Raw genomic sequence first — 72,089 nt, forward strand, 5'->3', positions numbered from 1 at the left:
TAAAATTACTCTTGTCCTTAAGAGTAATTAAAGCATCTTCAATATCACTTTCGTCCATCACAACCTCCTCGTCGCTCTCCTTCACAATTGTTTGCAACGATGACTTGGATTGAATGCGTCATTACACTGAAAGCACAGCCCCTTATGTCGTTACTCTGATATCTCTTCGAAGGTCAAACAACGAACGAGAGTCGAACCAGTGGAAGAAGCGCCATTGTCTGAAGATGTAGCACCGCTGGTGGGAGTGGATAAAGATGAACCCTTGGTGTTGCTGATTGTTATGGTTCGTCGCACATTCTGAGCAGGAAAGGTGATCTTCTAATTGCAGGTCTCATATAGTTTTGCCAGTCTAATAGCAAATGAGAGGGTGTTGGGCCTGTTAGCCACCAAGAAGTCCAACTAGTTGGAGAATTGGGTGAAGATCTCCTTGAATTGCTCCGACAAAGACTGGACTGTGTCTTCCAATTTCTAAACGCGTTTGTCCATGCCTGAGCTCTAATACCAATTGTTGCGAACACAATAAATAAAAATAGGAATTTGACTTTATTGAGAAAGCCTGACCTCAATTGGCTTTACTGAGAAAGTCTGACCTCTTGCGCAAGTGCCTTTTGGGATAACTTTTCTAATCTGATCGTAATTTTTATTCCAATATTTCAAAGTTTAAATAGATAATATAAGCTAATAATAAAAGTAACTATCCACTAGCATCAAATAGACTCCACTAATAACAAAAAGTAACTACCCACTACTTAAATAACCCAATAATTCAGAAAATAATAAAATAACATAAATAAAATCGTAATATATTTTGGAGAGTTTCATGCATTTGATGATAGATAAGGGATATTGGCTTATAAGGATATTTTGTCTTGTAATGGGATGGTATATTGGGCCCTAAGTTGGGCTCAATGCACTCGTACGGAACAATCAGGGAGAATAAAGTTATGTATGAATAATAAGTGGAATTAATGGCTAATAATAGGTGTAAGAAGTCTTACATCTAGTATTATCCGCTGATCCCACTTGTATTGATCATTCACATGACTAATAAATAAATTCGTTAGATGCAACTAAGATCAACAACTAATAATGAGTATAAGACTTCTTGTTCTTATATCGAGAACTCACATGATTAATAAAGTTGTTTAATTAATATATATATATATATATATATATATATATATATATATAACTTTTATTTATTCTACCATCTTAAAATAGTTTCCCGTGATACAAATCATTAGGTTTTTCTTTTTATAGAGAGAACACTTTAGTGTTGTATGAGTAAAATTGATTTGGGGAAGATGGATGAATATTTTTTACACTTAATTAAATTTATTTTATCTTTCCCTTAACAACGACGAACATAGGATTCAAATCCAGAACATTAAAAAGAAATTTAATTTGTCAACGGTGTTAACATACAATTCACTTTTACACTGTTCGAAAGACTTTAAATTTAGATTTTACTGTTACGTTCCCATAATTACGCTACTAATTTACGCTGAACACAAAAATAAGAAGAAAAAAACAGGGAAACCCTTACCACAAAATAATAGCAAAAAGTAGGCAGAACGCGCATACTTGAATAACCGCAAGGTTCCAAACTCTCTTTCACCTTTAACTGTTAAACGAAGACACTTTCTGTGGGTGTGTTTGTCTCGATTAGGTGTCTCTTTCTGATTACTGAAAGTCTAAAAGAGTGGATTTCTATATTATTTAACCAACCGTCCAACATTAGATCAAATCACAATCACGTCAAACACTTTCAGTCTGGGCTTTATTTTAGAAACTTGAACCCAACTTTACCGACACGATATCCACGTATTAAACAATGTGTGTGTAAGAATCTGTATCGCTAAATAATTAATTAAATAGTATTATCGATGCTAGAGCATGAATTTAATAAAGATTATACATAATTATCTGCATAATTATGATAAGATAATTATTTAGAAGGTTGAATAATGCTTAAGTCGCTTTTTTGATGAAAGATGCAGATATCAATTTTGTTTGGGCGATATAAATGTATATCGGTGAAGTCATGTTCCAAAAAATTATAATTAAAATATTATAATTCCTAAAAAAAGTGTCTAAGTTAAGAATATAAAGTTTGGAAGAAAAATAATAAGTAGAGCTATTAGAACTAATACCGACAATTTGAGCGAGCACGATTATAAATAGGAATGCACATAAACCTAGGTCAGTTTTTCAGACCTCCTACGTGACCTTTATGGCTGCCACCTCTCATTCTCCATGAAGACTTAAGCATTTCTTCATGAAACCTAGCCAAGAAGCCACATTTCTTCATCTTTTCTGCTCTTGATCACTTGAAAAACTTGAAAGCTAGCATCTTCCTTGGGAAATGACTGTTCTTTGTGTGTGTTGGTTGCTGTTTTGGGGAGTTTGTGGGCTGATTTCTTGGGTTTGTGGTGTGTGAGCCATTTTTCTTGCATTTGATGCTTCAAGAAAACATCTTGTGGAGGAACGAACCTTGCTTGTGAACCAGATTCGTGAACTTGTGGTGACAGAATTGTAGAGAGCTCCAAGATCACTTCTTTTCTCTGTTTTGAAAGCTTGGGTATATGCTTCAACCTTTCCTCTTGAGTTTTTATGTAAAAGATTGAGTCTTGACATGTTAAAGGAGAAAAATAAGTAACTAAGATGATCACTAGCTTAAACATGTTTAAAAATGCATGCTTGGACCTCTGTAAGTGTTAAAAATGGAACCTTGAACGAATATCTTCGCGAAAATACAAAACTGCATTATGTCGCAGAATATTCGGATATGATATCCGAATATTGGGTCTGAGATATCCGGATATGGATATCGGGATATTGATCCTGGGATATCTGAAAATTAATATTCGGATATGTCTCCGAGGAATATCCGAATATTCTGGGAAATTCATGTTTTGAGTTATTTTGTCTAATCAGAAGCGTGGGTTAAGTTTTTGGACCCTTAATTGGTTAGTATAAACCTTTGTAATAAATTAACTAAGTCAGAACCCATGATATTGAATCTTATGGCTTTGAGAGAAGCCTACAGTCATTAAATGAAAAAGGAAACATTGTCATAATGCAATGAACTCCTAGATTATGAATATTGATGACATTTCTGCTATAAACAAACTGTGACTTTGCTGTTTGATGACCCGTGGATTTTGTGTGGACTTCTAGCTTGATATTGTTAGCTTTACAGGTAAACTTTTGTGTCCTCGATTTTATCCATTGATGGTTCCACCATACCTCATGGAGGGATGGTTTATATGCATGATGTTTTTTTTTTCTGAAAATATTTGTTTGTGTTATGAGTATTAGATATGTTGTTGAGCTGGATTATGTTTTAGTGCAATTGCCATATGCACATAGATGTGGGGTATTCCACATGAGACAGTAATCACTGAGCATGTCAGGCCACATGCAAGATGGTAAACCCGTGTGTGAGGAACATGGTGGACTCCTTGTACTGTGAGTTGTAGATTTACATAATCTCTACCCTTTATTCTCTGGCCAGTAAGATGTATATACACATGACACGGACATACACTGCATTGCATAGATATTTGCCATTATACTATTATTATCATTTTGAACTTATATTGCACAATACAGGTGTTCCTAAGGATGAGACCTCCGGTGGTAGGAGGCCGGAGTTAAGCTGATATTATGCATGCCTCTGTGCTACCATATTTGGATATGTTTCTGCCTTGTTATTTTTATATGGCTATTGTACTTGAGACATGATTTGACTATGTTGTTTTATTTGATGAGCATAAGGGTTGTTCATGCCACATTTGAATAAGTTGTGTTTATTTCAGACTGGAGTTGTATCTTTGTATTAGGATTTGTCTGGTCTACGTGTTGTAGTTCCATGACTTGATACCTTATTTATGTTATGAGGTTATTCAGTTTAGTTATTTATTGCAATTTACATATCGACGATTTTTGAAAAAGATTCACTGGGTTAATATGATAAGGTTTATAATTGAAATTTTTAGCTTCCGCATTTATTGAGTTGCGCTTATTACCATTTATATGTTTAATACACCGAGTGCATACGAAGTGTTAGAGTCTAGATATTGTTCATGCTATATAGCCTCTATTAACTAACATTTTTATTTCATAAACAAACTTTTCATTACATTGTGTTGAATACAAAACCTCTTAAATATTAATTGATACAGAACAAACAAACATTAATTAAGTAAATATACATGCATATTCTGTTACAATTCTGACATCAAACCTCTACGTAACTGATGTCATATAAAGTACACACCTAAGAACCTTAATAAATTTTACAACTGCTACTTTGGCCATCCATAAAAGAGGCTTATATATATGTAGCTAGTACAAGTACTTAATTTTTATTGAAAAGACCTATTTAAAAAGTGCCCTACCTGCCATATGGAAGGTACATCTTCAAATTAAACTGCACTCTACCACCGCCACCTAAAAAGAAGTACACTCTTATATATCCTTTCCTTAATAAGAAAATTATATTAATACTCACTTATTGGTTAAGTAGACTCCTAATGATAGCAGCCTCAGCACTCTCAGTATCAATTGTGGCTAACAACTGAGCCAGTCGCTCGCTTAAGTCATCAACCTCTCTGTGTAAGCCTCTGATGTAGTTGCAGGTTTCTTGTAGGACCTTGGATGCTGATACCTGCATTGAAAAATCAAAATCAGTATATCAATTACGTAGAAGTCACTTTCTGCAACATAAACATGACTTGTTGTACTTTGCATGAAAAGAGTAGAGTTGAATGAGAAGAAAGAAGCATCTCAGAAGTGTCCGACACATGGTGACTAAGGAAAATGTTATGAATGGTGGTACTCTACTCTTCCAAGGCAGAACATTTATTATAGTCCCCAAAGGAAGTTTCGTTTCATGAGTTGGTCAAAATTAACCCTTTGACTGTTATGGTGCAGAGAGATTTTCTTCATTTTTTTAAGGTCATTTTTTTATTCTGGGGTTCTGCGTTACTTAATGTGTGCTTGTTTGTTGTTATCTTTATCTTTATATATATAAAATCACATACATCAGATTTTGGAAATGTTTGGAACTTCATCCTTAATATACGGGTCAATTTCTGACTATCCCTGGACTCTGTGTTTATTATAATACGATTTACTTGTACAGCTTGAGCCATGCCACTATGTTCATTAGCGTAATCCTACTCTATCCCTTCATAGAACAAATAAATAATAAATATAACTGTTTATTTTTCATCAGCATACGTGCAACTATATGTTTTAATTTTTATACGAGCCAGCTAGCTTCAACCTAATTAAGTTTGATACAAACCATGTTTAAGTAACGTTCCACTTCAATTTTTTTAAGGAAAAATAAAAGTTAAACTGTGAGGGAAACATGTATGAATCATTTTACATCCTTATCAGAGAGAGAGAGAGAGAGAGAGAGGGTTTTGAAATACCTTATCAGAGCGCCTATTGCGAATCTCAGGAACAAGTTGACGCAACTTGGAAACAAGTTCGATGATTTGGTCATCAGAGATCCTTGTAGACCCTGATTGCTGCCTGGACCTTCGGCTAGACATATCCCTAGAGTTTGGTGTAATTTTCTATATTTTCAAAGTGCGAGCGAGTCTAGTTTGAAAATAAACTGAGTTTTAATATACAATAGTAGAACAAAGTAGGAAGAAAAAAAAACAAACAATGGCTGTGGTTGGAAATTAACAAAAGAAAAAAAAAAGCAAGCTATGAAGGAGAAGAAGGAGAATGGGGATATGGAGTAGGAAGAAGAGAAGAGAAAGACTAGCACAAGCCAAGTATGCAAGAATGGAGAAAGTGGTAAGAGAGATATAAAGAAGGGGGGGAAGGACCACGAGGGGAGAGAGTGTACAATAAACCTAGACAGCGATATGTTGGATGTGAAGAAAACAATTGGCCACTTTCATTGGAAAAGCAGTGGACTAGGCCTCATGTTTGAATTTCAGAGAAGTGAAATTATTATTTTATTAAACACTCAAATCAATACACACAAATAACGAAAACATTTTTTTTTTCTCCATAAACCACGACCGTATCCTGCCATTTATTTTCTACTATTTAAGATAAAAAAAAATTAAAATGAAGAGAATATTTTTACCTAGCTAATGAAATGTGAAAGTTAAAAAATTGTTGATTTGAGTAGTTACCTAAAAGTTTCCATATATTGAGAGAGAACGTAGGTTTCTTCTTCCGTGCGTGTTCCCAAATAGGGGTTGGATCTCAAGTGGGCTAATTAGTGTTTGTTTGTTTTTAAGCTAACAAAGTGGGCCTTCGTGTACATGTCTCTATAAGCACGACCATGTGATCATAAAAAACTGACGCTCCCCTATTCTGGGGCTACATGTAAACTTTCTCCGCAAATCACAGAATTCCATGTGATTGTACTTGAAAACACTAGCAGCCACAAAATTCACGGGGTTATTTCGATACTCCTTTTTATCAAGTTGCTGTCATCTAGCGTGCTTAACAAATACTTATTAATAAATACTCATCAGTAAAATATGATCAGATCAATATATATCGGGCCTAATTATATATAAGTGAAAGTTTTTAGTTAGATTATCTCTTTTTTGGGTTGATAATGGCTGTTATGTAAAAGATTGATGTTGTTCTTCTTTGTTGCGATGACTTTGGCTGGGGTACCTGCAATGACACTTTAACGCTCAAGTTAGTATCAAAACTAGACTTATGTTATATTCTTACTGAATTATATGATCATACTTAGGTGTGTACCCTTTGTTTATATAGTAAATCGGATGCCGCTTTTGGTAGGCGAAATGTCCTCTGATTGGCCATTTATGAGCTGCAGGTAGGGGTGAAAGTGGGCTGAGCTGGGCCATGCTTTGCCTCGAAAAGTCCAAGCCTACGCCAAAAAATTTCAATTTGGCCTAGCCCAAGCCTATTACGAGTCTAATTATTAGCCTGACTTGGCCCGTTTATAAAAAAACAAATGGTCTGGCCTAGCCCGTTGGCCTGTTAATTTTTAACTTCCAAGCAGAATCATGAATTAGCTTTACAAAATACTCAAATTTTGTTGTTAAACTACAAATCATAATTTCAACGTCCAAACAGAATCATGAATCACAACAAAACTCATACAATCTGCATTTAAGTCACTTTCAAAAGAAAAATGTTCAAACTAAATAACATATTTGATCATATCCAACAAACAAATCCATACTATGTAAACTAAAATAACTACAAGAATCCAACAAACACATCATGATGCTTGTAGTAAGTATAATATCTTCCAAAAACTTTTTAATATATTCATATACACAATCTAACATGCTGAGATATTGGTTCCTCCTACATAAGAAATAAATTCAGATTTCTATTAAAATAAAATCGAATATAATTAAGTTATAAATAATTGCAATTGATTACATTTATATCTTTTCTTTTTTCATCAAGGCATACTTATTTTATTTTATTTAAAATAAATAATATAATATAGGCTAGGCCTGTAGGCTTATAGACCAGGCCTTGTGAAAGTGGGCCTACGACCTTTTTATTAAACAATCTTTTCACAGGCCCAAGCCCAGCCTATGTTACGAAATATACCAGGTCAGGACTGGCCTGACATAGGCCAAGCCGTAGGCCCCTGTAGACCGGCCCGGTCCAGTTTCACCCCTAGCTGCAGGCTTATTTGTTCTCAGCTGGTGCCTTTCTGGCTATACCTCTATATGTCAAGCTGTCATTGTAGAGTAGTGACAAGCTGGAGCTGTCTTTTGCATATTGGCTTATGGCACGGTGGTTCCTTCATGGACTTCTTCCTTAATTCTAAAGTCATACATGATTAGGCGGTTTAGGCGCGATGAGGCTATCGCGACCCGTGATTCTTTATGCGCGATGGATATATCGCGCATTGTATGGGTCCTATATATTTGGGCCCTGATCTTTGGATTTTAACCCTTTGTGGACTTATTGTATTTTATCCAGATCAAATACATTTTTTTTATATGAAAATACAGATGTATTAATAAGTTGTCTAACATTTATTCATTACATATCCATGGTTCTTTATGTACTTTAATTTTAATTGAAGTCATTGCTCCAAAAAGAATTTCAAAGTTGTTAATTAGGTGTGCTTTTAATTAATTAGATTTTACAAACATAATTTTGTTAAAAAGTGAGGTTAAAAAACCTTTTCATGCAAAAGATGATTTTGGCAAAAGTAATTAGGGTAATATTTATCTTATTTAATATGAAAAATATTTTTTTTTAATATTAACAAAAAATGTGGAGCTAAAATGTTAAAGAATGATATAAAGTGGAGAAAACAATTTTCCAATTAATTATGTTTGAATAGTATTGACAAGAAGGGTTATGTTTATTTTATTTTATATGAGATAAATAATTTTTCCTACACACATAAAAGAAAGGTGAGTTCCATCATTTTTTTTTCTCTTCTCTTATTTCACTTGTAATTTTATTTTTATAATATAAAATAATTATTTTTCTACGACGTAAGAAAAGTATTTTGGTGACAAAAATAACCTGTAGATGTCGTCGTTCTCTGCCAAGGTTACTTGTAGGTTGGTCTGTGGTTTGGACGTTAAATCAGCTTGGGCACTCGAGTCACTGAAAAAGTCTAGAAAATGTACGTTAATTTTGCAGAGTCTTCTATGTTATAGTCAGTTGGAGAGACCGGTTACAGTCGATGAGACATAATTTCTTTAAGGATCAATTTTTTCGGTAGTCACCACAGATTTATTTTTATTTTATTTTTCAACAGATACAAAAAAAAAAAGGGACTCGTTCGTTTTAAAAAAAAAAAAGTTAGGAACCATCAATATATTATGGGTAAAGTGTGTGTCATTTTAAAGGATGTAAAGTTGTGTCATTTTAAGAGACAGAAAGAGATAGATAAAGGAGGAGAGAGAGTTGACAAAAAAAATAAAATAAAGGTGTGGGTCCTACTTCTTTGTGAGAGTGAAAGGATATAAGTTGTGTCATTTAAAAGGATAAACATTTTTCCCATATATTATTACTTTTCTATGTATTGCTGTAGAAATAACATCAGAGCTATATTTCCATTTCTTTAATGCGTCGCATGAACTTGGTGGACTTGAAACCAAAGGCTTACACCAACTACATAAATGTTTGGAAGTTTAATCAAGGTATTCATATAATTCAGAAAAATTTAAGTAATGTTAGGTATTAATATTTTGTGTGTGGATATTATAAGGTATTAATATTTGTAAAGAATCACTTCAATACAAAATTTTAAAGTGTTGGGTGATGCTACATTAATAATTTTATATATCTCTAATACGCGGTTTGAAAGGTAGATGATGCATCAGGTTCAGCCTACTTATGCTAAAAAATTTCACAAAAGCTATTATTATGTAAAGGTCCATCAATAGTTTATATACTTTCTCTAACACGCTTCCTTACACAAGAGTCCACCAGGCATGAAATGCACAGACTCACCTACCTGTGCTAAAAAATTACACAAGAGAAAATTGGGGCAGTGATAATCGAACCCGAGACCGAGGTTATAATACTGTGTAAAGAATCAATTCAACCCAAAACTTAAGCTATTAAGTGAAGGTTCATCAATAATTTATATACTTCTCTAACAATATTAAATATATATTATAACCCTAAAAATGTAGTTTTTTTTTTTAAAAATATTCCAATCGGTTCATTGCTTCACAACTAATCCGATTTGGGACGAGTGAAAGATTAAGGCTTTAAATCCCTCCCAAAAGTGGTACGGGGAGATTCGAACACATGCTCTCACCTCACCTGCTTAGCTCCCATGCGCCAATTGAACTACCACCATTTTGTCTAAAAATGTAGTTAAAGCATGACATAAGGGACTCAAAGTCAAACCTTGTTAAAATTAGACACATTTAATAATAATAATAATAATAATAATAATAATAAGGAAGTTTTTTTAACCTAAAAACATTTAAATAATCGTTTAAAATAAAAGCACCGTTGTAAGAACTAGGAAGTAAGAACTTATATACAGTTCAGTCATCACTCGTGTATTTGTGGGTCAACACTACATTGCGTGCTGACTTGGTATTCAATAATTGGTCAATACCCAAGTTAAATAGAATAAAGGGTCTTGATTAGTCACTAACCTGATGTGAATTAATGAAATGATGATCCATTATGATGTTATTTGATAAACCGGTAGATAAATAAATAAAAATTAGTGCAATCATGCATTTTATCAAATTACCATCTTAATTCTTATTAAATATAAATATAAAAAAAGGAAAGCAAGTTAAAGTGATTATATCATACAGAATGCAAGTAGCATTGAGGTGTGTTTGATTTGACGGATTCGAGAGCAAGCAAAATCTCAACGAACATTCATGGCAATCTCTCTGCTACATATTTAATTGTAGCTCTTCATCCTTGTTAGGGACACAACTACGTGAGATCAAGGCCAAGGCTATTGTGTGAGCCTGTGAGGCCTGAGGTTATCACATGCCATTTTCCTCGTACAAACGACACGCCGCGTGGCATGTCTTGAACCCCAATAGTTATATAATAAAAGAAAGCAGAGATTGAGAATTCCATGCTTTTATCAAGCATCATCACGTGCAGATCTACAAATTGGACAGGGACCTCTTTTATTCTAGCCTCCTCTTTGATTTCCTGGTTATCTGTTGTTCATAATTTTTCTTAATAACCCGCGATTTGGTTTTACTATTATTATATTCAATCACTCTTGGCAAGGTGATTCTGGTGACCAGTTTTGCTTCTATTCACTTTGTAAAATAATTAATAGTTACGATGAGCAATTGCAATAGCCAGTGGTGGAGCGACTCAAAAATTTAGGTGGTGCCAAAAAATTTGATATATTAAATTATCAAAATATTTATCATAATTATACAAATTTATTAGAGAAAAATTTTACTATGAATTCTAACATAATTATCTAAATTATGTACTAAATAATGTCACATAATATTGAAAATTCAAATGAACAATTATCGTTGATTATATATCAAAGCAAACATATAAAAATGCACTAACATTTTCGGTAAATATTTCAAACATAAGAATTCCACTTTCCTCCCACAACATAATAAATAATGAACCAAACATTATCTTAAAGTAAAAAATTTGTGATTAAGTTTAGAAATAGGTCAACTAATTATTTTTGTGATTAAGTTTAGAAGTCTTTTTTTTTTGTAAATAATAGGAGTAAGAATAAATAACACAACTGATTAGAATAAAACAGGAAAAAAAAAAACAAATACACAGGATACAAAATAAAAAAAGGTAAAACACAAAAATAACCATACTATACATGTTCTTTATTATTTGTTTGCATTTAGATGATTTGTTGTTAGTTTGTATTGAGTATTTGATTTTCTATTTAGGTGGTGCCAAATTACAATTTTTACCTTAGTTAATTATAATTAATTATATAATAAGTAAAAAAAACAAGCAGGTGTCAAGGCACCTGCTGGCTTGGCTATGGGTCCGCCATTGGCAATAGCCTTTTAGCACCGATAATTGGTTCGAGCATGTTCATTACCCATTTGTAGAACAGCTATGGGGCCGTGATAGCGAATAAATGTTGATCATGAAGAGCCAAAAGGAGCTTCGTTTGTTTTTGGCACTTATCGCATCATTTGACATGCTCTTTTGCGTTTGCTTCCACGGTCAGTGATGAGTCTCCAATTTATTATATATTAAGGGTTAACATGAGCATGAAATTGATTTAAAAGTAATTAAAAATTATGGGAATTATAATTAAATTGTTATTTTATTTTCAATAATATTCTCATAAAATTTCTTATATTTTGCAGTAATTTCAGCTCAATAAAGAGATAAATTGGAGATATCAAATAGAGTTGTTTTGGATTTCTGAATCATTGAAGATCTTATCAAATCTTTGTTTGAATATTTTTAAGGAAAGTTTTCCATTAAATAAAAAGAGAAGATTTGAAGGATTGTATCAAAGATATGATTAGAGATTATAGTGAAGATTTCATTGAAGATAGTATGGAAAATTAAAAGATATGATTTTCATCCCTATAAAAAGGCAACTCTTGAAAACACAAAAGACAATTCAACAAAGGCAACAATATTCAGAGGATGAGACTTACGCTGTTGATCAGGATTCCGGAGAACTTGAAGATTGAAGACTATTGATCCTTCATATTCTTCTTCTTTTCTTTTGCTTTCAAGAACATTTTTTATTATTTTAATTTGTTTAAGTCAGACATGAATATATCTGGCTAATTTCTTTTTGTAGTTGGGATCACGGACCCGATGTGAATCCTTTATATTTTCTATATTGTTTTTATAAGTTAATTAGTTTAGTTTGTTTTATTCTGCCTGTGTTAATTTTTCCATATCCTGATTAGAACTGATTACTCTAATTATAGGGCTTTGAGGGTTAGGGCTCACAATAGACATATTGAGGTTTTAATCTGGACAATGGTAGAATAACAATTTGTGCATGACCTAGACATAGGCTTACCTAGATTGCAGACTTTTAATTCAAGAGGGATTACTAGGACACTATGATTCTAATTGGGTTAAAGGGTTGAAATCACTAAGACATTAGGGTTCAACTAATTTATAGGAAAATAATGAATTGTCTGAGCAAACAAACTAGTTAATTATAAAATACAATATAGGAATATAAGGGAGAATCGGAGGTGAAGTGCATCCTGGCTACAGTCTTTTTACAACATTTAATCAATCTCATAACTTTTGTGGCATTCTTGATCTTTTCTTGCATGCATTTTAATATTATTGTTTTTAAATTATAACAATCAATCACTTTCACAATCAAACCAATTTTCTTTTCCAACTTAAGGGGAATAGTTAAATTAATACTTGGTGCATTAATCCTCAAAGGAACAATCTTTACTTATCACTTTTATTACTTGAAACGAACAGTATTCTTGCCAATTTCGCAACAGTCAGCCAATAGTATTTAGCTCTAAATATAAAAGGTTTAATTTGGAAATAATTAGGAAAGGTGAGAGGAAGCAACATTGATCATTTAATCTCAAAATAGATAATATTAAAAGTTAAATAAAAAATTACAGACAATTTAAAAAGTCACCTAACTTATGTTTTAATATATATGGATAAAATATGTAAGATTTATAATATCATACTCTCCCTCTTAAATAAGCCACTCATGTTACTTGATATGTTCTTATATAAAAATAAAATATATTTTAGAGAGAGAAGAAATTCGTTGGAATAAATATAATCAAAAAAGAAGAAGGAAGGTTCTATTTGGACATATTGTTCATGGAATATATATATATATATATATATATATATATATATATATATATCTGTGTGTGTGTGTGGGGAAAACAACTCTCATGTTGTAGGAGAGTTATTTTCTCCTACAAGTGACTCTTCAATTTTTCATGTATTATTTTTTTTAATAGATGTGGGCCCCACACAAGATGTGTCTATAGCATGAGATACATATCTCCTACTGCATGAGAAAATTGAAACCTTATATACATATATATATAGAAAAATATTTCACAGGAGATAAAGTTATCTCCAACAATTCCAAATACGTCATTTTTGGGATTAAGAGAATTAATAAAGGATATTTAGGAATTTTGTTTGTTTCTTTAGGATTACTGGATATAATTTTATCTCTTGTGGCAGGAGAAACGATAAACTCATATATATATATATATATATATATATATATATATATATATTATTTGCTTTGTAGATACTCTTTTGATTCTTATTAATTTTTTCATTGTATTCTCAGTGAGGAAGTCATTTTAGTGAGTTTTATTAATCTCATCGAATAGGAGATAAGCCATCTCATGCTGTATACACAACCATGTGTGAGATCCATCCATTTATAAAAAAATAAGCAACGCGAAAATTAATGTATGTGTAGGAGAGAAAAATACTCTCCAACAACATGAGAGTATATTTTTCCCATTTTAGTTTTTGCCATTTTTAAAACTCAAACTCTAATCTACTCATGAAATAAAACTATGAAAGGCCCATCACTTAGTATGGGGAAAACAACTCTCATGTTGTAGGAGAGTTATTTTCTCCTACAAGTGACCCTACAATTTTTCATGCATTATTTTTTTTAAATGATTGTTTCACATGGTACTTGATCACGGGGTCATGATTTTAATTCTCACCACCTCCACTTTCTAGTGGAATTAATTTAGCATATATAGGTAAAAATCAGAAATTGGTTTGTGTTTTATCCACTCTTCAAATTCAAAGGTCTCTTACACTTACAAGTGTAAGCTTTTAGGTAAGATAATTGTTTAACATAGTACATGGCCAAGATCTTTAAACTTTTGGGTTGAATTACTTCCTTATAACCGAGCCTTAATTTTTATTATTTCTTATAAGTAATATTTGAATCATATTCATTAATGTAGCAAAAAGACAGGCAACAAGATTAGATACCAATGATGCTTATATGTATTTTTAGTGTACGTTAAGTGCACAAACTGATTAGAGATTCATATAGGGAGGAAGAAACATCCTTGCAAGTTAAGTTTTGTAGAAAAAAAGACTTCATAAATAAGTAGTTAGAGGATAAATGTTGTTGCTACTGCATTTTCTTAGTCATTAACTTCAATGTTAATACAAAATGGTCATGGTGTGTTGATCTTAACTTATAATTTTATTTTATTTTTTTAAATTTTGTATCGATTCATTTACTATTTGACTAATCTAGATTGCACCGGCAGAATCACTAGGGTACAAAATTCCACCTACCAATTTATAACACAATTGCGTAATTAGTATTTGAACTCAAAACCACTAATTAAGTTAAAACAACCATGACTTACACAGTTTAAAAAGCACTCTCTTGCAAAAAAGAAAAAAGGAAGATAAAATTACTTCTATAGATATATATTAAGATTTAAATATGACCAATTTCTCAATATTAATATTCTTGATAACATCACATTAAGCATATGAGATATATATTACTAATTATAAATAAAATACACTGCTAAATGATAATTGTCTCATTTGATAAGATTTCATATGTGCGATTGTGCGTGTGAGAGACATAGAACCAAGAACTAATCATCCGGATCACCTAGTTTTTAACGGATTCTAAAAACTTATAATAATTTCATTATTAATGAACATCAAACCATGTATAAAGCATGTAAATTGATATTTATAATCTAACGACAGTAAAAATCTATTTAAATCTTAAAACAAATATTGGTTTTTTTAAAATGAAATGAAATTTTGAAATTACCAAAAATGAATATACACAAATTATTTGTAAAAATAATTAATAACTTCTTGTCGTTATGATGCACGAATTATTTGATCTCATTACTCTATAGAACGGAATGGTTTCGAACATATCCAATTAATTCCCAATGTGATCAAATTGCGAAATAAAAATGATTAATTTAGTCCAGCACATTTCTTTTTATATTTTTATGTCATTTCAATTATAGTAAAATACCATTTCGTATACTAAAAGTGATATTGTTTTATATAAGAAAATTAGTCCTTTAAAAAATCTCTTGTTAAAGCTTTCAATACCAACCTATATGATATAAGAAGCTTAAGCATAAGTAAAGTCATCATTTATTTATCTCCTTTACGGATAAAGAGGACTAACTGTGACATGAACTGGTAGACCTATTTAAATCCGACAAGAAGTTTGAAGTTAGAATTCTGTTGGAATCTATGATGATAGATGAACAATCAAAAGCGCAAAAAGAGATCTAGACGGAAATTTTTTAAAGTTCTTTATAAGCTTTAATTTGCGTCAAAGTACGACGACTCATAGTAATGCATGCGTAGTTCCGTAATTTAATTACTTTAATTTGAAGGAACTCTCCATTCCAAATCCAAACACATTGGGAATTGTAATTAATGAATGCCACGCTTAAGTAGTTTTGATCATTTACTGTCCTAATTATAAGTCCAGTTTTTCTTCTTTAAGAAAAGAGCAAACTATGGGATTGCGAAGTGTTTTTGGATATCCGACAGTTACTTAAATTTTGTCTTAACTCATGCTTCAACTTTCTTCAAGCCAAATTAATGCATATAAATCTCACTTGGGTACTGGCGAGTGGCGATGGTTTTCTCACCCACTGCTTCATGAGATCCAAACTTTTGGTTGATATGTCCAAGGGTACAATGGATAACAAATCATTGTCTTCGTTGAAACCGGTTTCTGATTTTTCACCATTAAGTCTAAAGTTGTTCTAATTAAGATCCTCATGAATTGAGACCAGATTGGAAAAAGTTATGAACGAGATGATACCTCATATATATATTGAGCACATACAAGAGTTCTTGAAATTATTACCCTTAGAATTAACTAAAATAAATATGAAAATCATGCCAATTGAGCACATTATATTTGTTTGCACAAATTAAGGGTTAAATGCATTTTGCACCCTGATTTATTAATCTCATTATAGTTTACATCCAAACTTTTAGGATTGAGCAAACTGCACTCTGATTTAGTATTACGTGTTGAAATCTTTTATTTTTTTATTAAAATTAAATTATTTAAATAATTACAACAAATATTCAAAAATACCCCCTCAAATATACATGTTTGGAAAAGTTTATTCTTGAGAAAATACTTTTCTATCATTTTTTTAAAAAAAAAAATCTATGTTGTAAAAAATAAAAAACTGATCCGAACACTGAAACACAATTATTTCCATGAATCTTGTTCACATATATAGGTGTGATCTAAATCAGTCAAAATCACAAATTTTAATTGTAATGCTAATGCATGTCTGCTGTTTCCAGTTATTTTAAAAACATTTTGTTCTTAAATGGGAACAAGAGCATTTTCCTGTGCTTGGAAAATGGCAAAATGGAACAACAATCCCTCATATTTGGTAATCATCATTTCACTGATAAGATCCCCCCCCCCCCCCCCCCCCCAACCCAGGGTGTATACATCATTACATATATATCACCTGGGTTTTGTATCACATTATTAATTCTATAACCTAGGTTTTGCTGCTTAAAGGTTAAAAAAGTAAGAAAAAAAAAACCAATTGTTCAGAGATTGAGACATTGTCAGTCTTTTATAGTCATTTTCCCTGATGAGTTCTATATCATATCAACCTAGCATGGATAACTTACACTTTCCAAACCAAATAAAACCATAGCTCCAAAATTGGATATAAAACCATAATCATACTTTGATGACATGCTCTCCAGAACGATCAAAAATAGGGACTATGGAGAGAGGTATGGTGCCTAACTACTGAGAGCACAATCTTTTTTTTTTTTTTTTGAATGTCTAAGTATGCATTTATATAGGAAACAAAGTGTTCATGTGCATGAGAATTTGAGAGTACAAGGTCAAATTTACCAATTTTCCCTCTTCCTTTGGTGCCAAAAATTCAGACGATACTTAATCTACCAAAAAAATAAATAATTGAGATGATAAGCATGCAAACTGCTGGAAAAAACCTCCCTCTCTTATTTGTAACCACCAAGAATATAATCAAGCGAATAATACAAGGATCCATCCAGCTTGGTCATTGACCATAGAAGTTCCATTTTTTGCAGCAAAGTATAGAATTATCCAAATGAAAAAGGAAATAATTTGCAATGGAAAAAAGAGCCATATGACTAGAGTCTTTGAGTTACAACAACAAATAATACCTACAGTATTGGAAATTTCTACAGGCATCCATCCCAAACAATAAGTTTAAAATAAGTAAAAAGTGTCTACGAGATAACCCATCTTAAAAAGCTGATACAAGTAAGGTAATAAAAATCATAAGCCTAGCTGGTCGAAATTATCTTCTTTAGCAGCATCATGCAAAAATAGATTCATAAAATGATCCAAAACTGGAGTAAAACTAGTACGATACTCTGCCGCAATTTTCCGCACTTTTACTTTGCCGGAATTTTTCCTTCTTCCGATTTACATCCTCTTTTCCGATTTTCGGTGTACTTTCCTCTGGCATATTGTTGTATTCGTTTGGGCTGTCGACTGGTAGTGGTGCCACTCCTCAGACAAAATTCGTTTTATCCTGGAAGACACTTGTCCATCAACCTTTGGCATCAGTGAGGGGGCAAATTGTCTTAAGGAGACACATTATGTGGGCTCGAATTTTTTCATTATTCTGCATACATTCATCTGTCTGTTCCATTATACTGACATCAAGTAAGTCTGTCCTAATTTTCATAATTGCACTATGTATGATAATTATGATTATTAATCTCCTCTGTTATATACATGGGTTCAAATCTCTTAGTAATTTAATATCACCCACTGTCTTCAAATAACAGTGGTGGTGTCAGTGGGTGGTGGTGATGGCGCTAACAATGACAGGTGATAATTTTCGTGGCTGACTGATGGTGGAGGTGATGGTTGGGGATGGCAGTGGTGGTGGCTCGAGGTGGTACTAGTTGGTGATGGTGGTGACAATGCTAGTGGTGACAGGTGGCAATTGTGGTGGTTGACTGAAGACGGTGATGATGTTGGCTAGTGGAGGTGATGGTTTGTGCCTGATTGTTAGTTGAATGGCCAATGGCGATGGCAGTGATGGTTGGTGCGATGGTGGCAAATGGGGTGGCTGATAGAAGTAATGGAGGCGGCAGTTGGGTGACCTATGGCAATTATATGACTGATTGATGGTGGTGGTGGCGACTAATAGCTCAAGGTGAGAACTTGTGAGAATACTTCTAGAGAGAAGATTGAGAGTGAGACCTCTTTAGAGAATATTGAGATTACCATAATCTTTAGTGAAGTTTGAATGTATCTCTAGTGAAAGACTAGAGAGCTTGACTCTTTGTAATCTTTCTTTTGACATAGTGAAAGATTTTCTCGACTAGTGTCCCGTGGTTTTTACTTTTTCACTTTGAAGAAGGTTTTCTACGTTTCTCTGTCTCTCTCACTTCTGCATTTTCATTTCTGCTGTGTATTGGCCGACCTGTGACTTTAGGTTGACCTCTGAGTGCCGAGCTCCGAGCTTGACGTGCCGACTTGCAAATACGCGCTTCCGTGCTGACTTAAGCGACCCGAATTCCCAACAAACTTTTCCTTCTTGAAAATTATATGAATTAACATTAAATAATTTTTTTATTAATGGAAAATGTGTAATGACATTATAAATTCTATTTAAGATTAACAATTCACATCACCTTGAAATGAAAAAAAAATTCTCAAGGACGTGGATGGTATTCATTAGCCTAACATAAAAAGAGTCATTCTTCACCCCATGTGAGAACTTTGATGCTTGATGATTAGTAATCTTTTTATAAATTCTCCAAGAGGTTGGTCGGTTTGTCCTGACCCTAAATGAATATTGGCGTATAAAATCATGTAATATTTTTTTTACAAAAAAGAAAAATCTCCCTTCACCTTAATTTCTTTAGATGATAAGAAATTTGGGTCAGATAACTAGAGAAAAATGAATGTATGTTAAAATGAAGGGCTTTTCTTTTCTCATATCACATGAGATAATATTTCTCATGTAATAGACACAACAAGTAATGGGGCCCACCTTTTATTAAAAAAGAAAAAATAGATAATACAGATTTCGATGTCTCACAATATAAGAAACTTAATCAGAAAATGATTTCGCTAAAATGAATGAATGACTCTAGGAAAATCAAAAGGGAGATTTTGTTCAGCTTCCTAAAAAGGGAAAAATTTAATATGCTCCAGGTCCATCATTTATTTAGTGGTCCCTTTCTATAAATAAAAAATTTTCTTCCATTTCTACCCTTTTCTTTTTTATTTTTTCTTCCTCCGTCCTTCTTTTTTTTTCATTTTGGGAAGGGACCACCATGGTCCCGGCCCATAAAAAATCTTCTCCCTAAAAGGAGTGCAAAAACTCAATAAATTAAGGGGTGTACTGAAATATCAGATTCGTCAATTAAATATTATGCATGAGGGAGAACAATAAGAGATGATTGGCAGAGGGCTTTGATTGAAACGGTTCAGATGATACAGATTGAGTCATAAGTCATTCAAAATTCTTCCTTTTCAATACACCAATGGTTCTTATAGCGGGAGAGTGACTATTTTGCCACGTTTGAACAAAAAAATTATCAGACTGTCACGTCAACAGTAAATTTTGTCAAAATGCCACATGGCAGTGTAGCGAATTATGTATGCAAGTAATTCGCTACACAGTGTAGCGAAATATGCCACGTCAGAACCAAAAATGCCACATGTCAAATTTTGGAAAATTCGCTACCCTATGTAGCGAATTTTGCAAAATTTGACACGTGACATTTTTGGTTCTGTGCGTTCTGACGTGGCATATTCGCTATACTGTGTAGCGAATTACTTGCATACATAATTCGCTACACTGTGTAGCGAATTATGTCGCGTGGCATTTTGGCAAAATTTACTGTTGGCGTGGCAGTCTGATAATTTTTTTGTCCAAACGTGACACTTTGATCACTCTCCCCCTTATAGCTCAACTTTTGAGGAATTTTTTTTGAAGAAAATAAATGCAACAAAAGATTTAAAGACACCTGTGAGGCGTTAGCTGAAGTGCCATAATACAAAAGAATTAGATTTCGATTTCGAACTATTGCTGATATTATTTTGTATAAAGTAGAAAAACTGATTGCAAGTTGAAGTTACCAACGTCAAGATGGCCGAGTTGGTCTAAGGCGCCAGTTTCAGGTACTGGTCCGAAAGGGCATGGGTTCGAATCCCATTCTTGACATAAATGCTTTTTTGTCCTCTTCTCTATTTCTCATGTATTATTATATGACACGAATGACTCTATTTTGATGGGCCTTTTTTAATGTGTGAAAGTGAAATAAATTATGGATGAGTAGTGATTAGCTGGCCTTGATCCACAAGTAGTATCCCAGGTTTTGCTTCGAACATAAATTTTTAATTACGAGGAACAATACCTTTTGATGTCAAGGAAAATGAAGGTTACACATTATTACTCCAACATTATCTTAGATTAATATGACTATAATAGAACTAGAATGTAAACATATAACAAAAAGTTAGTAGACTCAGTTGTAATCAAATAATAAAAACCCGATATGCATTAAATAATGTGCATATAAATATATGAATAGCATTAGTCCAATATCAAAGCCTTAACTTTTAAAACTAACTAAAATCAAGACCAAAATAATATTATAAAACGGTTAGCTTGATGTAGTGAATGATCCATTCTGTTGGAAAATAACCTTCAATATTATCTATGGTCCTTTTGTGAACAGTAATGTTACTTATAATTAAAAGTTTTTTGCATAATTTTCATCACATCACTGTCCATTTCTTTCATTATTATTTTCTCTCTCTTTTATTCATTAACATTAGCGATATAAATATATTTTTTGAGTTATGGGTTGTGCATTACCTGCAATTAACATTACACTTTGTAAAAATATATTCACAACACTATAAAATATAAAGTCATTGAAAAAAGCATGACAAGTTCACAAATATGAAAGCAAATTAGGGAAAATTGCACTTTTAATGCAAATTAAGTTTTCGAGCTCAGGCAATTACCTAGCTGCATGTAAAACAAAACTGACACTAAACATCCAAATAATTTAATTTAAACATGTGAAATTTCTAAAGAGCATTATTAAAATCCAAATTTAAAATTTAATCAAGGTAATTAGGTTAAATACCTCTATAATCCGACACAATTTTCTAAACACTCAAACCTCCTCACACAAGCTTAGCATTAACAAAGGAATCATGTTTCTATAAAGATGATTTCTCAAGTTTAATGAAACAATGAAACTCAGTGACTAAAGTCAATCACCAAATACCTGGTTTAAGGGATTGTTTCAGCCTAACAAGTAATATCGAGTTTGAGTTCGTAAAAATGCAAAATACAGCTATAGTAAAATTTGACAAGAGTTTTGTCATTCATACAACCATACTTCACTCGAATCGAACAAGCGAAATAATTAATAAACTGATAGATAATATCAAAAAAATAAAATAAAAAATTAGGTACGGATTTACTTCTCCAATCTTTTATGTTGTTAGGACTTCAATCCAGTAATCTGTTTTGCTATGAACAACCTACAGTTAATCCAATTTATCCAAGAGCAAAAGTAGATAGGTAAAATTCCAATGAGGAATATATTTATCATATTACATGAAATAAAATTATCGCAACACAAAATGAATGAAATCCACTAAACCAAGAAAAAAGAAAAAAAATTCTCTCACCTTTTGCTTGTGCATAAGACAATTATATCATATATTTCCCAATTTCAATAAACTAAATACTTTTGTTTGCGATTATGAGTCCAAGTTTTATTTCACAAAATTCTTTCTCAAATAAAAATATTAAAAAAAATGATTAAATTTTATTTTGAAAGGAAAAAAGTAAAATCTCAGGAATGCTACCTTTATTTTCAAAGATTTTGCTTTGTTCAATTAGAATGCACAACAACCGATCCTGTTAAAAAACATTGACCACCTTTCCACCAAATATGCCTTTTTTGAGATTGACACTGGCGGCAAAACTCAAGTGGAAATTAGGATACTCGGAGTAAATGAGACAAGATCTTGATGAAATTTAAATGGAAAGAAAATAATCATGAAAACAAACCAAGATAAAAACTTCTCAATATTTTATACAAAATAGATTATGAAAAACAGACTTTTAAAATAGCCATTCCTATGGCAAACTCGCATTCATGAGCACTTAAATAATGAAAATTTATTAGAACAAAGTACGGATTAGATTTATGTTAAACTATGCAGGCGGTCACACTTATTTTTGAGGATTCGAGTAAGTTCTACATCAATCTTGATGAAACGCATTCCAATGTACACTACTCGCATGTGGATATCCTTTCAAAATAACAAGTGCACTTGTTCAACAGAATACGGTAACATAATAAAATCTAAACTATAAAAAGCACAACAATCCAAAAACTCAATTTCAAATTAAGTTCCACATTCGTAGTTAACACCATTCAAAGTCAAAACTTCTTAAGCACAAATCTTAATGAATTCATTCATGAAGCACAAAGCTTAACTCTTGGATGTTTGTTTTTCTTTTGCCTTCTGGATCTTCAATACCTTTTTCACAATTTTTTGCTCTTCAACAAGGAAAGCACGGATTATCCTATAACAAGATTAAGTAATCATCAAATTTACTTCAAGTAAGAAGAAATTTGAAAATAATCATGTCAGATTTTTTTCTGTCAACATACCTTTCTCTAACAGCACCTCCAGATAATACACCTCCATAGGCCCGGTTTACTGTCCGGCGGTTCCTAGGCAATCTAGACCTCTTGTATTCAGCAGGTCTCAAGTGTGGAATCTGAAGATTAAGTTTTATATCAGAAAATCATGATACGAGAAGACTCGCCACTACTAAAAGGAAAGAAAGACACAGACAGAAATAACATGGAAACTTCAAAACTGGCACATACAATGATGGATGAAAAATATTAGGTTATGCCCAAACAAAAAACAAGGAAAAAAAGAAAGATGTAAATTTTTAAGGAAAATTATAAAGAAAGAACGATAAGCAAGAAGTGAAGTAGAACGCAGGGGAGGGTCAAGCTCCCATAGAACAAGTGACAAGACATTCATCACATGTGCCTTAACACATAAATACTCATTAGTTGAACTTAGTTACTTAAGACTGCCAACAAACACAAAAAGTATTGCAGAATTATAGCATTCATCAATCTCCTTCTCAGCAGTCCCATACACAACATTCAATCCAATGAGATAGATCCTCAAAATAAACAGCTCACTCTCACTCTCACTCCCACAACTCACTCAATAAGCTAAACCAAGTTCATTTAGACATACACCCTTAACAAAAGTTAGATTTTAAAATCTGTTTGGCATCAAATTAAATCAGAAGACAGAATAAAAATTAAAAAAACCCAGAAATTTTCAACTTCACCCCTTTTTCGGGACACAATAGACAAATTTACTAACAGCATACAAAGCACGACTGTTTGGGGTATCCAATTCTTTCATAAATAACTCAAATCTCTCTCTATTTTTTTTAAAAGAATATAAATCAGATTCGGTACAATGAATCACTAATCACTAAGCCTAAGTCTTCAAAGCCAAATTTTAGTTATCAAATTCCATTTTATCCATCTGCCAAAATAAATAAATAAAAAAAAGCAATCTTATACAAACATACATACCCCTTGGATCCTCTTTCCAGTTACAGGGCATTTGGGTCCACTTGCTCTCTTCTTAGTGCTCTGGTACACCAATTTCCCACCTAAGACAAACCCATTTTCAGTGGTTACATAAAATGCCAAACAACAAAATCAAAATCAAATTTTGAGAACAACTTAAAAGGCACACACGAGGGATCAGAATATAACACACAATTTGGGCAAAAATTTAAATAATAAAAAAATTACCAGGGGTTTTAACAACCCGGTGCTGATTGGACTTGGTAGCATAACTATGGCGCTTCCGATATGTGAGCCTCTGCACCATGTTGTTGGTGTGAGTTATACCTAGAACTACAAAAAACGAAGGTTAGGGGCGTTAGGGTGTGTATGAATAACGAAGCAGTTTAAATAGAGGCTTCTCTCAAAACCCTACATATCACATTGGGCCTCCTCATTGGGCCATATCTTTTTCTTTTACAAACCGAACTTTCCATCTAAGCCCAAACCAAAAGTCGGTCCGTTTCAAGGGTATATTTGTTTTTTTTTTTTAAATAAAAAAAATACATTTCTTTAATTGGATGAATATTTAATAGTATAATAAATGTCATGAAAGATTTTATTTATGGATTTCTGCCCTGAATCTCCACAAATCCTTGATAATTCCATGCATAGTGCTTGCTCATCCTGAATTATCGCATATTATATACAGCAATATGGCAAATATTAACAACACCATCTGTGTTGTGTAAATGTTTAGGATTCGTACATAATATTAGTTCTCACAATATTAAAAAGGATTTCTTGCGGGACTTCAACTTAAGACTTACAACTAAAGTGTTATATGATCCTTAACATTTTCAAGCAAGAATTATTGAACTAAGACCTAGGAGCGAAATGTTATATGTCCTTACCAATTAAACAAAACTTTTGGTTACATTTACATTTGTATTGTATATGAATTAAAAAAAAATAAAAATAAGAGGTCTTGATTTCAAAAAAAAAGAAAAAAATAAGAGGTCTTGTTTTGGGATTTGATTATTTTCTTAAAAACTAACATTCAAGTTATAAAATATATATATTATAAAATATATATATATATATATATATATATATATATATATATATGAAGAAGGTTATACTTACAGCTTTTTTTTATAACCTCTTACAATCGTAGTTTAACACCGTTGATTTCCGCCAATCAACGGTTATGATTTTCACAAATTAAACTCATTAATTAATTATTAATTCACAATAAATGATAACCGTTGATTGGTGAAAATTAACGGTGTTAAGATATAGTTGTAAGAGGTTGTAAAGAAAAAATGTCGTAAGTATAACCTTCGTCTATAAACATATATATATATATATAAATTATTTTAAAGTTTTTTATGAGATTTACATTTCATCCCTTCCTGATGCATTTTTCTGTAATAAATTTCTTCTTACATGTTTCAACTCAAAAGAGTATCATTTTGCACCCTTAAAACTCAATATTTTTTCCATTAAAGGCGTTATAATTAAATAATCAGATTGTTTGATTGATAAAATTAGTAAAATCAACTTATAAGGGACGAAATTAATAAGCTATGTATCAATGAAGAATAAAAAATAGTTTTATTATCTATAAGTAAGATGCTATATGGTTTTAATCAATAGAAAATAAATGAGGGTTTTATAACATAATATATTAATTATTAGAATTTGCTCAATTCAATTTGTTTTGAATTATTTTAAAGAAGAAATTTATATAACTATCTTAAGAAAATTTTCTGAATCGAACCAGCAACTCGATAATTGTATTAAAAAAATCTTCACTATTTCAAAAATGACCTTCCAAATGTGAAGGAGCATATGAACAAAAGCTTGCAATTAACTATCAAGTAGGAAAAAGTAAGAATGATGGTTCTACACGAATCCTTCGGTTTACAAAATTGATCTTGTTTAATTTACTACGACACCATGCTAATTGATCCGTCGTTATTCTTGACATGTTCAACACTCTCCAAACCAATTTCATATCAACTTGAGAGAAAAAGTAAAGCACTTGATCCGTTCCATCTTCACGATGCTTCTGAAACTTCTTCAATATGCAACTTCCACTCCTCAAAAGGTCTCTTAGTCTCTTTTCCTTCTGCAAATCCAATCAATAAAATGTTACATAAAGGAGGAACATAACACAACCCTTTTTCAAAAAGAAAAAGAAGAAAGTTAATTTACATTTAACACAAAAAAATATGAGACTTTAGAAGATTTAATTACCTTATGAAGATCTGTTCGAATCTCCACTAGAAGCTCTGAATCTGCAGGGTCTTGGAATTCTACTTGATTTTCTTTTATTAGACCTTTGTGTGTCAAGTTAGTTGCATCTTTATCAGCTCTTATAAAACGCCAAATTGTTCTGATTGATTCTTCCAAAATTTCCACTAGCATGTCACTTGTGATGGCATCTTTATCTACCTCTCTTTTTGTGAATTTCTTTTTATCCTTGGCATTGTCTTCTGCAGCCAATTAAGGTTAAAGCCATCAGGAATTGTTTTTGTTCAATATATGGAACTTTATATGGTCCCCCACATAGCTCAAAGGGACACTATGAAAGTGGGGACAACAAAAGTAACCACTAATTAACTTCCATTTTGAAAAAAGAAACTAACCAAATTCATGTTATTTTTAAAGTTCTCACCTCTTATAACTGGAACTTGAAGAAGATTGCGCATGACACAACGATTCCTTGCATAGTTTTCAACCCGTGGACCTTGGAAAGGTTCATTCTCTATAAATCTTTGGAGAAGCACTTGAAATTGTTGAAACTCCCCAGCTACTTCATTGAAACTTTTCAATCCGTACTGGTCAGATTCCCATAGCTTCAAGGCCTTTTCATATTCCCACTGAAGGAATTCCCAAGAAAGACACAACTGTCCCACATAAACCATTTCCAAATCACTGTATAATTCTCTTACGAACTTTTTCATTGGGTCAGCTTCTTCAGTATTTTTACGTCTAGAAAGGCGAAAGCCGCGTGGAAGAATGCATGTGATTGCTGGAGAAGGGTTCTTGCAGCTTGAAAATGATTGGAGTGGGTCCTTTGACTGCAGAAAACCTACAAATTTCCAAGAAACTTCTATAACTATGATTGGGGCTTTAACTTTTAACCATTAAGCATAATGCAAAGGCCACTTAGGATTATATAACATAACTTTCCTTGAGAATAGTTTTCCTAACTTTTCTTGCATAGTTAATGTTGTTTATGGACACACACACACAAAAAAAGGGGTCATGGAAACATTGGGTGGAGCATTACAATCAATGCTAGATCATTGTAGGGACAAGTTTCTTTAGGAAACTAGACAAAGGTTTGCCACAATAAGAAAATGTCCAAATGTTAGGCCGGTGGAAAAAGGGAAGTGCGTATTTTGATGTATACAAATCGTTTAGTTATATGATAATTTTGCTTAATATAAAGGAGAAGGTGGTAGCTCTATGTGAGTATACATTTGTTTGTTAAATACTTATTAGAGTTATTAAACAAGGAAGAGTCGTAACACTAGCAATCATGGCTGGTGGAAACAATAGAGGACAGAAATTAATGCGAGCAAAGTGCAGAACCAAGCATGTGGAATAAAAAATTGCTCAATTCCTTAATGCCCAGCTCCCAATCCAACCTCTTTTCCTTGTTGTAGTAACAAAATGAATAAAAATGAATTCAATTGATACTATATTTAAAGTTGAGTATCCCCCTTGCCCAAAACAAAACCAACCAGAAAAAGAGAAAAAATAAAAGTACATCTGTTTCATAATTCACTCCACTGCTAAGTATTTGGGTAATTCATGCTTTCTCAGTGCCCAACTAACCAGATTTAGTGGGTCCTTACCTCTACTTTTAACGATGTAGGTGAGGTAGGTCTTGATGATCATGTAAGTTAAATGAAATCACTCATCCATCAAGCACACACTCTTTGAACAAGAAAGTAAAAAAAAAAAAAAAAAAAAAATTGAAAAAAAAAAAAAAAAACTGCTGAAGAAAGGAAAATAAAATTAAGGTAATGGATAGAAAATACTGACCTATAGCATACATCTTTTGGTAATTTAAGATATCGAATTTTCGCATTCGTTCTCGGTAACTCTTGTAGAATTTTGGAAGCTCATTTGTGGTACTACCATGCTGGAATTTTTCATCAATTTTCCATGGCTTCAAGTCTTCCATTATCCTTGGAGACTCAGAATCCTCAAGGATTGTAGGTAGACCAGTGGCTCTGACCTTCTTCAGCTCCATCTTCAGCTGTTCTATCAAATCTTGATGTTCCCACAGTGTGTCAAACCGGTTGGAATCCTCAAGATCAAAAGCTGTTAAACTTTGTGAATTGGGTTTCATAGATTGTTCATGGTTGGAATTGTTGCTATCTTGAAAACTGTTACCTGAAGACTTCTGCAGCCTAGACTCTTCTTCTAATTTTCCAAGTTCATCCATTATATCTTCATCTTCTTCAGCAAAATCATCATGCTCATAGCCAACATCCAAATTCTCTGAGTTTCTCTCATTCCAAAAGTCCAAATCTTCTTCTGTTAAGACTGCATTTTCTTCTTCATTCTTTCCCAATGTGTCAAGCTCGATAGAACTGATAGAATCTGAGTCACTGCTTGAACAAATGAAATCGTCTTCAGAAGGGAAATTATGTGCAACTGGTTCCAAAGGTTGTTCTATACATTGTACAACCTTGAGCTTCTCTGACACTACCTCTTTGTGTACCCTTTCTGTGAAATTATCAAGAATTTCTGCATTAACACCTTCACAATTTCCTGGCTTGAATTTTCTCTCAGATAAGAACCCAGAATCATTGCTAACATGATTTTCCAATGGAAGATCATCATTTGAATGAACAAATAATTCTTTGACAGTAAAATTTGCAGCCTGTGGTTCATCCAAGAAGTGGCTGAAACTCTGACCTGAGTTGAACTCATACTTGTTGGTGCTTGCAGAAACGGCAGTATCCCTTTTCACAAAATCGCTACTTTCACCAGAGCTTCCCTTGAATTCTTCAATATTGTTGCAATCCCAACTTTGATATTGGAATTTGAAGACCAACTTTGTTGTCTCCTCTTCTTCAATACCAAAATTCCCACTATCATCAACGGTTTCAGAACTACAGTCTTTCACGGCTTCTGATTTTGGTTGGCAATCATTAGAATCAATTTGATTACTTTCATGTGAGAGAGAATCAAGTAGTGCCCCAAAATTTCCAGAATTGAACAGAGTTTTTCCAAAAGATTCAGAAAATCCTTCTCCAGCCTCAGTTTTCGGCTCAGAATGATGATTTTCATGGGAAAATTTAGAAGAACAAACTGAGTTCATTGCTTCAGGACTATAGAATCTGAAAATAGAAAACAAAAAACGAAACAAAACAGAGAGATATTAAATTGATGACTAATCCATCCATACTGAACCATGTAGTTAAATTTGTAATGGAAAATTCAATACCTCAAGAAGACTTTGGTGAAAATCCAGAACAGAGTTTGCATAAGCTTAGAAAGAAAAACCCAAAAATAGCCAGAAAAAAGATCCATCTTTCTGTGAAAAAAACCTTTAGGAGAAACCATGTTCACCGAAAAGGAAGTGGATATTTCACGCAAATCTCGTTGAGGCACGTAGGGAATGAATTCATGAACAAGTTCATTCCTTTTGAAGCAAAACAGAGGAAGAGGAAACAGAGCAGGGTCATGCAAACTCTGATTTGTAGTTTGAAAATTTTCATGAAAAGGAATGGGACCCTGCACCTACACAGACAAAGATATACGTACAAACTCTCACACCCACAAGAGGTTTTCACATGGTGAATCCGATTCAGCAGAGGTTGAAGTGTTACCTAATTGGTGAGACTCAGAGGGGAATGGAAGCGCAATAAGATATGAGAAGAAAAGAACATGTCAGCGACTTGTGTTTGAACTAATCTTATGGTTGCTTAGAACAAAGGGATTTTCTGTTTCCTCTGTAACGTTATGTGATAGACTCAACGGGGATTTTCCATCATTTCTGTTGTGCCTTCTCTTTTGTATGATTCATTGGTTGAGCAGAGAGAACAAAATAAATATTGGGTTAAATTGAAAGTTTACGAAAATATACATGTTTTTCCAACGGAATAGGTTCCCTTGAAAAGTTAACATGATATTTTTATAGGAAGATCCGGGAAGGATATTGTAACAATTAAGTTGTGTTATTATTATGTTACTATCAATTAATTTCACACTTAGATCGATTATATTGATCCAACGGCTATATTTATTTTTATATTTGTATGGTTATGATTCCCCATATTTAAAGTAAAAGCATTAAATATGAAAAATTATAACCATACAAAAGTAGAAATAAATATAAAGTATTAAATTTGAGAAATCGTGACCATACAAATATGAAAATAAATATAACCATTGGATCAACATAATCGATCTAACGGTGAGATTAATTGGTAGTAACACAACTTGATTATTATAATATCCTTCTTATGTATTTATCTTTTTCCTTTATCAATTTTAATATGATTTAACTATTTAGTGTTTTTAAAATGAGAGATAAAAGACAAAAATTTCACCTAACGAGAACATCTTAAATGTTAATATCCATTCCAGTTTTCAATATTTGTAAGGTTGGGGGAAGGAGTGTGTAGGGTGAAAGTTCACATTTCATACCTTTTTTTGGGTCAGTGTGAAATTGATTGGTTAGAAGAAAAAATCAACCAAGGGTGGCTTAGGAAAGAACCAAATAGTTGACATGGATTATGGAGTTTAGAGTGTTCAAAATTCAAATTCAACTTCTTCTTTTTTTTGGCTATAAGTTATGTAAAACTTATGACTTTGATTTTAACAAATAATAATAATAATGATGATTTTACTTAAAATTAAATGTAAGGACCCACGTTTTTTTTATCACCCTGCAAAAAATATTTAAAACTAATGGTTTTTAGTTCAACAAAAAACAAAAATAGTAGCTTGATTGAAATCAAATAGTTGAGCATAATTGATTACAAGAGCTCTAAATAGTAACATTTGGAGATTTTATTTCTTCCCTTTTATCATTTTGTAATTGAAGTAAATGAGAGGCCCGTAAATGAATGCGCTTGGCAGGAACCCACGAGCATAAAAATCACATCATTGATGAAGGATGAAACCACTAAACACTAATTCGTGGAAAGGAAATCAAGATATATAAGAGCGAAGATAAACCTTTCTTTTTCTTCGGGATTTTATTAATTTCCGTGTGAGGGAAGAAAATCGGTGAAAGTAAAGTTGGAGAAACTGATGTTAACTTGGAAGTTCTCAGAAAACCAAAAAAGTCAAATCAACCGTGTTATTCCAGAAACGGAAAAATCAATCAAAATAAAAATACTAGAGTGATATTCTCCATTTTTTACGTGACCGAAAAGGAATTTCGTTATTATTTTTATAAAATATCTTTTCATTCCATAGGTGAGATTTCTCAGATATAGTTAGAAATTAAAGACTGAAATCACTTTCAAAAATATTTTTTTCATAAATTTAAGGATGGAATTTAGAATCACATGCTTAACATAACATACTGTGTATTTATGTGAAAATATCATTATCTAAATAATGAATATAGCATAATAAAAGTATGTATAACATATATAAAAATAATTTAAAGTTTAATATGACACTAGTTTCTATATGCATGAGATACATAGATATATAATATGTGTACGTAAGATTTATTAAAAAAAAAAGTATTAAACTGGCCGGCATTGTTTAACTTATTAAATATGTGGATAAATAAAAGTACTAAAATTTTCTTTAAAATGTTAGAGTATTAAACTTGTATTACATAAGTTTTTTGAGGTAGGATGTAACAACCAATCAATTTTTCCGTTAGATCAATTATGTTGATTCAATGACTATATTTATTTTCATCTTTGTATGGTTACGATTCCTCATATTTAATGTGAAAGCATTAAATATGAGAAATTATAATCATACCAAAGTGAAAATAAATATAAAGTATTAAATATGGAGAATCATAACCATACAAAGATGGAAATAAATATAACTGTTGGATCAACATAATCGATCTAACGGTGAAATTGATTAGTAGTAATATTGATAGTAACACTAATTGATTGTTATAATTTATATATTATATTTTCCTTAAATCCTGTTAATCCCATACATATTGAAATAATGAAAACATTGAACCTATAAACTTAACAAAATAAATTATGTTATGTATATTCACAAAAGTTTAAATAATAATATATAGGGAAAAGTATTTGTCATTTTGAATGACATAAAATTATGTCATTTTAAGAGAGAGATAGACATAAAACAATATTCTTTTTTATTTAAAATTTAAATTAAAAAAACCATCAACTTTCTCCCCCATGATTTTTATTTTTTGTATCTATCTCTTTTCTAAAATGATATAACTTATGTCCTTTAAAGTGACAAATATCAAACCCTAATATATAACTTAATTATTATTAATAATTGCTATCCTTATATTTAAACTTTTTTCTATATAGAGTAGTCCCAATGATTAATTATTTTAAATTATTATCCTTATTAATATATCGAACTCAAGACCAATGAAGTTGGAACAAATTTATATAAATTGATTCACGTAATTGGTGGTTAAGTTATACATTTTTTTTTTTTTGGTAAAGAAAGTTATACATTTTTAACTCATATAGTTTTGTCTCAAATTTATCTTTGATTCAGATAAAGGCATCATGTTAAAAGGTAAGAGATAAAATTAGTTTAATTAAATAACATGAAAATATTACTTTAAGGGAAATATAAGAATCATGTTGCAGGAATGGCACTGTTTATTCCTGCAACAAGGATACGGTGTCGTATCCTGAGGATACGGCGTCGTATCCTGAGGATACGGCGTCGTATCCTGAGGATACGGCGTCGTATCCTGACTTTGGTCTGACTTTTTTTTTTTAAACGTGGGACCCACACTTGATTTGTGTGTGTAGGAAAGTGCTCTTGTCATGTCAAATGACAAAAAGGGCACCCTTACTTTAATTATAATAATCAATTTTTTAATGGTTTAACAATATACACAATTAGATAATAATATACCATTTAAGTTCTTTTGATGTATATATTACGTAACAATACTAAATTTAAATAAAGTATTATTTATTTATTTAATAGCATTCGAATATATTTTTTTAATAAAATATTATTGTTCAATTCTATTGGTTAGGCGATGTTCTCAACATGCATTGACCATGATGGATTCTTGAACCCAAAATTTGCTTTACCCCGTACGTCTTAGATTCAACATTTTGGAATTTCCTCGGCCGGTACAACCCTGCGTCAAGGAACATTCGAACCAAAAGAAGACAAAAGCATAAAAAGGTGCTTTGGGGCATACCAATTATTACAAGGGCAAGAGAAAGAGAAGCTAGGTAGTCCATGATAAAATATGTAGATTAAATTAGAAAACACTGAGTTAAAAAAAATTAATATTAATTGGGCTAGTTTAATTGATGTAAACAGGTTGGCTCATAATGGGCTAAGTCAACTTGATAGCTTGATGTTTCATTTTTTTATTAAAGTCTTATAAAACAATTTATATTAAATAATTTACCCTTTCTTTTATAAAAATTAATATTTGCATGATAACATTTCAATTGATATTTGTTGAGACATGATCCTTTAATTTCAAATTAAAAGTTTGATTTTAGTGAATTTAACGGTTATAATTTATTGAGTCACACTTATTAATTAATTTATTAATTAACAATAAATATTAATTGTTAGATTATCGAAAATCAATAATGTCGAAGTATCATGTCCGTGTTGAATATTAACTCCACAAAAGAAATAGAAAATAATATAGCATAAGAATAAACTTTTAAAATGTTACAAAAAAAAAATATTTCTTAAAAATAAATATTTCATGCGAACGGGCATCCTTCCGAAACAATGACCAAACTGTCACGTTTTTGAATTTTTTTTTACCAAATTGCCATGCGAACAGTATTTTTTACCGGACTGCCACGCGTTGAAGTTCGCTACGACTAGTAGCACACTTGGTAGCCAATAATTTCATGACACGTGACACACTTACTGCCACGTGTCACAAAATCATTGGATACCAAGTTCGCTACCGGTCATAGCGAACTTGGACACGTGGCAGTAAGTTTTTTCAGCGAAAATGAACCACGTGTGAAGAAATCATCGACTATGAAGTTCGCTACTAATCGTAACGAACTTCATCGCATAGTAGCCTAGTAAATTTTATTGTTAGCATGACAGTTTTATATATAAATGCCAAAAACGTAGCACATTGGTCACTGTTTCCATCCTCCCAACCCGTGGCCCACACAAAGTTAAATTAGGTTAGTAATTTAGTAGCTTGAAACACTTATAGCCCTCACTAGTTGCAGGCTAGTCCGAAATTTACTTGGCTTAAGTGATAGGAATTGTTACAAAATAGGAAAATGTCTATTGAGACACTCTTCTTTGTCTATTACCACAACTTTGTTTCCCATTTTCCTAAAATGTCTCTTAGTAAGTGGTAGAGTCTTCTTTGATGAACCTTGTTTCTTATTTTTCTAAAATGTCCCTTGTTAAGTACTAGAGTTAAACTAGCAATATATTATGGGAAAAACTACCCTTATGTTATATGTGATAAGTTTCTCTCCTACACACCCTTCGTTAACTATGCCACCTTTTTCTTTTCTTTTCTTTTTATTTTTCAGGTGGTGGAGCTAACAAGTTTATCTCTATGACATGAGATAACTTATCTCCTTTAACATGAGATTAATAAAACTCATATATTATTACTCCTACATCGATATGAGTTTTTGAATAAAATCAAAATAATTAATTTTAAATACAAAATTATTTCCTAATTAATTTATATAATAAATGCAAAGGGTTTTGATTTTATCATTAAATCACAATAGGTTTTTTCTTGTGTAGTGATAATTAATAAATGTGGTGATAATTAATGTTATTCAATTTAATATAAGAAATTATTCAGATTAAAAGATTAAGCCTTTTATTTTTTTCATTTCAATAATTATATTTTTAACTAAATTAAATAATATATTAATTTAATTTAATATATATAATATAACTTGTTTGATAAAGGTATCTTGAGTTAATTTTTGTTATTCGGGTTCCGGACCCCGTTTTCCCGCAAATACTTTCAAATTCCCAAACTTATAATATTGTGAAGACCCTTCAACAGTTCAAGCGCTAAGCTTAAGTTTGTTTACTACTTAAATTTTCTATTGTGGATGATTAGGTAACATTTTGCTTAAACAAAAACTATGTTATCTTTCGTGTGTGTTTTTTTTAACAGAAAAACTGGGTAATAAGATTATTTTTTAGTCAGTGTTTTTTTCCTTATCTTTGTAAAAACATAGAGATTGTTTTCATTTTCCCTTCATAGCTGGTGTTGGATTTTGTTTAAATTTAAATTGTAAGAGAAAAACCTGATGTCCTCAAATCAAAGAAAGTACATATCTTGGCCTAACCCAACGCTACAAATTAATAATTCAAAACCTAGTGAGAGATTTTGTTTTTTGTTTTTTTTTAAATGTTATTTCATTTAAAAAAATCATATCCATACATGCACTAAGTTGTTTATTTTAAATTGAACCGAAGTTAATATTGATATAAAGTGAAAATCAAACCCGACGGGCTTGTCCAACCGGTTTACCAAGAAATCGGACCCCCAACCAATCCTATATATATCTGACTTGGTAAGGAATTAGTGACCCACCTGCGATCATTACATTCCAAAATTTTGAGCACATTAATATTTATTTAATTTAAAAAAAAATATTTTAAATTAAACCGGTTTAACCGGGACCAATTTTGTGCAGCTAACTGAACTTGAACTCAGACCACATTGGTGTGAAGTAAAAGACAACAACCATTTTTTGGTGATATGGTTTTATTTAGTGAAGCTAACTTAGATCAACTGGCTCTGGCTGTTATGTTGGATTGCCTCCATTCTTTTTGTGAAATGTCAGGTCAAGCCATCAGAATAGAGAAATCTGCCATTTACTTCTCTAGAAACATTGATGCAGCCGTGAAGAACTCTATTATACATGCTAGTGGGTTTAAACCGGTTGAATATATGGGGAAATACCTTGGTGCAATGCTTTACCACAGAAGAGTGAGGAAAAGAAACTATGCTAATGTGATTCCGAGGGTTAAGTTGAAACTAGCTGGGTGGAAAATACCTTTTCTTTTAGTCTTTTCCTTTGGGCTCTTGTCTAGGAGTGTGCAAAATAACTAAAAAATTAAACCGAACCGAACCGCCCCCTTAAAATAATTAGTTTTTAAAGAACCTGTTCATGAACCGAACCGGTTTTTAGAACTAGTTTAAGAACCGAACTATTTTGAACCGTTTCCGAACCGAACCGAACCGTTTTCAAAGCGAACCAAATTGATTTCTATAACTTTATTTTTTAAATTTTTAATTTTTCATTTCTTTTCAAAAGAGGGTCGACCCGAACCGGTTTCGAACTGAACCACTTCCAAACCGAACCATTTAAACCAAATCGGTTCGATTTTTCAAAAAAATCGATTCGATTCGACCCATGCACATTCTTACTCTTGCCCTCATATGTACCAAAAAAAAAAAAAAAGACAACAACCATTGTGCTAATGGCTCATTTGAGATACTTTATTATATACTATTAGGGAGATGATTTTCTTCTGTCGTTGAAGAAAAATCATCTCCTGTCACCTCACAATAGTTCTTTTTTTCTTTAACTTTTTTTTATGTTTTCAAAAAAATGGTGGGACCCACCATAACATTGTTTCTATGGCATGAGACAAAAAATTGCCTGTAACATAAGAAAAGATTTAGCCATACTATTATTATACTTATTATATACTTTTATATAAAATTAAATCAAGTAGTTTAATCAGTGATCCATTGACCCAGTACTCACTTATCCAATTTTTATAACATTGATCCAAACAATCCTTAATCATGTGAATATAATGGCTAGTTTTTTTTTTTTTTTTTTATCATATGTGTGTTCGCTGCTGTGGGTTTTGCCAAGTCTAATATAGTTTCCGTCTTCCGAGGTTGAATTGTCGAAAATAAGGCATTTTTATATCCCTAATACTTGTTGGTTTGATTTATGGGTAATCTTAATTCCTCCCTCAATATTTTCAACTACAAGTTGGTCTATCTATGCTGCAAATGAAAGTTGAGACCAAATCAAAATCTCGTTAATCTTGACATTTTATTCTTTATCTCATTGTTGCTGCACCCTGGACAAACCGACCAACGGAGAGTATTGGAGAGTATTCCACGGCTCTTCTGGGAACCGCGTTCCGTGACTTGGGTCCACTTATAGATTGTTCCAAAGAAAGAACATGTACCATGGGTCACGCCAAATGCAATAATACAATTTTTGCTACACAGAAACTTCAACAAAGTCGGGAGTTTTCTTGTGGGTATCTTTTGTTCTTCATATTATAAACAAAAGTACGGGTCAACGTTTCACAACACTTGGGACTTAAATATTCCTTTATTATCATTATTATTTTATTGTTAATTAGCTCCTCATACAAACAGAGCATGAGAACGCCGATAATCTTTTTCCATTAAAAAAAAAAAAACAGCAAAAGGCTGAGGAGACAGCACAGAATCACAGATTTTGACGACATTCTGTAAATGGGAAATTAATATATGAATCAACCTCGTTCTTTCTAGATGAACATGATTTATGTGAAGAATTTTATATGGTGGAAAACAACCGCAGCAGGAAGAAAAAAAAAAGTACTGTTTATCATATATCTTTAATCTTTTTATTGCGCCACTTTTAGCATGTTCGAATTTTGTTCTCAAAAATGGTTTTTAAATTTTTAACAACAATAAAAAAACATATTTAATAATTCCTGTTTTGTAAAAATAATTTTAAAAATTATAACTGTTTTTTTATTTTTAACATCAAATTTAGAGAATATATCTGAGTTATATTTATTTTTTATTTTAAGTTTAAATTTTTTTAAAAAAATTAGAGAAAACACATATTGCATTAATTATTTTACAAAATAACATTAAAAATAAAAAAATCAGAATACAATCACACAAGTCCTGTAATACTGCATTTGGATTCCAAATAGGAGAATATTTTGTGAACTTGTGATGTGCGGTATATCCCCTTCCCTAACCCCTAAAAAAAAGGGTAGTATACATCTAAATCAATTTTTAGTATTATATAAACTTGCTTAATTTTTATGAAAAAGATAATGCAAATAGAAACAAATCCATAATATATAGCACACAAAAAGAAAGAAAGAAGCAATTATATAAAGTTTTAAACTTAGATTATGAAGAATAACCTTGAATCTTAAAATTGGATACACTAATTTTTTTAAACCTCAGTTTATTTGAAATTTTTTTACCAATAAAAAATATATTCACGTTACCCGAAATTGCCCACTACATTACCCGCTGACTTTCAATCCATGCCACTAAATTATGTACAAAATACAGTTGATTTTGATTGATCTCAGTCCTCAACCATTTGATGTTATTTACTCCACCGAACTTCCTGATTTCCTTGAAGATATCTAAATAAAACTATTTCAAATGTTCAAATTAAAGATGACATATGACCGATTTATTAAAGGAAAAGTATAAAATCAACTAATTAAGGGTGAGGTTACATAGTTGACAAGAATTTCACACAATTCAGTCTAAATTTTACAAGATTTAAGGATAGTTGCTCCACAAGTCAAAATGTTGAGGACCAATTTCTTTTTATTGTATGCATAGTTTTTTCTCTGAATTATTTTTTATTCAATTGTAAACGGTGTTGGAGCTTGATTTTATATGAGCATGTACCTCAACCTTCAATTATAAAAACAAAACATAAAAGAACTTTACAGTTTCGCTGGATGAAAAAAAAAAAAAAAAAACTCATATAGTTGGTGAAACATCTTAGATAAAATATTGTGCAATTCATCTTCTCTGAATATAAGATATAGATAGAAATATAGCTTCGACTGTAGGCCAAGGTCAAGGTCAAGATCCAGGCATATCACTCTATTTCATCGTTTAGAGTGCTATTTTTCTTTCATTCATTAACACGCTTACATGATGTCAACAGCTTAATTAAAGACATGTTTCCTAGAAAATCATCTCGCTATACTAAGAATTTCCTATTCTAAGACTCGGAGGAAATGGTAGCTAAAACATGCATAACAGCATAAGTCATTCAATTTAAAAAAATAAAAGATAAAAACACCCACATGTGTAGACTTATAGCAATTAAAAACTTTTAATTAAAGATTCATTATTCACTTCAAAATGCCAAATGTTTATATATTTTAAATGATTTAAATAAGGAGAATATTATATTTATAAATTTTTTGTTTACAAACTCAACTATGTATTTTTGAGAATAAACTCGGTTATGAATGCATTCTCAAAAATACATAATATAATTTGTAAGAATTTATAAATAAAAAATTTATAAATATAACCGACCTCTTAAATAAGAATTAGCTCTTGTTTATCCAAAAAAAAAAAAAAAAACAGAGCAAGGAGGGATAGACGTTTGGGATAGCTGCGCTATACAGGGTTAGCCCATGTTTACTTTTCACCCTTCACCCTTTGTTTTATTGAAGAATTGCTGAAATAGCTGGGCCATTTAATCAGTGAACCTGAGCAGAGCCTGACAATTACTGGCCCATTTATAACCAAAGTGCCATGAATAAGTGCGTGAATTTTAAAAGCCCGTTTATTGAAGAATTAGACAGGCCCAAATGCAAAATGATCATACAATTGTCCTTGCAAGAATGATATATATATATGCGTTTTTTTTTTTAAATTCTTTAGAGTTTTGGATCCTATTTAAGCGTTTGGGCCGTTAGAGTTAAATGGGCTTGAGAGGCTCTTTTTTTTTTTTTTATCTTTTTAATAATTGGACAAGAGAGCTCACTGGAAAAAAGGGAGAAAAAGATAGTATTATTTCATGTCACCCAAAATGAAGTCATTTAAAGATTTAAAAAATTATTATAATTATAAAAATTAATATAATATCAGAATAAATTAAAATTAGAAAAATATCTTTCTTAACCTCAAAATGATATCCTTTTTTTTAGAAATAAAAATAATATTCTTTTGATATCACAGAAAAAAGGAGAAAAACTTAAATATATTGGGATCACCGAATTTGATACTTCGATTTACTAAAAAAGAAAAAAAAATTCCTTTTTACCTATTATTTTTTATATATTTTTATTTAAATCATAAAAAAAATACCGAATTCGTAAATTCAGATGCAATAAAGTTTTTCTCCGTAACTTATTACTCAAATATTGCAACTTAGATGACTCAAAAAAAAAAAATATATTGCAACTTGACGAGTGCTCCGATATCGAGGCAAACATAGTATGACGTAGGGGAGCATGGTTGGGTGGACCATTGAAAAAATTCACATGTGATTTGGACGGCGATTACAAGCTTTCTTCAAGCGATAAAATATTGATATTCAAAAGTGTCATGAATTTTAAAAAAAAAAAAAGTGTCATGATACATCTGGCCCCATGTAATTATTGGTCTAAATTGTACCCAACTTCCTGTGGATTAGGTTATTACTTAACTCACTGTATTTAAATAATTTTTTATTTAATTTGTTATAATTATAAATTTTTATTTATATTTATTATGATTATAAAAATATATCTCTCTTGTGGTCTTATGTATACATAATTTTATTTTTATTTTTTTCAACTTTTATCTTACATTATTATCATTTTATAAATTAAAATTATGTATCGAAAAATATGAACTATTATTTAAATTTAAAATAATTTTAATTAATAACAATATCACTTATATCATTATAATTTTATACATATAAGTTTTTTTATTTTTTTATTTTTTTTTATAACTGACAAGGGCTAAGGCCCCGACAAAAAAAACACAAAGAAAAGATTCGGAATGGATCTTCTTATGTGAAAAAAAATATGATGTGGTCATGTGAGAAGATCATAACTATAGAAAAGTAAATTAACGGTTATAATTTTGTAACTATGTATTATAATATTTTTGCTCTCTTTTTCTTTATCACTATTGATCTACCTTTATATGGTTATGATTTCTCACATCATCCTATTATGTTTTATTTTCACATGACCAGATACATATCCGAAAAGATTAGACCGAGACGAACTTAATGCGAGATGCAAATACTCGTCCCGGAGATACCCATTGCCATTACCCACTACATCCACCTGCAAAAGCAAACCAAGTTCTGCATATATTCTCATATAATGTATTTAAGGTAAATAAAAATAAAAATTTCACTTATTTTTATTATGAAAATAAATTAAAAATAAAATTTATTTTATTTTATCTATTTTTATCCGATATCATTATAAAATTATCTAAAGAAAGTAAATATCATATTTAATTTACCTTAAATAATTTTTTTTATTCTTAATAATATTTTAAAAAAACTAAAAAAATAAAAATAAAATATAAATTAATTTCAGAATAAATAGCTTGAAATATTTTTAATTTAATATTCAATAATTAATTTTATTATAATTTTATTTGATAATATCCTAATTATATAAAATAAATTTTAGAAAAACTAAATATTTTTATATTTATAAGATCACAAAGGGTCTAAGTGATATATTTTTGTAACCACCATGAGTTTAAGTGAAAATTTGAAACCACAGGAGATTAAATGATAAATTATTTAAGAAAAGTGACAAGTTTATAACCATAGAGAATCAAAGGATAAATTATAAAATCACAGTGGGTGAAAATAAATTTTTTCTTATTAGGTGTTAGGAACACATCATCTCATATTTTATATGATTTTGTTGTGTGAAGTTTACACACACACACATATTTGGATTTTACAATTCTCAAGTTGTAGGAAATAAAAAATATTTCCTACACACATATAAAAGTATGCACGGTCTAAATTTTTTCTTTATCTCTCTTCTTCTTATATGACCTCACATATTTTTATACATGCATAGGAGATAAAATTATCTCCTACAACATGAGAAACATTAAACTCATATATTTTTTTGGTAAAATATATTTTTAGAAATTAATAAGTGAAGTTTTATCAAAATTCATGTATATCTATAAAAAATAATGGGCAATGCCAATCTTCTATGTTCAAATCAATCTTATTAAATTTGACCCAATCATTAAACCACTATGATTGGCCTAGTGGTGACTTGTGAGGGATTTGAATAGTTTGTATTAAGTTATGTGTTCAATTCTTATTGTATCCAAAAAAGATTCGACCAAATCATTGACCTGACCAGTGTATTGCATTTTTGGGTCACTAATTCAATCAATGAGTCAAAGGTGTAACCAATTGACCCGATTAAGTATATGCAAATCTATATTTTATATTTAAAAATATACAAATAGGGTTTATTTTTTCTAAAGTTAGTTTAGATAACTTTATCTAATGTTCATCGAAACGACGTCATTTTCGGACGAAAATCATGGTCTTTTTGTAATTTTAATTTATTTCAGGGTTATAATAGTCTTTATCATTCTAATTTTTTAATTTTTCGACCCCAAAACGACGTCGTTTCGATGAACATTAGATAAAGTTGTCTAAAGTAACATCGAAAACTTATTTTCCCATACAAATATACTCAAATTAGTCAAATACACTTGTATAGCGACGAAATTGCTATGGAAATTTCATTGCTAATTTCATCATCGCTACTACTTTTCGTCGCAAATTTCCTCGCAAAATCATTTGCGAGGGAATTTGCGACGGAAAGTAATAGCGAAAATGAAATTAGCAACGGAATTTCCATAACAATTCCGTCGCTGTACAGGTTTTTTCCAGTAGTATACATGTAAAAATGATATCTGTTCCAAAAAATTTAATACAAAAAATAATAAATCACACCTAATTTGTCCAACAATCAAACAACCAAGCATATAATACTTGTTATATCCTTAAGCATTTAACATCTACCAAAAGCCTACAACATTAATGTTTGCTGCTATCGAGAGAAATCAAACAAATCAAAATGGATTTGAGTGTTTGGGAGAAAAGGTTTAACTTTTTGGGAACGAACAAAAGTTTGGGAAAAGTTTTGATTTTTTTTTAATTTTTTGCAAACAGAACAACGCAATTTTGTTTTTACTTTTAAAATTTGCGACCCGTCAAGTTTTTCATGAACCGGGTCATTAGTTTTGACGGAAAAAAAAAAACAATCGAGTCAAATATGTATTTTAGGGTCATTTATGTTATTACATGACCTGTTTATTGCTTGACTTGAACTGGTTAGATGATTGATTCATTGGATTTTGGGTCAATCCGGCTAGTTAAAGTCGGGTTTAATAACATTGGTTCAAACACAAAATATACATTTATACGATTGGATCTAATACCTTCCGAGTTTCTTCATCCACATAACACAGATACTGACTTTGTTTATTCTCCTATCAACGCCTTGTGTGTAGTAAGATTTATTGATAATATCCCTATAGTAAGCAACGAGTGGGGTGAAAATCATTCTCTTCACAGGGTTTTGTTTCATCCATTTCAATTCTCTAATTTTTATATTAATTTGCACCCCAAAATTTTCAGTAATTTCATCTCTTTGTATTCATGGTAAATATCACAATCAGCATTAATACAAGAATGCATCTTTCAGCAAAGAGGTCAAGTTTGGATACTAATTAATTAATTCTTGTCGTATAAAATCTCATTGTATTTATTATATTGAAGATATGTATCTCTCATAAGTCTCACCGTTTGATCAAATGGTCCTTAAGGATAATCCTTTTGAATTTGATGCTTATTTTTACGTTATATAGTCAAACAACAATACTATGCTCTTACTAGCTAATAATTGTTTTTTTTTGTGGCTAATGTGGATTGACAATTTGATATAATGGGTTGAACTTTTTGTTGGGAATTCGGTTCCCTCAATCTCGGCTAAGAAGCTTTTGCGGAAGTCAAATATCGAGTTAGGAGCTCGGTTCTTCAATTAGAGGTCGACATGTACAAATAGGTCGGCCAACGCAGAGGAAAAGCGAAAAACACAGAGGAGAGAGAAAAAAAAGAACACAATAAATTTTAACGTGAAAAATGTGAAGAAGTAAAAACTCACGGAACACTATTCCAGAATCAAACTTCACTATGAAAATAATGGGTTACAAAAAATCAAACTTCACCAACAAAGGTGGTATACTCAAACCTCACCTGTAATGGTGGTTTTCTCTCAAACTTTCCTAAGGAGGTGTAACTCTCAAGTTTCTCCCTAGATGTGCTCTCAAAATCAAAGCTTTGAGTTTTTCACTCAAAACTTTTAAAATCTCACAAGCCAACTTTTTTCTTTTCTTTTTCCTAACCTATCTCCATCCCACAACTAATGTATTTATAAGGTAAGGAAGAGGTTTAGCGTTTTAGGATTTCTTAGATCCTCATGGGCTTTAGGCTTAGCATTAAGGAGGAAGCCCAACAAATCTTTCACTTTCGACTTCAATACGTCAGCTTCAGCAGTAACCCGACACCTTCACAACAATCTTCAAATTTCCTTGCTCGTATTAGCTTTGTCATGATGTTGGACTAATTCAGGTTATTGTGCACTTTGACGAGTTCAAGCTCTCCACCTTCTTTTTTCATATTTTGCTTCCAATTTTCATTTAGACAATTTCTTACATTTTTGGTAATACAATGAATTTTTCGCTTAATAATTCCACAAAAGGGGGAAAGTTTCTTATAATATTTTTTTTTTTTTTGAGATATTTCAATCGGTTCATCTTTTTGACACTAGTCCAATTCGGGGCGGGTCCCAAGATTAAGGCTTTAAATGCTTTCCAAAGATGACACTGAAGAGAAAAGAACACATGTCCTTTCCTGACTCCAGCTGAATTACCATTATTTGGTTAATAATTTATTTATTTCATTTTTCGTAAACGTACTCATTTTTAACTAGAACCAATTTTGCAAAATTAACATCATTCAGAATCAAATTTGTAAATAATGTGGGAAGGTATCTAAACAATAAAGTTATCCCCAAAAAAACATCATTCAAAATCAAATTTGTAAATAATGTGGGAAGGTGTGTTGATATAATAAATTAAGAAAGAAAAATGTTATGATTAGGATTGACAATCAAATAACTTGCTGCATATGGCATGTTGTGATAATGGAGTACAACTTAAGAGTTAGCGTCTCTATAATTAATGTATGTAGCGAAGATTAACAGTCACCCACGTTGACTTGGGGTCTGAAGACGAAAGTCGACGGTAGCTAGGTGGCTTCCTCACTTCCAAAGATTATTAACAAGGTTCCATAATGAAAGTGATGGATACTAGATTACGAACCGTGATAATGTAAAGTATATTTTCTCATGGCTAGCTAAGGTTCATCATCAATCGAATGGATGCGTATATACTCAATAAATTTAGGAGCAACCATGTCCGAGGACGTCTTGGTCAAATACCATCAAAAAGGAAAATAAAATTCAGGGGCAAGTAAAGAAATACGCTGAACTTGAATGAAATGCTTAGGTAGAATTGAAGCTACTGAACATGAACTTAGAAAGAGAGTAGAACATAATGAAAATTAACAGAAATTGAAGAAGTTATCGCATGAGCTAATGACGAAGATGAACTTTCAGCTATCTCTTACTCATAAATTCATTTTCCCCTAATTAATTAACACAAGAAGAAGAATAAATATTTTTTAATATAAGGTTCAATGATGTTGACACCTATCAAGTTCAATGATAGTATAAAAAAATAGAAAATAATTAGTGACTTAATTTATGTCTAATTTACAAAAATAAATAAATAAAATAATCAATATATATACGATTTTTTTTTTCTAAATATTTAGCATGGATTTTTCAATCACAACGTAATAATAAAATATTTAAACAGAAATATATTTGACAGAAAAACTGACCACCAAATTCATAATTTTTAACAGAAAATAAAAAATAGAAATATATCGCAAACTTACTTATTTTATGAAACATTGCTTCTTTATTTCCAAATGTTACAAAATTGGTTGTAAATAATTATTTGCAAATCACATTTTATGTCATTAAAGATTTTTTTAGGTCACAAGACAAGGATATGTTTTTGTTTGTTTTTCTTGTATTGTAACAATTTATTTATAGACCTTTTGATATTCAACCTCTATTGATTCCCTCTTGGAGAAGTTTTGCTTAATAAAATTGCAAAAACCTTGACCTCTGTTAGGTTGCGTTTAACAACTAAATTAAGGGCCATACACTTGCTTAATTAGTCCTAGTCACAATTATTGTCGTCACATATTGTTGGGATTAGACCTCTGATTTAATAGGATAAATCTTAACGTTTTCCATAAATATATAGTGGGATGTATTCTTAGTGCTAACATATATATAGTATCATGATAATAAATAGGGTCCGACACTAATTACCTATGAGAATTAGTTATACAAATTGCACCATATCGCTGAGGACTGAGTTGACTCTAGAATATTTTTACCTTAAAAAAATATTTAAATAATTTATATATAACAAGCTAAACGTAGTACCTTATAAATAACCAAAAATTGCCCAGATCTTTTTCAATTTAATCTCATATTAAAGCATAAAAGGATATGTACTTCGAAGTGTGTTCTGTTTATTAATCAAACCTTTCAATTATTGTGGCGCTTAGTGAACTAAATTATCCTAAAAGTAGTTTTTAGATAGCATTAATGATACTTCTCCATCGCATGAAAATTATCCAACCAACGGAATTTCACATTTGATGGAATGCAACAGCAACACTGATTTTTATACCTGTATTTTAAATCATGCCATGTGAACAATTGTAAACCCTAAAATTCAACTATAGATTTGTCGGATCCATCCTTTGAAATTCACTCAATTAATTAATCAGTCATGAAACTCTAACTGGTGCTTCTTCCGTTTCAACTTGGAAGGGCGAATCTAGAGAGTTAGATACTTAGAGGTACTTTGAACCCTCTGTGTTCGCTGATATTTGTATAAATGAGCAGCACCTATGACACATTTTCTAAGGCAGTGTGGGCCTTCTTATGGATGCCTGTACTCTTCCAAATATCATATATGAAATTTATTGTGAATTTTGTTTTCAAAGTATAAACAGTTTTTGGTGGCTATGTTTCCCATCACCTATTGCATGATCGATTTATAATTGTTTACAGTCGACATATTCATGCATTATGTTCTTGATCTGTATGCAGGAAGGTGAAGTCAGTCTCTTAATTGGCCATGCACTAATTATATAGATCTTGACTCGAATTTCAAAGGGCTTAATTGATCACAAACAATATTGAGGATTATTTCGTTACCAAAGTCCTTTTATTTATTTTTTATAAAAAAATATAACTCAATAGTTTTTTTTGGGTACGTATTGGTACTCTAATTAGCTGACAAATATTGTGTTAGTTGTTGGTTATACCATTAATTTTAAACAAGACACCGGTAATTAAGAGAAAAAAGGTCTACCATAGTAGATCTTAACAAATGTGTATAATAGTAATGATAATAAATAAACTTACATGCTTGCAAATTGAAAATCGCGCAAGAATAAATTTCTCAAACAAGGTAAACCTAAAACACCCAAAAAACAATATAGCTTATAATTTTAATTGCCGAAACAAATCTTCCCGTTGTATAAACTTACCAGTGTACTTAAGCAAAGGGATAATATATAGATCTCTTAACCCTTTCTGAAGAAGCAAAGGTAGTGTCGGTTATGGTCTCTGTCCAAAATATGAATTTTATAATCAAAGTATAAATGCAAATAATAAATTTAGGGATAGGTTAAAAGAGAAAGAAGGGGTGGTGGTTTCATTGAGATCAACAGCAGGAAAGGAAGAAATAAAGGCAATAGCCTATTAGGCTTTGCAAAAGTCAGCTTTATCTCATTTAACATTAAATGGCAGCTGAGATTTAGGAACTTTCCAAGGTGAGATAATTAAGCTTTTCCCAGTGCAGCCACATTGAATGCCACGCGGTTTTGAGAGGTACAACATAGATAGAGAGAGGTATTGCCCCAGCTGAGGTGAATAATTTGGCATTTGCTCCCTCAGTTAATGCTCTTGCTGTCAACTTTTGACTCTTTGCTTCCTCTCTTTACTTGTTTAAGTCAGCTTCCTCACACACCCCTCAATGTCCCTTTACCCTTCTTCTTTTTTTGGCTATATATGGACCCCAAGAATAAGTTAGTCTTGGACACTTGCCTTAGAAACCTATCAAGTTAGAAGATAGATAGTTAGATAGATAGATATATCTTAAAAAGAGAAGAGATCACACAGGTAGAGGAGAGGAAAACGACCTATTTTTTCCTTGAGCAGAAGGGGCTAGAAAGTTAGAATTAGACAAGTATAAAGGTTGTGAAATAAAGAGAGAAAGAAAACAAGGAGACATGGGAAGGCCACCTTGTTGTGACAAAGAAGGTGTCAAGAAAGGTCCTTGGACACCTGAAGAAGATATCATATTGGTCTCTTATATACAGGAACATGGTCCTGGCAATTGGAGGGCTGTTCCCACCAAAACAGGTTAATACTCTCACTCTTCCTTTTTTTTTTTTTTTCTTTGTGATTTTGTGTATAGGCTATTCTTTATTCTTTCTCTTAGATCATGAACAATAAAATTCTTATTCAAGAGAACTTTGATCCGAATTGGTTTTACTTCACATGATCTGAATTGATTTATTCATCTTATTGGGGTTTTCAGGATTGTCAAGATGCAGTAAGAGTTGTAGACTTAGATGGACGAATTACCTGAGGCCAGGAATCAAACGGGGTAACTTCACAGAACAAGAGGAGAAGATGATAATCCATCTTCAAGATCTTTTAGGAAACAGGTAGATTCATATCTATACTTAATCAATTTTGAAGATTTATTTATTTATTTTAAATGTTTTGAGTATTTTAATTTGGTAAGTTCTTTTGGATTCTCATATGCTTAACTAGATCACATTGATTATGGTATACAGATGGGCTGCCATAGCTTCATACCTTCCACAAAGAACAGATAATGACATAAAAAACTATTGGAACACCCATTTGAAAAAGAAGCTCAAGAAATTGCAAACAGGTTCTGAAGGCAACTTGGGAGAAGGGTTTTCAACATCACAACCAATTCCTAGAGGTCAGTGGGAAAGAAGGCTCCAAACTGATATCCATATGGCCAAGAGAGCTCTTAGTGAAGCACTTTCACCAGAGAAACCATCTTGTTTATCTGTATCAAACCCTTCCAATAGTAGCTTCTTCTCTTCCACTAAACAAACCCAATCTTTGTGCTATGCTTCAAGCGCTGAGAACATAGCTCGTTTGCTGAAAGGGTGGATGAAAAACCCACCAAAGTCCTCTTGCACTAACTCAGTTGTGACTCAGAATTCCTTCAACAACATAGCTGCCGGAGGGACTGATACTGCTTCAAGTGAAGGAAGCCCAAAGGGAAGCAGTGCTGAATTGTCAGAGACTTTTGAATCCTTGTTTGGTTTTGAGTCTTTGGAGTCTTCAACTTCTGAGTTTTCACAATCCTTGTCACCTGAGGCTACTGTTTTACAAGATGAAAGCAAGCCTGATATTGGTGCAGAAATGCCATTCTCTTTGCTTGAAAAATGGCTTCTAGATGATGCTGGTTGCCAAGAGAAAGTTACATGTGGTGGTGATCCCCCAGTTTTTCTACATTAGTTTCAACTTGTGACATATGGGACTAGCTAGGCCTCATCTATCAATCTTACTAGTAAACTAGTTAACATCATTATCATACTCTTAATATGCCTCACTTGGAAATGTATGTAAAGTTCTTGTGATGAGATCTTGCTTTTTGATTTAATTGTTTCATTCTTCTTCCTAGTAATTGAAGTTTCAATTGTCCAATACATCAATTTTAGTATCAGCCAATACATTCTAATTTAAACTGTTTGGTTAAATGCCTTCAAATTATAAGCTTTGTGATTCGATTTAGAGCTTACGTGCTTGGTAAATTGATGAAGGGAATTTAATGAACAGAGTCTAGCCCACTATGATAAGCTCTATATATATATAGAGCTTGTAGTTTCTCAAGCTATCAGAGATAATTTTATCTCCGGCTAATAAATTATAATCATATAAAGATGAATCAAAATATATATATATATATAAATTAAGAAATTATAAAGGTAAGATTGTAAGAATCATTAAGAATAAGGAATTAAAATATTCACAGATTGTTTTAAAAAAATTTCACGAATCGACACAATATTTTATAAATATGCACGAATTTTTTCGTAATAATTTACCCACAATTTTTTTATATTAATACAAATTATTTATTTATTTATTTTTTATCATAAGAATGTTTACAAACCAAGTCTTGACGGCAAAGTACACAACCAATTTTATTTCTTTCTATTATCTGTTAAATTTAGGTTTATATTTGATTATATCTTTATGCGTAAAAAAATTATCGTTGTATGCATATTATATATATATATATATATATATATATATATATATATATATATATATATATATATAACATCTAATCAAAGCTAATAGAAAACTTAAGTGCAAATGGTCATGTTTTATATTCCCAGACATTACTTAGTGTTTGAATTACTCATGTAATTTTAAGTCCGAAAAAGTTATTATATAAAATTTATTTTTATGGTGTTGACTATTAACACTTTAATATTGCGGATAAAAGCTACAATACACTTTTACCTGTTCAACATATAACTTAAAATTAAATAAGTGCAAACTGTGTAATAGAATTTTTTTATATATTTATAACTAATTATTCAATGAATTCAAAATTATACAAGTATAACAGCTTGTCTGAAAAAAAATTTAAACTAAAAACTATTTTTAAACTAAAGCTAAAAAAATGAGCTTTAGAAATAAAGCTACAAACTGTTTGATGATCATATAAAATTTTAATTTAACTTAAAAGATGCTTAAAAGCTGTTCATTTAAAAAAAAACATACATTCCAAAAAAAATTGATACAACTTAAAAAAGTTTTTCCTAAAATTTTTTGGCTTTTGACTTTTTTCTTTATTATAAAAAAATATTTTTTTTATTATAAGAGCTTTTGTAAAAATCTATTTGGCCTAACTTCTACTTATAAGTAGAAAATAAGTTAAAAAAAATCTCTCAAACAGGCACTAAGAAAAAAAATAAATCACTAGTTTAAATCATTTATTTAATAAAGAGAATTAAATTAAATAAAAATTTTAAAATAATAATAAACAGAAAAAAAAATAATTGATACTTCCTATTAATCCACGTGAATAACTTACATTTTGACTTCTGCATCCAAAGCTCAGGTTTATTTAATTTCTCATTTAAGAGGGGAAGTTCAACATCATTATGCAGATTGATTGTTTATCTCTCCAATATTTAAATAACTAGAAAAAGGAAGGATTATTAATTATTCAGTGTAAACTAATTTCTCCTATTCACAATATTTAATGATTAATTTTGCTGTATAAGAAATAAAAAAAGTAATTAATTAACTGTTTTTTTAGTACAGATATATAATTAATTAACTTTAAATTTAGTAAAAGCTTATTGTATTTGACTGATATATATACCTTTATCGTAGTCAATTTAAACTCTAATACTTATCGGTAATTTGATTAATTCTTCACTATTAAATGTATTCTTTCTGGATACCAAAAAAAATAAAATAAAAATACATTCTTTCTTCGTCGAAGACAAGAATAAATAATGAAAACTAAAAAGTTATCATTAATATCTTATTTATAATTTAAAATGATCAATAACTAGAAGGAAAGATAATTATGTAGTGTATGGTAATGCACAATGTTTTTTCTTTTTTCTTTAGGTTTGGTGAGAGAGAAAGGATAGGGTCCGGAGCAGCAGTGTTTAAAAACTCGGCCCGGCCATCGACTCGGCTGAAGTCACGGGTCACAGGTTCAATCGGGAGGTGATGAGTCACTACGCTAACTCGATTTTATATATTAAAAAAATATAAATATACATATCTTATATGAAAATATTAAAAAATAAATCACCAATGATCAAAGATTCAAAATATACTTAACATAATTCACCAATTACAATCACAAGTCAATATTACACAACCTAATTAAAGTATCAAGAGACCAAAGTACAAAACTCATATTCTAATGGGGTCACTACGCTGACCCGGTTCTGCCTCTTTTGAGAAGGTCCTGACAAAGGAAAATTTAAAGGAAATAAGAATGAGTTTTTGTTTTCCATCGACGACCGTAAGGATTTCATTTGAAAGGGTAAAATTCTTACCTTTTCTGGAAGATTCACGGCAGCGAAGTGAAGATTGAAGACATCTAGGTCGCTGGGAAAGAAGAGAACGATTAGATTTAGGTTTTAAAGCATTTTTATTTTATTTGTTTAATAAAACGATATTGTTTCATGGATTTTTTTTTTAATAAAAGCATGTAATGACCACCTTTGACCCATCTGATTCGGGAGTCACGAAAATCCGGCTAGATTTTGGGAGTCGGAGGAGTCGATATGCATATAGGGTCTAACTTGTGATCCCAACCCTCAAAAAGAGGAGTCAGAGTTGACCCGAGTCAATCCGAAAGATGAGGTGAGATTTTAAAACACTGCCGAGCAGAGGGCAAGATAGGACAAGCGTATTAATAGGGATGAAATTTTCAGTACTCCTATTAATACATATCTTGTATTAAAATTATAAATATGCGGATTCATCAAGCATTTAAAATTAAAAAAAGTGAGCGAGTTAATCTATTTAAATAATTCATATATTTTTATGGTCTGATAGCATGTTAATTATCTCAATTTTGAGATTAAATTATAACTTTATTAGAGAAACGATAATTTTGAAGAAAAAAATGGCCACAAATTATTACACATCATAACATAGCCCAGTTTAACATGATCACCTATGACGAGAGAAACTCAAAATTATTTAATCACTATTTAATTCCGTGGAACAATAACATTGACAGTTCTTTATATACGGACACATGCATTGCAATAATTTAAAATTAAAAAAAAAAAATCGACTACGATGATTCAGAGTTTGACTATGAATGTCAAACTAGTTGATTTTATGCAGTACAGTACGTGGAACTTTTACAGTTTTTCTATATCTCCAACGAATTCTTTGTTTCTTTCTTATTTTCCTTTTATTTCACAACAAACTATTTGTTACAACGAAAAATATCCGTTTATAAATTTTTTTTATAAATTTACAAATTATATTATGTTTGACCGATAATACTCTATTCAAGAGTATATTACCGGTCAAATATAGTATAATTTATAAATAAAAAATTTATAAATATAACTTTCACTTCTTTATATTTTCTTTTATAGGTTTGCTTTTTCTGCAATCGCTGCAGATAAGTTATCTGCAATAAGCCCAATATGACATTGTTTTAGGTGGAAATTATGGTGTTTTTATAATTTTAATTTATTTCAAGGTTATTATAGTCTTTATAATTATAATTTTTTAATCTTTCAATTTTAAAACGATATCATTTTGTGAATAAATACAGATAATTTATCTGATTTAAGTGCAGGAATATTTTTCCCTTTTTTTATTTGCATAACTTACTTTATTTCTTCTAAGTTACCTCGCCCGTGCAATCGATTTATTCTTTCACCGTCGAACTTTTTTTTTTCATGACTAATGGTCACCAAGCCAACACTTGTCCACCTAATTTCCATTCCTTTGATCATTTCTCAAATACCATCAAAGAGGGAAAAAGAAAAATCCATACCAAACAAAAAGGAAAAGTTTGTTTCAATCATTGATTTATGTTGGTTGCATCATGACATACGTGTTGTTTCTGTCTCGTGTACATCTAAGAGTATCTGACCACACACAAATGCTTTTATGAACTGTAATAACATCACCACATACATATATATCTCACAGAAATAGGATAAGAAGAAAGGAAAATATCACAAGATACACTTGGATATAATACATGTTTGGAGTCCCTTTGATCTCCTTTCCCTCTCGCACTTATTCTTATATAAAAGTTTTAAGAACTGATCATGAACTTGCCCATAAATGCTCGTGTGAGATATTTTCTTTGTCACTTGTTTTTTCAGGTTGTTTTAGAGTTCATTCGGGCAATGCAAGTAACATCCTCACTGTAAAGGGATGGGAAGTAACCTTAGCCTCTCATGAATTCCATTATAGCAAACCAAAAATTTGCAGCTGTACATTCAATTTCTTACTTTATATACTGAATGGGAACGAGACCATTTGTTACACAGATATAATATATATAAAATAATTAAAGGCCTACCATTTACGCTCTTAATTGAGATGGTTGATTTATACGATGATGATGAAGTCACGAATTCGATCCTCATGAATAAAAATGGATTTATGTAATATTTACACTTCAAGTTCAAAAGGCTCTTTCATAAGAGGATATATTAGAGATATATAATCTAAAATTATTAAAAGATCATCAGTTACCAACTTAAGCTGTTAGGTGAGATCGATCACCATTAAAATGAAAAGCGTGTCCTTATAATTAAATATGATCAATAGCTGTTATTACGGCTTTGTAATTGAAATTTAGTCAGGCATTATGGTCATGCAGCTAGGTCTTCTGCAAAGTAGCAGAAAAACACAGAAATGTGAGTAATATTGTTGATTTTGTCGGTAATCTTATGAAACTAATTTCATAAAAATATTTTTTTAAATATTTTTTTTTTAATTGCAGCTGGTGTTAGCTAAATACAACATCAATTTACCCGGGGTCCCACTAATTAAAATGACAATTAGACACAGACGACGTATAGTTCAGCATTGGAGATATGTGGCATCCTGATACATAATAAAGTCCCAGCATTATTGGAAATTAGAATGTACATTGCCTCAACAGAAACAGAAAGAAAGGGAAAGAAGAGAAAGTGAACCAACAAAACAAAACTCGTGCATATTTTCAAGTTCCCAACCAGAGCTAACTTCATAAAGACAGAATCATGTGCCGCCCAAGCATGACCTTCTGAGCCCAACTCATTCTGCATTTAGTGCAGCATGTGAACACGTATAGATATATATGTATATTGCTTAATTTGTTGGACAGCTTGCATTGTCATACTCATACACGAAACTATATGAAAAAGACGTGTAACTTAATTAATAGGAAAATTATTCCACTAAATTTTCTGTGTACTAGCAAAAGATTAATCTTCTAATCAGTAAGCATTCAATTTAGTTGGTAGGCTAGACAATCATCAGATAGTTAAGCTGATTGTGCTTTGGCGCCTTTGCCTCATTATTTATTGACTAATTTTAAACACTAGTATAAATTATATTTTTAATTTTGATAGTTGATTTTATTTATATATAATTATTTTAAATTTTTTTTTTAATTACATGAATCACTGAATAAAGATAAATTAATAAACAAGAATGAATATAAGAATTTTTATTATGGATAATAGCTTACCGCTACTTAGATAATAAGTTGCATAAACCGCCTCAAACTTTTCGATTATGAGTATAGATAAAGTCAGGTGGGGCCAAAGGAGGCAAGTGTCCCACTGGTACCTTCTCACTACCCACTTCTTCATTTATGCTCATTTAATTCCTCCTCTCATTTTTCTTTCCTTATCTTTCTCCTTTTGAAGTGTTCCTCCTCAGATCTCTCTCTCTCTTTAAATTTTCTTCCACTTTTATGCCAGTAAATAATAAACAGGTTTCATTTAACTTATTTTAACAAACACAAATTGTACACAATTTTCTCACAAATGCAACAATCGTTCTCCATTTTTTTGATTGTGCGTCTAATTAGATACGGGCAAAAAGGAGACGAACACTCATACTTAACTATAGTTAAAAGCGAATCAAATTGAAAATTCAAAAATTAGTTTAGCCTGTAAAAAATTAGTTTTTAGATAATACAAAAACCCTGCTTCATAAATACAAAAAAAGGTGCGAGTGGAAATGTGATAATAATTAAGAAGCAATGGGTGAATATATACGTATACATACAAACCAAACCAAGTGCAGCAAATAGAGAGTTTTTTAGGTATGTTATTTTACATCCATATCAATAGAGTGAGAAAGAATATAAATAAATAAATAAATGTATTGTGCTATACATATATTAAGGGTAAAGGATTTCTCAAGAGATAAATTATTTTCAATGAACTCAAAACAATATCGTTTTGGGATGAAAATCAAAGTATTTTTATAATTGTAATATATTGTAGGGTTATATTAGTCTTTATTATTATAATTTTTTAATTTTATAACTCCAAAACGACGTTATTTTGAGTTCACTAATGATAACTTTATCTCCGGTGATTGAAAAAATATTTTTCTCATATATTAAATATTCGACCAGAATGAAAAGATCTATAGTGTTACGTAAGGACTACTTGGGTAAATATGCATTGGAATTTGACCTCTACTCGTGCATATTTAGCCTGCCGCGCCATCTACGGAGTCTGTTAAAATTCATTTTATCGCAGCGTGAAATGAGCGCGAGTTTGGTTATTAATTTTAGGGATTTATGAATATTATGTTACATGACGAAGCTTATATATCATTTTACACTCACAATACAAGTGGGTCCCACCATTTTCTTATTTTTTGTTTTTTGAAAAAAATTTGTGGGGCTCACTTGCATTGTGAGTGTAGCATGATGTAAGCTTCATCATGTAACATAATATTCATAAATCCCTTAATTTTATCCTCTCTCTTTTTTTGGTAAAATTTTATCCTTTTTTTATCTGTATTCTTCGTATAAATAAATTTTTATTTGATTATTAATAAATTTAATTATAACAATTAATTTATATTGGTTTAATATTTCATTTAAAAATATTTTTACATTATATAAAATAATTAAACTTTTAATATTATAATTAACTATAATATAAATGTAATTAAAAATATTTATAAATGGAAAATGTATGGATCATTATAATTATTTTGTATTCAATTATATTGATATTGTTGTAAATAATATAACCTTTAGATGTCCATAACCCTCAAAAGATTTAAACCTAAATTATAACTCGAATATTTTTAGCGATCTCCAGAAATGCGCATGGTACTATCTCCCTCCCTTGGAACCGTGTTTGGGATTGGAAGGGTCCTGAACGGGTTCGAACGTTCTTGTGGCTGATGCTAGGAGAAAAACTATTAACTAATGAAAGAAGGTGTAATCGGCATATGGCGAGTACTGATTTGTGTCAGGTTTGTCATTGTTTCCCTGAATCCACTCTTCATGCTATCATAGATTGTGATGGAGCGCGGCAAGTGTGGAAGTTAGTTGTGAAGCAAGAAGCGTGGCCTGTCTTTGCTTCCTTAGATCTGCATCATTGGATATTAGCAAATATTTCTGATGATCGAGCTTGGTCTAACTTGTCTCAATGGCCGTTGTTCTTTGAGATTATATCCTGGTTCATTTGGAAAGCTAGGAATAGATTAACCTTTCAAGGGATGACAGACAATGCTTATACCACTTATAGAGCCGTTTTGAGATACGGGGAAGGGGCTATTTCAACATCAACCATATTGGAAGAAGTTACTCTTGAGTCTAGTCCGAGAAAGGAGAAACTTGTATCATGGATTTTTCCTTTAGATCCCTGGGTTAAACTAAGTGTGGATGGTTCTTGTATTAACCATGGAGTGGACTCTGCTTGTGGAGGTGTAATTCGGGATTCATCTGGTAAGTGGCTGATGGGTTTCTGCAAGAATCTTGGCAGTGGTACCATTCTTATGGCTGAGCTGTGGGGTTGTATTCTCGGACTTGAGATTGCTTGGAAGATGGGTTTTCGCTTTGTTTGGCTTGAAGGAGATTCTCTAGTAGCTCAAAAACTCATCAAAAAGGAGTGTAGTCAAAGTCATCCAGCGTTTATTTTGGTCAAGCGTATAAAAAAGATGATGGCTTCGGACTGGAGGATAATGATCTCTCATATTCATAGGGAAGAAAATGGAGTTGCAGATTGGATGGCTTCTTTTGCTTACAGTTTTGATTGATCCTTACAGGAGTTTGCCTCACCTCCTTTAGGATGTTGTGAAAGGCTTAGCAGGGACTCCATTGGAGTAGCTTGGCAGAGGCTTTGCAAGTAGTTTTTTGTTTTTCTTGTGTTTCTTTTCCTTGTAATCTTTTTCAAAAAAAAGTTATTCTCTGATCATTTATTCTATTGTAAGCTATCTTGTCTTCAGAGTCTATAAATAGATTACATGTATAAAGTTTGAAAACACACCACAATAATACAAGCAGAAATTATTGTTATTCCTTTCTCTCTTATCTCTGTTTTTCTTCTAGTAATTCCTTTTCTAATCACTTAATTACTTTACCTTTGGTTATTTTGTTTAATTACCTTTTGTTTTACAACAGATATGAGTATTTTCATTTTATAGTATATGGATTATAATTTGAATTTATTTCATTTAATGTATAGTAATTATATTTTTTACTTAAATATTTAAAGCCATATACCTAGTCACTTAATGCATTCTCCGTCTATTTTATTTTTGTCACCAGTATAGAGTTCTTAAGGTAAGTTAATCAAATACTTCATAAGGACATGTACAAAAAAAAAAAAATTACTTCATAAGGATTTTATAATAAATATTTAAATATCAATTAAACATAATCATCAATTAATAAAATGCTCAACGAATATTATATTAATAAGAAATATGTACTGAAATAATATTCATATATAGGGAAACAGGCTTATCGGGGATGGAGTGGAGGCAACTCGGGAAGTTTTGGAGGAATTAACATTAGATGCATCACACACACACACACACAAAAAACATTAGATGCATGAATCTCTGAACCTGATGACATATGTGGTGACGATTGGGCCAGAAGGCCCAGCTAAAATTGATATCCCATTGCCAGATAACAAATTTTTTAGATGATTGCGTTAAAGATTCTCAGAGAAAACGATATGGTCTTACGAATTTTTTTTTTTTTGGTTGTTGCAACTTTTGAATTTATAAAGATTGTAGGTAATAATTACGGAGTTTCAGAAGATGCGACACCATTTTCTTATAATATGTTACATGCCTATCTGCACAGTAAATTATAATCTATTTTTTATATAAGTAGAAATTCAACACATAATTAAATGGGGTAGGATATTATTACACCGGTGTAAGAATTAGAAGTCTTACACTTAATCTTGACCATTGATTCACTTGTATTCAATGGCTCATATTACTAAAAAATTAAAGCCCTTAGATATAAGTGGGATCAACGGACAGAATTAAGAATGTAACTTAGTGTAAAATGATCTGAGCCTAATTAAATATAATCAATCCTAGTTTACTAACCAAAAGCAAAACAAACTACATGTCATAAGTTAGTGTTTGATAAATTTTTTGTTCTTTAAAAATAGATCTGTAACCCCCAACGGTAGCTCAGCTACCAAAGGTTTGCTTGAGTCAGAGATTCAAACTCTATCTCAAGCAAATTCTTGAAAAATCTTTGAGGGTTAGAGGATATGTCTCCTTCATTGAATGAGGGATTAGTCTTATTCTTCTTCCAGTAGCGAAGCTCAATACACCCGCTGTTCCAATGAGGGGATGTGGATATTCTAGGTTATACCAAAAAAAAAAAAAAAGATCTGTAACACCGTAACAGTAAATACCTAAAAATTTATAAAAACAAATTAAATATAAAAATGTAAATCTAACCGATGTAAAATATTACTACAACCACTGAGAGCTAAGAATAGGCCAACAAAATAAACACCACTCTTTAATACATTTATGCTGGTGATATTAACCATTATATTGCATTTATTGTTGTTAGACAAGGACAGAGATGGATTCCCTTTAGATCCCATGGTTGAAAAAATTGCCACATATTTTAACTATGTAATTGCTTAAGTTCTAGAACGGCATTAGAGTTTGCAGGAAATTACTCATCAATTTATCCATAACCTAAAAGGTACTATTGAATGGTCTCAAGTAGTCAAAGAGCTGAGAAATTGTCCAACAAATGAAGGAACTAACACCAACTAATGAATTTACATCTAGGTAACCACTGTAATCCTCTTTGCGCTGCATATACTATAGAAGGCCCATTTCAATGGGCTTTTCACAAGGTACTTCTTTTCGATAGAAAATTTTAAAAGTGGATCGGTTTAGAGTTTGAATAGCCTAAAAAATTTGCATTTCCCCCATTGTTTGACAAAGTTGTTTGAGAAGAGTGCCATTATTTTGTATTCAATCAATCATGGGAAATATATACACAGTGCTTAAATGTCTTATTACAAAGGATAGCTAAACACAAGTATTCTTTCGGATGTATTGGATTAGAATTTTAAAAGATTTTTTTTTTAGATAAAAAATCTTATAAATATTAAAAAACATTTTAGAATTGGAGGGACTTTAGAGACTTTTTTAAAAGATTTTTTTTTAAATTAAAATTTTATAAGATTAGATTTTAATAGAATTTATAAGATTTGAGAGGACAATATGAATTTATAAGATTTTAAAATTATATGAATTTTTAACAAATATTCAAAATTACAAATAAAAAAATAAAGAAATGCAATGATATTAATAAAAAAAAGTAAACTTAATATGATTTTCTCAATCAATAAAATGTAACATAATCTTTAATAAACATTCAAAATTACTAAGCAATAGCTCTTCACATATCTAGAGCTATACTATAGTCCTTCACACATTAGCATCTTTTCGTTTCTACTCTTGAGTTTGACCTACATGTTGAAAATTATATTCTTCATTAACTGGTGATACTGAAGATAAAGAAGATTCTTGAGAAGATTCCTCTTAAAAATAAATTTTCCCTCTTTTTTATTTTATATCCTCACCTAATGCATTTAGGGTTTAAAAAATAAAAATAAATTTAAAAAAAGGGTAGTGTGATGCACATGAGATGAGAGTGGTTATGATCATGCATGCAATGAGATGATAAATATTGGAGGAAGTAGAGGATGGAATTGGACAGAATGCTTCGGTCATGAGAGAAAGAAGAGTTTTTCTGAGTATGAGAGTGGGGTGAAGGATCAAGGGCACATTCGTCTAATGGCCATTGAATTGGAATTAACTCAATTAAGTGTAAAAATAACAGCTTTTAAGTATTAATTTATTTAATTGGTTTTAATTTATTATTCGCATGGGTCATCATTAGATACAAATGAGAAGAACAATTAAGATTAAGAATGCAAGTATAAAATAATGTGTCCTTTTATATGTATCAATTCAGTTTTCTGAACTCAATTGTTTTTTTTTTTTCAATTTTTAGTTCGGTTTAGCAAAAAAAGAAAAAAAGAAAAAGGAACAGAACTACGCACATTCCTATTTTCAACTTTGTCTTTCTGTATCCTGAATTTGACAATAAATAATAATTGTTGGACATGAATGAATATAAAGTCATTCACTTTCATAAAGAAATTAAGCTTATGTTTATTAAAAAAAAAAAATTCACCGATACTCTTGTGGTTTGCTCCAGAATCACCTATGCCCCTGTGACTTTTTTCCTATCACATATGTCTCTTTGGTTTGCAAAAGAGTATTATTTTATCACATATGCCCATGTGGTTTGTTATTTTTTACAAAGCACATGGGCATATGTGGTTAAAAAAAAAATCACAAGAGCATAGATAATTCTGAAGCAAACCACAGGGGCATTGATGAACTTTCCCCCTTAAAAAAAAGAGAAATTATTTCCTTTTGTGTCATTAAATTTATATTTATATCTGTTAGAGAATAATATAAATCATTAAAAAGACCTTCACCTAACACCTTAAGGTTTTGGGTTGAGGTGGTTCTTTACATAATATCAGAACTTCCTTAACCATAAGGTCACGAGTTCGATACTCACTGTCCACAAGCAAGTTGTGGTTTGAAGAAGTTGTCCCACATATGTAAATCCATGTCCTGTAATTAATGGACCCCCTAAAAAAGTCGTGTTCTAATCACATTCGAGGATAATTTTCCTCCTTTATCTTTTCCAAGCCAAATCTAGTCTGCTAACCCAATAGATTTGGGCATTTTTAATTGCCTTTGTAATAATGTACATAATCATTGTTTTTCTTTTTTTAGGCTTTAGTTGTTAATTCTGTATTAAAATAAGTTATTTAGGCTTTCTTTTAGAAAAAAAATTTAAATTTGTTTTGTTATTTGCTCTTGTCAGTCGTTTTCTTTTACATTGGTTTATTTATGCAAATGCTCTAGCGCTTTGAAAAAAAAAACGTATCTTGGCAGTTTCAACGCATGAGTGCTAGTTGGAAACATGAATGTGCAAGCACTGCACGCTTGAATTGGAGAAAAAATATTAACGTTAGAACGTGAAAAAGATAAGGCTAAGGGCGGAAAAGAAGGGGATAAAAACAAGAAAGAAGAGAGGAGAAAGAAAAGAAACGTGAATTGAGCATTATATGTTAATTATTACAAGTTCAGAAGTGAACTGAGTAAAAATGTGATTATGAGCTGTTCTCCATTAGTTTCGAAAAATCCAGATCAGATTTACCTCTTATAAATATATATCCTAGGGTTAGGGCTCTTCACACCCATCACACAGTAAGCTATACTCTCTCTCTCTCTCTCTCAATCTGTCTCTGATTAATTTCTCTCTACAGTTTGTGATTTTGATTCTCCAAACCACTAACAAATTTGACATTATCTAATCAGTTTGCAGGGTTTTTTAAAGTAGAGAAGAATTTGAGGAGTATTGCATCATGAGCAAGATGGTTGTTGTGAAAAGGGAGGAACCTATCAGGAATGTTACATTCACAAAATGTATGAAGAATCAGGCAGCACATATCGGAGGATATGCTTTGGATGGATGTCAGGAATTCTTGCCCAGGGGAGCACAAGGAACTGAAACAGCTCTAACTTGTGCAGCTTGTGGTTGTAATAGAACCTACCACAAGATGGAGGTGGTGTTTATTCGTCCAACCCCTCCTGCCAATGTATCGTGAGGAGTGTCTTTTATAGATCTAAACATTCATAAGTTGTTTTTTTTTTGCCTTGTCTTCTTAGTTGGTATGTCATTTGGGATTTTAGTATCGTTGTGGACTAGTATTCTAGGAATCAAAGGTTGTATATGGTTTCATGTTTGATGTTTGTAAGTTCACAAGCAAATTTAATCGGAAGTTGTTTTCGAGATAACAAGTGCAAAGTCCCTTATAAGTTTTTGTTTCCCTTCCTACATTATTAAAATGGATGTTGTCTTATTTATGAAACATGCGCCTCAAGTTGTCATCCTCCATTTATCCAAAAGAAATTCCCAAAGCTATATGATCCTAAAATGGAGTTCTTTTATGAGTAGTAACGCAGGATCTTTAATGCAGTGTTAATTTTCGTTCTTATATAGGTTTGGTTGCACTAACACTCAGTGACGGATGAATAATTTTTTTTTTTTTTTGTGTCAGCACATTTAGAGCGAGGATTCAGGAGCAGCGCCCCCGAGGATTATAAAATAGAATCATCAATTGGTTTCCATATACAATTTGACAGCAATAAAAAATATTTGATGGCAAGTACCAAAATAAATTATAAAATGTCACTGGATTTTGGATTTTGGATGATCTTTTTGGGAGATCCCTATATTTCAAGCGCAGACTCATGTGTAGTTTTGTTTTCTAACATCTAATCACTAGAAAGAAAGAAAAAAAAAAGAAGCAAGTCTGCACTCTTTAATATAAGACTTAATAGAATTAATTGCTTCAATGTGATCTTTAAGTTTGGTAGATAGAGAAATTTCCGATATTCCCTCATGCTTGGCGCCGATGAGTCTTTTATTTAAGAAAAATAGGAAGAACAAGCCTTAGTCATATAAAAATCAAGTAATAATAGCACGATACTTCGATTCAAGTTTAATATGCATTTTATTGTTTTCAAAAACATTCGACTTTGTGGTGAAAGAGGTCTATGAAATGAGTATTTATGATTTTATCTGATCTATCATGAGCCTATTCAGTGTTATAAACTTTTTTTTATTTCAGTTTATGATTTTGCTGACTAAGTGACGACACAAAGTGATAAAGCGACAGAACCAGGAAGAACAAGAATCTATAAGTTAAATTAAGATAAAGAACGCGCATAGTTCCTCTACGATATTCTCAATGGATTCCAGTATGATTCTGCTACATTCATTCCATTAATAATTTCTGTCTAAAGATTTCTATTAAAGATTATTTTTACTCTCCATTCAAAAACAAAATAAAATGAAACTTGGGTTTAATAGTGAATCTGTTGGGAAATTCGTTCCCTCAAACTCCAATGTCAAGCGGGTCCCGAGGAAGCCCGTGGCGGGGAACCACCACCAATGAGCTAAGGCTACACCAACCGTAGCAAGTGGATCCGACACCATGTCTCAACCCAAAACCTTAAGGCATTGGGTTCATGGGTCCTTTCACTTATATACTCTTCACTTAGCTCATTACCAACCAATGTGGGACTCGTCACACTTGAATATCTCAACAATCTCCCCCTCAAGTGTGAAACCCATCATTGGTATGCTCTCCCTCAACCGAGTACCCACCCATCATTGGTATGCTCTCCCTCAACCGAGTACCCGAAGCGCAAAGTACTCAACCCGCCTCCTAGGCAATCACTAGGCTAGCTCGAGCCCAATCCGGCTCTGATACCACTGTTGGGAAATTCGTTCCCTCAAACTCCAATGTCAAGTGGGTCCAGTGGAAGCCCGTGGAGGGGAACCACCACCAATGAGCTAAGGCTACACCAACCGTAGCAAGTGGATCCGACACCATGTCTCAACCCAAAACCTTAAGGCATTGGGTTCATGGGTCCTTTCACTTATATACTCTTCACTTAGCTCATTACCAACCAATGTGGGACTCGTCACACTTGAATATCTCAACAGAATCATGTAGATTTCCATTCTGAAAATATAGATCGGGAAATATGTAAAACTTGCCATATTTATGAAACATATATACGCCTAAAGGTATCCTCCTGATCCATTTTTCCTTTCTAAAGCTATATGTACCTAAAATGGAGAGTGTTGAGTATGGCTCATATATCGCATGTTGATGAAGACTCTTGTTGTCTCGAGTGACTTATAACGAGTGGCGGTGAGATAAATATAGTACAGACAAGTTGGACGTATCCTAAATTGAATGAATCAAGATAAATAACTGTGTCTATTCTCTCCTTCTCTTTCTCTTTTCGTTTGCAATTTGTGTGATTGATTGTCGATTTCCAACATTGAGTAGTAACTAGGATCTTTAATGCAATGTTAGTTTTCATTCATTTACATGTTTGATGACAGGAAAATTTTAACTTGCAACAGAATCAATTTTTTTCCGCCTACAACTTGTCAACAATAAATAATAATAGATGCCAAGTACCAACTCATAATTAATTTTATTTTTAATACACGCATAGAGACCGGTTTACATTAGGGGTGTTCATCAACCGATCCAAACCGATTCAAACTGCGGTGACCGAACCGAAAAACCGATAACCGAACAAACCGAAAACCGAAAAATCAAAAACCGAAAAAAAAATCGCAACTTTTAATTGGATTGGATCGGTTTTCGGATTGCTTAATGAAGACCGATCCAATATATTAATTCTCCTCTACTTACTTTGGTCTTTCTCCAATCATAATCCAAAATTTTTTAAACCCAAGACCCATTAACCCATCAATTAAACCCAAGAAAAAACCTAGTCACATCTCATCAACAAAATTTTATCTGCATAGAGCTTTATATCTCATTGCCCCCCAAAACTATATTATCGTTACTGATGCTTTTGTATTTAATTTTTTTTTTTACAAAGCCAATATATATAAAAGATGTTATCTGCATGAAACAAATTTTAGAATTTTCAAAAAATCGAAAACCGATCCAATCCAAACCGAAAAAAATTGGATTGGATCGGATCAGATTTGAAAAAAAGTCCAAACCGAATGGATGATTACATGGTCAAACCAAAGGGATTGGATCAGATTATATTTACTTCCAAAACCGATCCAATCCAGACCGCGAACACCCCTAGTTTACATGCTTATAAATACTTCGATGCCATATTATATATAATAATCATTGTACTTGAATGAATACAACGTCATTCACTTTTCATAAAGAAATTATGCTTATGTTTATTGAAAATATATAAATTATTTCCTTTTGCCTCATTAAATTTGCATTATATCCTTGACAAATTTAATAGAGATAATAAAATTGCTGCTTCTTTTTTGGGCATAAAACGGGGCCTTGACCCATATGAAAATCACACTACATGAAATCTTGCGGCGCAAATCCACCAGTACAATATAAAGTACTGGTGAACTAAGTACTTTTCCTAAGCATGTAAGGATGGCCTCCACAAAGTTACTCATGTATTATGAAAATAAAGTAATCAATTTGAATGTGTCTTCACAAGGTTGGCAACGCATACCTATGTTGCTCACGTTTCAAACCAAGCACTATTGACAAGCATCGAACCTGTGCACGATGCCCCCCACGCACATAACTGCCTATGTAACTTTTAGGAGTATATCTGGCTACTGACTTAGTTCATCATTTCTCCCGTTTCCATGCAAAGAAAGGACAAAGAAAAAAACGTGAATTGAGTATTACAAATTCAGAAGTGAACTGAACTGAGTAAAAAAAATGTGAGTCTGAGCTGTTTTTCCATCAGTTTTAGAAAACTCAAAATTGATCCAGATGAGACTTACCTCTATATAAATGTATATACTAGGGTTAGGTATCTTCACACTCATCACACAGTAAGCTATACTCTCTCTCTCTCTCTCTCTCTCTCAATCTATCAATGATTTCTCTCTACAGTTTGTGATTTTGATTCTTTAAACCACTAACAAATTTGACATCTTCTTATTTTGAAGGGTTTTGAAGTAGAGAAGAATTTGAGGAGTACTGCATCATGACCAGGTTTGTGTCTACGAGAAGGGAGGAACCTCCAAGAATATCGTACAACAGTGTCAGGAATGTGATATACGGAAAATGTCTGAAGAATCATGCAGCTCATGTAGGAGGGTATGCTTTAGATGGATGTCAGGAATTCATGGCCAATGGACCAGAAGGAACTGAAGCTGCTTCGACATGCCAAGCTTGTGGATGCAACAAAAGCTACCACAACAGAGAAGTGGTTGCTTTAGGCGTGTATAATCGCCCTGCCCAACCTGCCAATGGAGCTTGAAGAGTGTCTTCTAGATTTGAACTTTCATGTGTTATCTTGTGTTGTGATACATGTTATCTTGCTGCTTTTTATTCTTAATTGTTATGTCAATTTCGATTTCGAACTATGTGATTCTAAAACGGCTACTTTCACTAGTGTTCTTTGTGGGGGGTTTGCCGCACTAATAAAAAAATTTCCTTCTTGTTCTTTGTGGTGTCCGCGACACTAAGTAAGTCATTTTGGATTTCAAATTAAACTGTTGCTTTAATTGTTGTTCTTTGTGGGGTAAACACTACTTTGTGGACCGATGGTTATAAGAAAAGAAAACTAAATCTGAAATCAAAATTGAAGCCTGAACTATGAAATTTGGAGAGACATCTGTGATGCGAAAGTATGGTTGGATCTCTATGGTTGGATTCGTTGGCTATATAGTTTCTGAATGGTTTTCAAAAATAAAATATTTCTTCCTTAGAGATTGAAGAGATTTAGAATATATATATTTAATTATTTCTTTTATTAATACATATTTATGTATTGATTTTTTAGTTTAAATCACAAATCAAATCTTTATTTTCTTTCCTTTATTAATAATAATTTTTTTATTTTTTTTATTTAAATCACAAATTAATTTTTTTTATGAAAATTAAAAAAATTAATTTCATTTTTGTAGCGTATAATACATGTATCGTATTGTATCATTCGATACAAACTCCTTTCTAATACACTCACAATACGTATCGCTGGACCTGTGCATCGTATAATCGCATATGAATTGTAACGTGTATCGCACGATATTGATAACTATATGACAACAATCACTAAGAATCTGTCTCACACCTCTTTTTTAAAGCTAAAACTTACTTTTAAGCTAAAGTATAAAAAGAGAACTTAAAAATTAAAGGTACAAATATTGTTTGGTGATTGTATAATGTTGTTTCGATGGTTTTGGAGGAGGGGATTTAAAATAATTTATTATTAGAATGAATCATTAGGTAAATGATCTAATTTATAAATACAATTTAAAATAACAGTAAAATTGTAAAATAAATGACGAGATAAAAAAATTGACATACATCTTAAAAAAAAAACTCGTTCCCGGGAACTTTTAACTTTTTTGTTTTCATTATAAAAAAGGTTTTTTTTATAATAAATCTTTTTATAAAATCTTATTTGACCTAATTTCTGCTCACAAGAAAAAAAGATGCTAAAAAAAACTCTCAAACACACAGTAACACTTAATGTTAGCTATCAAGCTCCTACTGTTATATTTATTATATATTAAATTTTGTTTTACTACGGTACAACAACTTAACTATTTTTTAATTCGACGAATTTGTTAAGATATATTGTAGTCGACTACAATATATCTTAACAAATTAAAAAGATATAAATTCTAACGAGCTTTTTTATAATGAGTTTATCTTTATTATTTGATTCATTTGTATTAAATGCTAATTTATTTTAGTGTAAAATATATAAATTTGATTTAATAAAAATATATCATGTATAAGTTCAAATAATTAAAATGTAATAAAGGTCAGTTTAAACAAAATCATCAAACTTTAAGTTTTAAAGATAGTTATAATTTAAAGAATTTGTTTAAGTTTAAGTAATCCGTAAACATGAATTTTTTGCTTATTATGATATTTATTATTTTGAATATATATTTTATAGTTAAAAGTTAAACCAAATTTATATTTAAACATGAATTTGTTTATCCATTATGATGGACCCGTAATTATATTTATTATATGTTTTTATATAAATTTAGTACAACTTTTAACTTTAAAATTTAAATTCAAAATAATAAAATTAAAAATGATGGCAAATTTTATATTTACGATATATATATATATATATATATATATATATATACACATGTATATATATATATATATATATATACACATGTATATATATATATATATATTCATAATTTATAATTATATTTAAAAGGGCATGATCTTCTTACACCGATGTAAGAATAATAAATCTTACACTCAATCTTAACCATTAATTTTTTATATTTGACGATTATAACTTATTAGAAATTAATAATTAGTTAAAGTTAATAATTCAATTAATTACAATCTTGTGATGGACGGAAATCAACAGTTAAGATTGAGTGTGAGATTTATTATTCTTACACCGATGTAAATTGATCATATACCATATTTAAAACTTAAATTTATAGTTTGATGTACTTTGATGATTTTTTTTAAACTCACATTTATTATATTTTCATTAGTTTGAATTTACATTAATTTGATATATTTTCATAAAATGAAATTTATATATTTAGATTAAAACAATTTAGTATGTAAGACAAATGAACCAAATGATAAAGATAAACTCATTTTTTAAAATAAAAAAAAATTGTTAGTTATTTGTGGAAATAAATTGTAGTTGTCGAATCGAAAATAATTCAAGTTGTTGTATTGTAATACAATAAAATTTATTTTTAGTATATAATAAATATAATAATAAGAGCATTATAACTAACAAGAAGGTGAGACTCATTTGATATAATAATAGTGGTTGGTGTTATAAGTTTCTAACCCGTGGCACTCATTTGAAAAGAATCCCACAAATCGCTATAGACAATTGTCACTACTAAAAAAAGCTCTATTTTCAATGGAATTTTTCCGTTGGAAATTATGAAAATTCCGTTGAAAAATCATTTTTTGACAGAATTCTGCTGTTGGATAACCCTTCGTCGAAAGGCAACGGAATTTTTTTTTTCGTTGAAATTTACAACGGAATTTTTTTCCGTTGAAAACTTCAACGGAATGTATTTCGTTGGAAGCCTTATTTTTCCGTCAATAAATAAAGTAATGAAATAATAAATTCCGTCGAAAATTTCAACGGAAAATATATCCGTCAAAACATTCTGTATCAATTTGCAACAGAAATTAACAAATATTCCATTGAAATTTTTGACGAAATTAATTTTCGTTGAAAAATTCCGTCTCAATTTTTGACAGAATTTAACTATAATTCTATCAATAATTGCAACAGAAAATATCTTCGTGAAAAAATTCCGTTGTAAAATTCAACGGAATTTATCTACAATTCCGTCTATACTTTCAACGGAAAATATTTCTGTTGAAAAGTTTCGTTTCAGTTTCCAACAGAATTTATGTATAATTCCGTTGAAATTTTCATATGTGGATAGTCACTACTTGCATTCTCATGTAAATGTTTCAATATATATGTACAACACCATAAACAATTATAAATGACAGCATACTTGCATAAAAGAAATTTAGGGTTTTTGATAATGGTTGTGATGACTTGAAAATTATCAACGGAAAAAAACTCGGTTGAAATTTTCGACGGAAAAAGACCAAAATTCCGTTGAAAGTTTCAACGGACCAAAATTACGTTGCATTTTTCGACGGAAAACTATATCGTTGCAATTTTCAACAGAAAATTTCCGTTGAAATTTTAAACGGAATATTATTCCGTTGTAGTTATCAACAGAATTTGTTGTCCGTCGATATTTTTCGAATAAAAAAAATTATGCGATAAATTTTTGACAGAAAATTTCAACGGAATTTAATTTCCGTTAAAATTTTTGACGGAAATTATTTTCCGTTGAAAATTTCCGTCTCAAAATTCAACGGAAATTTTTTCCGTCTCTATTTCCAACGGAATTGAATTTTCGTCAAAAATTCCGTAACTATTTTTGACGGAATATTTTCCGTTAATAAATTCCGTCGATAATAGAGCTTTTTCTAGTAGGGTGTTACAAACAAAGAACATTAGTGAAAGTAGCGAAGAATGTGAATATGCATAAACGGTTCTCCCTTAAGTTTCAGAAAATACAAAATTGATCCAGATTAGATTTAACTTCTAGGATTAGAGCTCCTCGATCACACCCATTTACTGTAAGCTACAATCTTTCTCTCTCTATCTATCCCTGATTTCTCTTAGTTTATGATTTTGATTCTCCAAACCACTAACAAATCTTTGTAGGGTTTGAAACATTGGAAAGTAGAGAAGAATTTCCGGTGTATTGTACCATTAGGAGGTTTGTGATTGTGCCCCCAAGAACCTCAAACATTATTCACGAATGTAAGATATATATAGGGTTTGTCAAAATAATTACACAATTTATATGGGAGGATGGCTGTTAAGAGTTCATGGCCAGTGGAGCATATGGAACCAAAGCTGCTCTGACTTGTGGTGCTTGTGGCTGCAATAGGAGCTTCCACAAGAGAGAGGTGATAACTGAAATCGTGTTTACTCTCCTTTCGTCTTCTACAAGTGGAGCTTGACAAGTGTATTCTATATATGAACAAGCATGTCTCACTATATGCTGTGATATATGTTGTGGACATGCTTTTACTTGTTATTAGTTGGTGTGATTTGGAATTTTAGTATTCTAAAAGTCTAGAGTTATATATGATTTCGTTGTTGATGCTTGACATTAAATTTGAAGAAGGATCAATCTTTGTTGAGATATATAGTCTCACATTAGTTGTATGTGCAACTAATGTAGAGTTTATAAGGCCTTGGGCACTCCCACTCTCAGAGCTAGCTTTTGGGGTGGTGTATCACAAGATTCTTTACCTAGTATTAGAGCCTCGCCGCCCTCCACTTTCTCTTGTGGTGTGTCTTAGCACAAGTAGGCTGGGCCTGTTGCATTGTCCACTCTTCAAGCCCAATGGGCTCTTGTGTGAGGGGCGTGTCGAGATATATAGTCTCACATTGGTTGTATGTGCAACTAATGTGGCCTTTATAAGGCATTGAGCACTCTCACCCTTTGAGTTAGCTTTTGGGATGATATATCGCAATGTTCTTTACAATCTTAATCAATGGCGAGAATACTGAATCACGATAAAAAAACCCTTAAGGACTAGGATCCCTTGTCAGAGAATAATATAAAGTATTAAAAAAGATCATCACATAATATA

The 72,089-nt window shown here is 31.3% G+C and overlaps 4 protein-coding genes and 1 non-coding gene across 5 annotated transcripts; 2 read left to right on the forward strand and 3 right to left on the reverse strand.

Moving 5' to 3' along the window:
* Positions 1–4,516: 4,516 nt before the first annotated feature.
* LOC133310231 (transcription factor PRE6-like) lies at positions 4,517–5,567 on the reverse strand. The gene is made up of 2 exons (XM_061511127.1): positions 5,445–5,567; positions 4,517–4,672 (listed from the first exon to the last, which is right to left on the reverse strand). The coding sequence occupies exons 1-2, from the start codon at positions 5,565–5,567 to the stop codon at positions 4,517–4,519; spliced, it is 279 nt and encodes a 92-aa protein (XP_061367111.1).
* A 15,018-nt stretch (positions 5,568–20,585) lies between these two features.
* Positions 20,586–20,666, forward strand: TRNAL-CAG (transfer RNA leucine (anticodon CAG)). Its single transcript has one exon. It is a non-coding gene; the product is annotated as a tRNA-Leu (tRNA).
* A 2,050-nt stretch (positions 20,667–22,716) lies between these two features.
* Positions 22,717–24,465, reverse strand: LOC133310226 (large ribosomal subunit protein eL34). The gene is made up of 4 exons (XM_061511121.1): positions 24,334–24,465; positions 24,109–24,188; positions 23,149–23,258; positions 22,717–23,060 (listed from the first exon to the last, which is right to left on the reverse strand). The coding sequence occupies exons 1-4, from the start codon at positions 24,410–24,412 to the stop codon at positions 22,967–22,969; spliced, it is 363 nt and encodes a 120-aa protein (XP_061367105.1). The 5' UTR covers positions 24,413–24,465; the 3' UTR covers positions 22,717–22,966.
* A 1,458-nt stretch (positions 24,466–25,923) lies between these two features.
* LOC133310227 (uncharacterized) lies at positions 25,924–30,134 on the reverse strand. Its single transcript, XM_061511122.1, has 5 exons — positions 29,561–30,134; positions 28,147–29,453; positions 26,768–27,184; positions 26,347–26,585; positions 25,924–26,218 (listed from the first exon to the last, which is right to left on the reverse strand). Exons 1-5 carry the CDS (start codon positions 29,677–29,679, stop codon positions 25,964–25,966), a joined length of 2,337 nt encoding a protein of 778 aa, XP_061367106.1. The 5' UTR covers positions 29,680–30,134; the 3' UTR covers positions 25,924–25,963.
* Positions 30,135–48,328: 18,194 nt separating this feature from the next.
* Positions 48,329–49,950, forward strand: LOC133310222 (myb-related protein 306-like). Its single transcript, XM_061511117.1, has 3 exons — positions 48,329–48,618; positions 48,797–48,926; positions 49,059–49,950. Exons 1-3 carry the CDS (start codon positions 48,486–48,488, stop codon positions 49,759–49,761), a joined length of 966 nt encoding a protein of 321 aa, XP_061367101.1. The 5' UTR covers positions 48,329–48,485; the 3' UTR covers positions 49,762–49,950.
* Positions 49,951–72,089: the final 22,139 nt, after the last annotated feature.

Source organism: Gastrolobium bilobum, unplaced genomic scaffold (assembly GCF_033153095.1).
Source record: "Gastrolobium bilobum isolate Gb01-03AN ecotype WA unplaced genomic scaffold, APGP_CSIRO_Gbil_v1 utg359, whole genome shotgun sequence".
Classification (NCBI taxonomy): domain Eukaryota; kingdom Viridiplantae; phylum Streptophyta; class Magnoliopsida; order Fabales; family Fabaceae; genus Gastrolobium; species Gastrolobium bilobum.

Coding starts and splice junctions, on each gene's coding strand:
- LOC133310231 (XM_061511127.1), bottom strand. CDS start 5,567: ATGTCTAGCCGAAGGTCCAGGCAGCAATCAGGGTCTACAAGGATCTCT. Junction 4,673..5,444: donor GCAATAGGCGCTCTGATAAG/GTATTTCAAAAC, acceptor TTTTCAATGCAG/GTATCAGCATCCAAGGTCCT.
- LOC133310226 (XM_061511121.1), bottom strand. CDS start 24,412: ATGGTGCAGAGGCTCACATATCGGAAGCGCCATAGTTATGCTACCAAG. Junction 24,189..24,333: donor CCGGGTTGTTAAAACCCCTG/GTAATTTTTTTA, acceptor GGTTTGTCTTAG/GTGGGAAATTGGTGTACCAG. Junction 23,061..23,148: donor GGAGGTGCTGTTAGAGAAAG/GTATGTTGACAG, acceptor ATCTTGTTATAG/GATAATCCGTGCTTTCCTTG.
- LOC133310227 (XM_061511122.1), bottom strand. CDS start 29,679: ATGGTTTCTCCTAAAGGTTTTTTTCACAGAAAGATGGATCTTTTTTCT. Junction 27,185..28,146: donor CCAAAAGATGTATGCTATAG/GTCAGTATTTTC, acceptor GGAAATTTGTAG/GTTTTCTGCAGTCAAAGGAC. Junction 26,219..26,346: donor TTCGAACAGATCTTCATAAG/GTAATTAAATCT, acceptor TTGGATTTGCAG/AAGGAAAAGAGACTAAGAGA.
- LOC133310222 (XM_061511117.1), top strand. CDS start 48,486: ATGGGAAGGCCACCTTGTTGTGACAAAGAAGGTGTCAAGAAAGGTCCT. Junction 48,619..48,796: donor GGCTGTTCCCACCAAAACAG/GTTAATACTCTC, acceptor TGGGGTTTTCAG/GATTGTCAAGATGCAGTAAG. Junction 48,927..49,058: donor CAAGATCTTTTAGGAAACAG/GTAGATTCATAT, acceptor TATGGTATACAG/ATGGGCTGCCATAGCTTCAT.